Genomic DNA, 51,589 nt, shown 5'->3' with positions numbered 1-51,589 from the left:
GTTGTGGAGAGGCGTGTGGCGGCGGCTGTCTGGAGGGACGACGGTGGGGGTGCTGTAGGGAGGGGATGGGGAGAGGCGGGTGGGGGCGGCTGTCTATCTCGGGGGCGGGGCGGAAGCTGGGGGCGGGGCTGTGCGGCCACCTGGTCCTAGAGCCCCGGGCGCCGCCCGCCCGCCGCAGGTGCTGCCACGGCCGCCCGGCGCCCGCCCGGGACATCCAGACCCCGGCTCCGCCCCGGCCCCGCCCAGAGGGTTCATTTGCATGAGTCCGCAGCCCCGCCCGGGGCGGCTAAAGCGACGTGTCCTTGTCCCCCGTGGGCAGCCTCGGCGCGTGCGGCCGCGGATCCCCAGGTAACCCGGGAGCTGGGAACTCGGGTAGGGCCGCGGGGAGGGAAGCCAGGGGCAGGACCTAGCGGTGGGGTTGTGGGGGTTGGGAGGAAACCCTAGTGGGGGACTTGGGGTCTGTCTGGAGCCCCCACGGGTCCATCCACGTGGTGGCACTGGGGGCTGTCGCCAGGCCCTGGCCATTGCCGACCTCTGACCTCCACGGCTGCCCCATGTCTGCAGTGGTTCTGGTTCTAGCGCTGTTCTTGCGCGTGTTCTTGCGAGAGCTTGGTGGCTGGATTCACTGCCTGCCCACTGGGCGAAGGAGTCAATGCCGCCTTCGGCAGAGGCACCCCCTAAGCTAGGGTGGGGGACACATCTCAGGTTGGTCTAGGCAAAGTGCAAAGGTCACCGAGCTCAGGAGGCGTTCAGAGAGCAGTAAGGGGCATGGGGCCAGAGAAAGATCCGGGGGTCAGGGTGTCAACCAGGGGAAAGGGGGGCACAGGGATGGGGACAGGTTCCAGGGGTCTGTATGAGGTGAAGCAGGGGCATGGTGGGGTGTGGGGTCAGCCCAGGGCTAAGGTGTGAACAGAAGGACCTCCAGGTGTCGAGCACCAACCCCTGCCCCAGTACCATTGCTGTTAGCAGGAGGAAGCTGCCAGGGATGGCACCCCAGCGGGTCCCCTGTCCATGTGGGGTGACCAGTGTCCTGTATTCTGGATTTCAGCTCCAAGGGCCTCACCTCCTCGCTGCCACCTCCTGGGACAGGGCCATGAAGACCAAGAACCGGCCCCCACGGCGCCGGGCCCCAGTGCAGGACACAGAGGCCACCCCTGGGCAGGGGACTCCCGATGGGCCCCTGCCCAGCCCAGGCCCAGAGCCTGCCAAGAGTCTGCGGAGCCGGCCAGCCCGAGCGGCAGCAGGGCCTCGGGGCGAGGGCGGGCGCAGGCGGCCAGGACCGTCCGGGCCTGGGGGCCGTCGGGACAGTAGCATCCAGCGGCGGCTGGAGAGCAACGAGCGAGAGCGGCAGCGAATGCACAAGCTCAATAACGCCTTCCAGGCCCTACGAGAGGTCATCCCCCACGTGCGCGCAGACAAGAAGCTCTCCAAGATCGAGACCCTCACGCTGGCCAAGAACTACATCAAATCGCTGACGGCCACCATCCTCACCATGTCCAGCAGCCGCCTCCCAGGTCTGGAGGGGCCGGGCCCCAAGCTCTACCAGCACTACCAGCAGCAGCAGCAGGCGGCTGGGGGCACACTGGGGACCACAGAGGCCCAGCCCCAGGGTCACCTGCAGAAGTACTCCACGCAGATCCACAGCTTCCGAGAAGGCACCTAGTGCCTGGCTGTGGGTGGGGGTGGCGGTGGCTGTGGTGGCCTGGCCTGCTTCTCCCAGCCCCGGCCCTTTCAAGCCACGAGGCCCAGATGGGTGGTGACACCTCACGAGGACGCAGCCCCAGCTGCTCCATTTTCCCCGAACATTCAGTCACTTTCCTGGAGCAATTTTTCCTGCCCGGCTGGGGACCAGTGAGTGGGCTGGTTGAGGTTGTAGCCCCAAACAGCGGCATGCCCAAACCTCTGGGTAGGGCCCAGGGGGTCCTCCTTTTTTGAGCCAGGTGGTCTCAGCGGGTGCTGAAAGGCCTTCCTTAGCCTTGGAACTAAAGTCTCTTCACCCCAACGTCCTCCAGGGCAAGGGGAGATCCCAGGAAAAAGTTACTTACAGGTTTCCAAGGCCAAGGCCCTGCAAAGACCCCCCTCCAACCTTCATTGTAGGGCTGCCTGGGGCCTGGGCTTAGCACCCTCATTTGGGGTAAACTGAGGCCCAGGACAAGCCTGGCAGAGCCCAAGGCTGCTCAGGGCAGATGACCTCACATTCATCCTCAAAGGTTGAATGGTGGGGAGGGGCTGGAGTCTCTTCCTCCCTCCTCCCAAGTCAGGCTCCTGGAGGTGGTGACTCCAGGCTGTGCCAGGTTGGGGAGGGGCTGGAATCTCTTCCTCCCTCCTCCCGAGTCAGGCTCCTGGAGGTGGTGACTCCAGGCTGTGCCAGGTTGTGGAGGGTCTGGGGCAGTGTCTGAGGGGCATCATGGAGCTGGAGCAGGTGACAGGGCAGGATGTTCCTAGTGCAGCCCTTCTGGGCATGGGAGAGAAGTCCTGAGACCTAGGGTCACTCCCCAAGATGGCTCTGAGGCCTCCTGCTCAGCCCTCACCTGTGCAGGGAGCAAGTGTGCACCCCCCAGCCCCGCCTCTGCCATTACTTATTGTCTCTGGTGTGGCTTGTCATGTAATTGGCGCCATGCTGTCTGTAGGACATTACAGCGTGCTTTCGTCCTGGTTTGAGTTGGCAACCAGCAAGGCCCTCTGCGTGGTGGAGCCTGGGGGTGGCAGGTATGTCCCTCCCCCCGCCCAGGTGCTTCGTCCTCATGGCCGGGCCTGGCGACTTGGCACGTCCCTGCTGCCCCAAGCCCAGCTTCCTTCTGGGCATTCCTGCCCCACTGGCTCTGCCAGACTTGGCCACTTGGCTCTCTCCTCCCTCGTGCCTCTGCCCAGAGATGTCTCAAAGGCCCTCAGGGCCATGCCAGGCCGGGGATGTGGCTGCCACAGCAGAGGCCGAGGGCTCTGGCCAGCCTGTCCCCACCAGGTGGCCTTGCCCTCCCAAGTTGGGGATCTTGGCACCAGATGCTGAATGCAGCAGCAGGCTTGGGGTCAGCCCTGGCCACGTAAGGACACAGGTGACACCCTGAGGATCTGGCATTGGCCACTTTAGGCCTAACTTTCCTGGTCAGGGTCTCCAAAAGGTGGCCCGGTCACATTGGTCTCATTTCAAGGAGACTCAATCATAGGCCTGGTCTGGTCCTGGCCCTACCGCCCCAGTTGTCCTTCAGCATGGCTCGGGGTGGGGATCCTAGGCTGCAGGATCTGTCTCTCAGGAGGGGGTGCTCTGGAAGGTCAGGGTGACCCATCCCTGTGAGCTGAGAGTGATGCAGCTGAGAGCTTGGGACAGAGAGAGCCTGGGCCTCCCTGCAGGGCACCTGCCCAATGGGGACACAAGATGAGAGAGCTCACCATTGGGGGCACTTGGGGGCTACAAACCTGGCAGCTCTTGTTTCTGGCTGAGTTGTGGCCAGAGCAGGGTTCGGTTCGCCCCTGAACTTGCTGAATGGACCGACAAGCTGAGCCTGAAAACCCAGAGGAGCCTCGATCCAGGAGATGGAGACCGTGCCCAGCATCCATCTGCAGCCCAGGGCTTCCCCAGGGCAGCAGGAGGGCCTGGGGGTGGCTACCTTCAGGACAATGGTTTCTGCCCTGAACTGGCACTTCCACCTCCTCTGCTTCCTAGAGGGTGACCTGGGCAGAGCCGCCCAGTCCTTCATCCCCCTAGGACAGAGGGAATGCCCTGTGGCCACAGCACACAGGATCCTTAGCAGCCATAGTCCCACTTTGGGGTGTCCAGTGTTTCGAGGAGGAGAGGGGAAGGGGCTATGTCCACCCTCTCGGCCTTCCTCTTGGACCCCAAGGTCAGGCTGGATCCTTTTATACTGTGGGGAGCCCCTACCTCAGCCATCGGGATGAGTTTCCTCAAGTCCCTGGACAAGTGGGTCAGAGACCCCTGTGACGTCCCCCTGGGGGCCGTGGACACACCCACCCCCTGCAGACAGGCGCCCTGAGAGCTCCAGAGGTGCGATCCCCATCCCCATCCCCATTCCCACCAGCAGAGAAGCCAGAACTGCAATTGTTCCATCTGGGAAAACCCTGCTGGAGCCGAAGGGCCCGTGTCCCCACTGCAATTGTGCTGAAAATGTTTCTCAACTGACCCAAATTGGCTCTTATTTTTTCTTATGGCCTCTTTATTCATGAAATGGATGCTGTGTCATAAAGCAAAAATAAAAGATTTCATGGCAATGGCTATTTCAAGCGCACGGGGAGCCACATGTTTTAATCAATTTATCGATAAAAACAGCATGGCACTGACACTCCAGGGGAAATGTTCATTGAGTAAAGCATCCGAGGATGTGGTGCCAGGCAGGTCAACCGCTGGTGCGCAGCAGCGAGAGGATGCATCACTCTGCTGACCTGCAGGGTGAGGCCCTCCCCATGCCTTGCTGAGAGCCACCTGCAGACACAGCAGGTCACAGCAGAATGCACAGGTCACTATTGTAGGGGAACAGACTGTAATGCCCACACAGAGAAAACCTGATAGTGAAATGTAAACAGACAGGACAGGGTGGTTGTAGGTGGCTGCCACCTCCAGGCCCTTCCCATGATTGATCTGAGAGCTCACACCCGGCGGCACCAGGACCTACTTCCAGAAACACTGGAACACCAGGTCCCTCAGATGCCCGTGGGAGGGGCCCCAGGGAGACCTTTCTCAGCGTCAGCTTTTGGGTGACAAACCCTGTACAGCAAAACTGTACAGATACAAACAACAGACTCCCTGCTGACAATGAGACCAGAACCCCACGAAGGTTAGGAGGTGGCAAAGTTATCCCCTCTCCAACCGAGCAGAGCTTGGAGCTGGGGTCTGATGACCTCCTGGGCAAAGTGTCCAGGTGGAGGAAGCAAACCCCCAAATGGGGGGCACAAGGGATCAAAAGCAGCCAAGGGCTGGGTGAGGTGGCTCATGCCTGCTGCTGAAGAAGGAGGAGTCTTGCTCTGTCGCTCAGGCTGGAGGGCAGTGGCACCATCTCGGCTCACTGCAACCTCTGCTGCGTAAGTTTAAGCAATTCTCCTGTCTCAGCCTCCCGAGTAGCTGGGATGACAGGCATGCACCACCACGCCTGGCTAATTTTTGTATTTTTAGTAGAAATGGGATTTCACCATGTTGGCCGGGCCGGTCTTGAACTCTTGACCTCAGGTGATCTGCCTGCCTTCACTTCCCAAAGTGCTGGGATTACAGGCGTGAGCCACCTTGCCCACCCTCCTTCCTTCACTTGTGAAATTAAAGCCTCCTTGCAAGTCCTGCTCTGAGAAAGGGTCACTGCACATGGTAAAGAGGCCCTGAGCCCCACGGCCATCTCTCTTGGTCGGGGGTGGCGGGACCCAGGTGCTGTCTGAGATGCCAGCTCAGTAGGGCGGCATCCTGGGCTCTGCTGCCCCAGGGCCCATGCTCCTGGCAGGCTCCAGGTTCCAGGTTCTAGTCCTGGAAAGGCAGGAGGGAGAGGCATAAGGGAAGGGTGGGAGGGGCTGGGGCCTCTGGGAGGTGCAGCTCCCACCCCATGCCCTACACCCCGGGCTCCTCGAAGATGGGGACACATGCGGGAGTGTCTGCAGAGCTTCACATTTCGGGGCTCTCTCAGCCAGTGCATCTGAAGTGGCCACAGCTTCGGGGCCAGGTTCCCTCCTGAGTCCGCCTGGGTGACATCCCTCCACCAGTGCACACTTCAGCACAAGAATGACTCAGCCTTGATCCCCCAAACTGGGCACCATCCCTGCATCTAGGTGCAGGGGGGCTCCTCAGCAGCAGATGGGGCCATAGGCCTCTGGTGGAACACTTGGCTCTTGCTCCTGGGATGAGCTCCGGGGCGCCCTGGTGGCATTGGCCCGGACAGAGATGTGGTCCCAGCCTCCCTGGAAGGAGAAAGCTGTATCACTGGGGGACACAGGGGCTCGAGGGTGCCTGAGGGGCTCTGCCCAGGGGCCTCCCTCCAATTCTGACCCCAGGTCCCAGGGGAAGTGTCCCACAGTGGCCGTCCCTGTCTTTAGCGCCCAGTGCAGGCACGAGGGTACCACATAGTCCCAGCCGAGGGCCCCCTCACCCCGATGCCGTAGTCCCAGCCCTGGCCCTTGGGCTCATGGGGCTGCACGCCTGTGCGATGACACACCGTCCCCCGGCTCAGGCTGTGGCTGCCCTGCACTTTGCTGGCGATCACCCAGACCTGGAGCACAGATGCCATGAAGTCCCTGGACCCAGCTGCACTGAGACGGCTGGGCACAGGATGGGGGAGACATGAGAGGAACTGGAGCACCCCAAGTGCGTGATACCCCTTGAGTGCCCCTACCTGGTCCAGGGGCCCCACGGACACTCGGCACACGTTGTTGGACACGTGCTCCCAGCTGGAGCCCTGCGGGTAGCTAGGCGTGATCCCCTGGCGATACCACAAGTTTCCTGGGGAGAGAAGCAGTGAGGGTCAAAGGGGAAGACCCTTCTGCCCATGCGACCCAGCAACCCGGAGCCAGGTCCACTCTAACCACTTCCGGGTCTTGGAAGCTGCTGGGGGGGTGGGAGAGTCCTGGACCCTGAGTCGGAGCCACAGCCTCCTCCGCTTCTCCACACTTGGGAGCCTAGGCTGCAGCCAACTCTGCCCTCTGCACATTCTGGGCATCCCCCAAGTCTCATAATCACCCTATTGTGCTGGGCACAGCTGGTGTCCTGATCCTGTTTCTGCTGAGGCAGAAACTGAGGACAAGGGAAGTCCTAGCCAGAGCAATCAGGCAAGAGAAGGAAAGAAAGGGCATCCAAGTCAAAAAAGAGGAAGTCACGGTGTTTCTGTTTGCCTATGATATGATCATATAGCTAGAAAACCCTAAAGTCTCCTCCAAAAGACTCCTAGATTTGATAAATGAGTTCACGAAAGTTTCAGGTTATAAAATCAACGTACATAAATCAGTAGCACTGCTACATGCCAACAGCAACCAAGCTGAGAATCAAATTGAGAACTTAACCCCTTTTACAGCAGCTGCAAAAAATAGAATAAAATATCTAGGCATGTATTTAACCAAGGAGGTGAAAAATCTCTACAAGGAGAACCACAAAACACAGCTGAAAGAAATCACAGACGACAGAAACAAATGGAAGAAATACATCCCATATTCATGGATTGATGAGTAATACATCCTATACTTATGGATTGATGAGTATGAGATTGATGAGTATTAATACATCCCATACTCATGGATTGATGAGTATGGGGTGAATCAATGGAAGAATCAATATCATGAAAATGACCATACTGCCCAAAGCAATCTACAGATTCAATGCAATTTCTATTAAAACACTGACATCATTTTTTACAGAATTAGAAAAAAAAATCCTAAAATTCATATGAAACCAAAAAAGAGGCTGAATGCCCAAAACAATCCTAACCAAAAAGAACCAATCTGAAGGCACCACATTACTGGACTTCAATTATACTACAAGCCTACAGTAACCAAAACAGTATGGTGCTGCTATAAAAACAGACACATAGACCAACGGAACAGAAGAGAGAACCAAGAAATAAAGCCAGATAATTACAACCAACTGATCTTTGAGAAAGCATACAAAAACATAAACCGAGGAAAGGACACCCAGCATAAATGCTGCTGGGAAAACTGGATAGTTGCATGTAGAAGAATGAAACTGGATCCGTATTTCTCACCATATAAAAAGATCAACTCAAGATGGATCAAAGGCTTACATCTAAGACCTAAAACCATAAAAATTCTACAAGAAAACCTAGCAAAAATATTTAAGAGCTTGGCCTAGGCAAAGAATTTATGACTAAGATCCCAAAAGCAAATGCAACAAAAACAGAAATAAATAAAGGAGACTTAATTAAACTAAAAAGTTTCTGCATTGCAGAAGAAATAATCATCAGAGTAAACAGACAACCGACAGGATGGGAGAAAATATTTGCGAACTATGCAACTGACGAAGGACTAACATCCAGAATCTACGAGGACTCAAAACAAATCAGCACACACGAAATAAACCAATAATCCCATCAAAAGTGGGCAAATGACATGAATAGACATTTCTCAAAAAAAGATATGCAAATGACCAACAAACATGAAAAGTTGCTTAACACCGCTAATCATCAGAGAAGTGAAAGCAAAGCCACGACGAGATACCAATACCACTTTATTTCCGAAAGACCGGCCATTATTGTAAAGTCAAAAAACAATAGAGCCAGGTACAGTGGTTCACGCCTGTAATCCCAGCACTTTAGGAGGCCGAGGTGGGTGGATCACTTGAGGCCAGAAGTTGGAGACCAGCCTGGCTAACATGGTGAAACCTCATCTCTACTAAAAATGCAAAGATTAGCCAGGTCTGATGGCAGGCACCTGTAGCCTCAGCTACTCGGGAGGCTGAGGCAGAAGAATCGCTTGAACCCAGGAGGTGGAGGTTGCAGTGAGCAGAGATCACACCACTGCACTTCAGCCTGGAAGACAGAGCAAGACCCTATCTCAAAAACAAAAATAAAAAAACAAAACAAAACAATAGACGTTGGTATAGATATGGTGAAAGTAGAAGGGAACGCTCATTCGCTGCTGGTGGGAATGTAAATTTGCATGAATCTCTATGGAAAATGGTGCTGAGATGTCTCAAAGAACTGAAAGTAATCTGCCGTTCTATCCAGCAACCCCACTACAGGGCATCTTCACGATGAAAAGAAGTCGTTATACGTCAAAGACGCTTGCACACGCATGTTTACTGCAGCACCGTTTACAGGTGCACAGATATGGACCAGGGTAAGTGCCCACCATTGAGGAGTGGACACAGAAAATGTGGTACGCACACACCATGGAATATTACGCAGCCATAAAAAGGATGAGATCGAGTCTTTGGCAGCAACTTGGGTGGAGCCATTATTCTAAGTGAAGGAACTCAGAAATAGAAAACCAATTACCACATGTTCTCACTTACAAGTGGGAGCTGAGCTATGGGTAATCAAAGGCAGGCAGTGTGAATATAATGGAGACTCAGGAGGGGGTAGGCTGGGAGAGGGGTGAGAAATAAAACACTGCTTATCGGGTACAAGGTACACTACTTGGCTGACCAGTGCACAGAAATCTCAGGCTTCACTGCTATGTGACTCATCCATGTCACCAAAAACAACTTGTACCCCTAAAGCTATAGAAATAAAAATAAATGAGGGCAATGAATTATTTATAAGAGTCTGGGTGTGGTCAGTAGAGGCTGACGTCAGCTGGGCGCCTTGTATGGTGGTTAGTGAGGTCTTATATCAGAAGAACCGCTTGCCAAAACAATAGTCCAAAGAGTGAATCAGACTGAGGATTTGCTGGCCCAATAGTGTGACTATAGCAAGAAATACTTATTTATTTTGAGACGGAGTCTCACTCTGTCGGCCAGGCTGGAATGCAGTGGCACAATCTTGGTTCACTGCAACTTCTGCAGCTTGAACCTTCAGTACCCATAAAAATTAAAGGTTTTTGTTTTTTTGGTGTTTTTTTTTTTTTTTTTTTTAAACAGAATCTCGCTCTGTCCTTGATGGGTGCTCTCAGCTCACTGCAGCTTCTGCCTCCCGGGTTCAAATGATTCTCCTGACTCGGCCTTCCAAGTAGCTGGGATTATGGGCCCTTGCCACTGTGCCTGGCTAATTTCTGTATTTTTAGTAGAGATGGGGTTTTACTGTTGGCCAGGCTGGTCTCGAACTCCTGACCTCAGGTTATCTGCCCGCCTCAGCCTCCTAAAGTGCTGGGATTACAGGTGTGAGCCACCGGGCCTGGCCAAAACATTAAAAAATTTTTTAAAAGAGCTACTTGCCATTCTCATCCAAGGCATACACTGACGTCTGCCCGACGGACACCTGCTTCAGCCTCTGTCTCAGGGGCGGCGGGATGTGGTACCAGCAGTCACCTGCGAAGGGTAAGCTGACTTAGGCACGCGGCCTCCTCCTGCTCGCATGGGCCAGGCGGGGCCTCGTCCCCAGCTGTATTTCAGATGTGTAGCCAGGCGTCGGCTGTGGGCCACACAGAGCTGACCTGTGCCTTGCCGTCCTGGGGGTTCTCTAGAAGCCATGGCGTGCTCCGATGGAGCCATCTCGCCAGCCCAACATCAAAGTTTCCAGCTCTGCCCACGGTGGAGACCCAGCCTCAGGGGTCCCCTGGCTAACCCATCCTTGTGTGGAGGGCAGCTGAGTACCAGCGTACCGTGTTGGACACTAGACATCTGGCGAAGAACTAAGCCAGCACAGCCCATTCTCCCGGGCGGCCACCAGAGTGGTCACTGTGGAATAGGCTCTACAGGGCTGAGACACAGCGGCCAGCCATGGGGAGGGCCGGGCAGGCCTGGCTCCGGCTGCCCCATCACCAGGGTGACCACCTCCTGGTCAGTCCCAGTGGGAGGGGACACGGCTTCTGGGGGACCCTGGCTCAGCCCTGGCACCTGGCCCCAAGGGGATGTTCAGCAAACCTCAGCTTGGTCTGAAGCTGAGCCCAGCAGGGGCTCCTGGAGCGTGGCACTCACCGGCTGGCTGCGAGGGGTACACGGAGCCCCGGTAGAAGGCGGAGCCATCCCTTGCCACGGCCCATACCTGATAGCAGGCCCCGATGGAGATGGACATGAAGGGCTGGTCAGTGCCAACGTGCAGCCAGGAGGAGCCCTGCAGACAGGGAGGAAGGGCGCTGTGGTCACCAGGGCCCCACACCCAGGCCCCACCTCCAGGCCCAGCAGAAATGGGCCTCGTGGGTGGGCAGCACAGGTGGCTGGGGGACCACTGGGGTGGCACAGCCCCACCCGGCCTGATCTCCGTGCTCATTGAACTCCTGGGTGCATCTCGTCCTCCTGTAAGCAGGGAAAGCACCCCAGTGGGTGTGCACACCTCACCAAGGTGCTGACCATCAAGGACCGGGTGCCAAAGAGCTGAGGTACCCCTGGGCCCACCTCTGTTACCCCCACCCTACCAGCCTAATTCCCTGGCCAACTGTCCCAAGGCGCAGGGACCCACTCGGGCCACAGGCGGTGTCCACTGGTCCCAGGGGCCTGTCCTGAGCAGGGTCCGAGCCCAGCCGGACTCCAGAGCAAGGGTCCTCATTTCAGGAAGAATCTGCCAGGCCCGGCGCTCACCGCGGGGTTGAGCTCCGACACGCCCAGGCGGCACAGCACGTCCCCCTTGTCGCTGACGGCCCAGAGCGCAATGCTGTGCCCGCTCCCCTCAGCAGTCGGGCTCTCTGGAATGATGGACACGTCCCTGAGGGCGATGGGGGCCACCTCCAGCCAGGGCCCGCTGGTCACCAGCTTGCATTTTCTGTACAGTGGAGAGGGGGCACAGCCCAGGGACCCCAAGGTGACCGCCAGGCTCCAGGACCTCTTCCCACTGGAGCCAGGAGGAGGAAAGCAGTCCACCCCCGAATGGTGGAAAGAGGGGCCCAGAGGTGACTCCCACCCCACCCCCACCCCCAGCCAGGCCCCATTCTCTGTCCAGCTCACAAGCAGAGCGTGCCAGTGACATTTATTTGTTCATGAAAACAAACTCTCCTGAAACCAGAGCGCCTTGGGAGCCGCGGGCACTTCCTGGGCTGACATTTACTTAGCCTCGGCTTCCCTCCTCACCCCACTCCCCACTGCTTCTTCCCCTGAAACTGAGGTCAGAGGCCGGGAGATCGGCCTGGGGTGTGGGGAACCAGCGCTCCCTCTGGGGTGGCTCCTCTAGGAGCCTGACGTTGCTGACAGTCACACTGTGGCCCCGCCTCACCTGGCCCAGCACCGCCTCCTCACAAAATCCTTCATCGTTTTGGACCCATGGTATGAGCTGCAAGAAGGAAGAAGATGAAATCAGGGACACTTCGTGGAAGTTTCTGGAAAGTCCCTGCATGCAAACATTCTTCTTCTACCCAGGACAGGGCACAGAGCCTGGGCAGAAGCCATGGATCGCGTTCAGAGGAGGAGTTGTCACCACGCATGGCTCTCGGGAGACGCTTCCTGGCTGCCCCAGTGGGGACAGGGTTGGGGTCTCCCACAGGTTGGGGCTCCCTGGGGAAGGGGGTCGGGGCCTTCCTGGGGCCAGGCCATAGCAGTTGCCTATCGGGTCGGGTGAAGGGGACTCAGCCCTCCCCTCCCCAGGCCCTGTCGGAGCCCTTTTGGGGAGCAAGAGCCCTGGGTCAGGTTGAGGCCCGCGGCTAGGGGAGGGTGGTCTGAGAGGCCTGGCTGTGGCTGAGGGGATGGGTGAGGCCTGCTCAGAAGCTTCCAGCTCTTGGCCCCGTTCAGGCTGTCCTGGCTCTGTCTCCCTTGGACAGGCTGAGACTGTGCTGTGAAGGCCCTGCCCACGCCGTGCACCTGTGCTGCCAGGGTCTGGGGCCTCTGGGGATGGCAACCGCATCTCTCCGAGGAGCTCACACTGCCCCTTCACATGACATCTCGGGTTGGACCCCCCCATCACTCAGGGCCTGGCTCAAAGCCTCCCAGAGCTGACCCTGCTAAGGTTGTCCTCAAGCCCCTCAGTCCGGTGCCCCGGGTGCTACCATCTGACCCTCCCAGAGCCCAGGCCCAGCATGGCAGAGATAAGCCTGGTGTGGGGGAGCCATGGAGCTCCTACCTGTACCATGCCCCGAGGCCCGGGGTGCCAGGTGTGCAGGGAGTGCTCCCCTAGGCCCCTCCCAGCTCTGCCACTGGCTCCTCCCCCTGCAGGAACCCGGCTGGCACCTAGGGTCTGCTCTTCGGCCAGGTCAGGGGCTGGGGAGTCAGATTTCTCCAGGCTTAAGGGGCAGGGTTCAGCCTGGCAGAGCAGTGAGGCTGGGGGCCATGCCCTCCAGGGCCCTGATGCTCAGGACCCAGCCTGAAGGCCCTGCGCAGGGAGAGGCTTACGCAGGGAAGTCGCTGGCGTACTGCCACCCCTCCTGGTCCGTGCCCCCCGGTACGCTGAAATCCACGAACCAGTCGGAAACCTGGGAGGAGTGGGTCAGTGAAGATGGGAGCACCCCCAAATCCAGGGGGCAGTCAGAACACTTGAGGAGGGGCAAGGAGGGGTGGGTGGGCAGATTCCCAATCCCCCACGGGGCGGTGTGGCCTCACCCAGGCCCACTGTAGGGACGGGGGCTTCGTGCCGGCCTTGGTGCACTCCTGCAGTCCCGAGGCGTCACTCCACATGTACCGGTCGGTGGGGAGACCCCTGCGGCAGAACGACAGGGCTGGTGATGAGGGAGCCTGGGGGACCGGTTCACTCAGGCACCCCCATAACACCCCTGGTGGCAGTCCCGCAGGGAAGCGCTGAGCTCCAGCCACCTCCAGGCACTTGCTCTCCTAAGAGGTGACAGCTGGCTGGCCACAAGGGTTCACACCTGTAATACCATCACTTTGGGAGGCCAAGGCAGGTGAATCACCTAAGGTCAGGAGTTCCAGACCTGAGGTCAGGTGAAGTCCCATCTTCATACAAAAATTGGCTGGGCATGGTTGCAGGAGCCTGTAATCCCAGATACTTGGGAGGCTGAGAATTGCTTGAACCTGGGAGGCGGAGGTTGCAGTGAGCCAGGATTGTGCCACTGCACTCCAGCCTGGGTGACAGAGTGAGACTCCATCTCAAAAAAAAAAAAAAGAGGTGACAGTCAAAGCTAGCACTGCTCCAGGCAGGAGACCCACCTGGAAGACCCCATATCACCAGGGTACCCAGGTTAGAGAGGCCACAGCCTCTGGGCAGGCTGGAGGCCACCTCACTTTCCCTCCCATTATCCCTCCAGAGTCCCCTCAGCCTGACCCCAGACAGGCCATTATGGGTTGAATGGTTTGCCCCAAAAGACGTTCCAGTCCTCACCCTACACCCCTGTACTGGGAATGTGAGCTGGTTTGGAAATACAGTCTTCGTAGATGATCAAGTTCAGATGAGGTCACTAAGGAAGGCCTAATCCAACAGGACTGTTGTCCTTATAAAAAGAAGAAATTTGGACACAGAGACATGCAGAGAGGGGAGAAGATTTCCTTCCTTTTCCCTTCCTTCCTTCCTTCCTTCCCTCCCCTCCCCTCTCCTCTCCTCCTCTCCTTTTCCTTCCCTTCCCTTCCTTCCCTCTCTCCTTCCTCCCTTTCTTTCCTTCCTTTTTCCTTCCTTTCTGTCTCTTTCTTGCTTTTTCTTTTTCTCTTTCTTCTTTCTTTTCTTTCTCTGTCCTTGTCCTTTTTCTCTCTCTCCTTGTTTCTTTCTTTTTCTTCCCCCCACAGACAGGTCGTCACTGTGTTGCCCAGGCTGGAGCACAGTGGTGTGATCATAGCTCACTGCAGCCTCGAATTCCTGGGCTCAAGTGATCCTCCCATCTCAGCCTCCTGAGTGGCTGGGACTACAGACACGTGCCACCACGCCTGGCTAATTTATTTTTAAATTTCTTGTAGAGATAGAGTCTTGCTTTGTTGCCCAGGCTGATCTCAAACTCCTGGGTTCAAGCGATCCTTCCTCCTAAGCCTCCCAAAGCACTGGGATTGCAGGTGTGAGTCATCACACATGGCCACGCTTCTCTTGTTCAAACCATATGGTCTGTGGTGCTTTGTTATGGCCCCCACAGGACACTACAGTGATGGGAAGCAGCACACGGGGGCGGCTATGAAGCTGAGATGCCTGGAGACCATGGCTGGGACACGCATTTGTGATGTTCAGCTGTGGCCCTCGGGCAGCCCTCTCTGAGACAGATGTGGTGCACAGCCCTGCCCTGTTCTCCGTAAGGACTGAGGAGGATGTGGGGAGGGGGCTGAGATCCAAGCGTGTTGCCAGGCTGTGTGGACACTGCCCACAGTTGAGGTAGAGGTTTTCAGGATTGAAATATTTTGGTGACGTGTGTCAAATATTTGAAAATCTCAAATCCCTTGATTTTCTGGGGTAAACACACAGACGCACAAATATTTACACACAGAGACATCCTTCAAGTGGTTCCATAGGAAGCTGAAAAGGTCACATATGGTCAAGGCATCTAAGACAGAGTAAGGCCAGATACGCTGGGTCTACCCTGGGTACGGAACAGAGAGGCCACAGAGCCCCCTTCCCTGTGCCTGGCCTTGTCTGTCCCCAACAGGCACACATAGGATGGCCAGAAGGCCATACCCTACATGCTAATTGCAGTTGCTGTCTTTGGCTGGTGAGATTAGAGTTGTCAGAGTTTGTTATTTCTGTCACTTAGTGTTTATTTTGTCAATTTTGAAAAAGCAGCAGCAGAAGCTGGACGTGGTGCCTCACGCCTGTAATCTCAACACTTTGGGAGGCCAAGGCAGGCCTTGGAAGTTTAGGAGTTCGAGACCAGCCTGGCCAACGTGGTGAAACCCCGTCTTTACTAAAAATACAAAAATTAGCCAGGCATAGTGGTGTGTGCCTGTAATCCCAGCTACTTGGGAGGCTGAGGCAGGAGAATTGCTTGAACCCGGGAGGCAGAGGCTGCACTGAGCCAAGATTGTGCCACTGCACTCCAGCCTGGGCAACAGAGTGAGATTCTGTCTCTAAAAAAAAAAAAAAAAAAGCATGGGAGAAAACCAATTACATTTCTTTAGACAGCCTCAAAAAGTTAAAAAAAATAAAATTTAAAAGTTTGAACGTTCCACTTATAGTAGCGTCCAAAAATATGAAATACCATCTAGTAAAAGATGTTAAAACTCCAGTATAGAAAAGTACAAAACCTTTCTTTCTTCTATCCTGGGTGCTTGATTTGGGAATAGAATCTTATTATGAAGGAATTACATGAATTTCTTGGAGGTAGAAACTTTGTCCACATAGTTAGAGACTTTCTGCCAGACGCGGTGGCTCACACCTGTAATCCCAGCACTTTGGGATGCCGAGGTGGGCAGATCACTTGAGGTCAGGGGTTTGAGGCCAGACTGGTCAATATAGTGAAACACCGTCTCTATTAAAATTACAAAAAATTAGCCAAGGATGGTGGTGGGCACCTGTAATCCCGGCTACTCAGGAGGCTGAGGCAGGAGAATTGCTTGCACCCAGGAGGCAGAGGTTGCAGTGAGCTGAGATCATGCCATTGCACTCCAGCCTGGGCAAGACTCTGTCTCAAAAAAAAGACTCAAGCAAAAAAAATGAAAATGTCAGTGAGCGATAAGATCTGGTTAGTTTCTTGCTGGGAGCCTGACACCAGGCTCTACTGGACTCCATGCTATGGTGGATGTTGCTGTCCCGTTTTTGCCAGGACTCACGCCTGTGCCAGGTAGCACTCTGGCTGGCTACCTGTGCCACTTACCTGCTGGTGTAGCCTGTGACGGGGTTCCAGCGCTGGTTCTCGTAGATGTGCACGCACTTCACGTCTGACTGTGTGTAGATGTTACTGGTGCTGCTGGCCAGGCCTGTGGGGAGAGGTGGCTGCTGGGATGGAGGCCACATCGCCCCCAACTGGGATTCTGGCTTTCCATCTGAAGCACGGATTCCCACAGAGAGGTGGGGAAGACGGGCTGGAGCCAGGTCGGGGGAGAGGGGCAAACAGGCCTGTTGAGCTTATCTCACGAGGCCGGCTGGGCTTGGGTTTCTCTCCTGTGGGACCGTGATTATTCTGGGATTGCACAACCTCGATGAGAACAGCTTGCAGTGCACTTCACCTCCCACCCACGCCCCTCCAGCACGCCCACCTCTCGCTGTGTTCTTGGCTACACCTCTTCCCACCTTGCCCTCCTACTTAGCGGCGGGGAGGCACCAGGCCCACCCAGCTCATTCTGTGACCAAAGGCACCTGGGACCATCAACATGACCTCTGTGAGCCCCAACTTCCTCGCTTGTAAAATGAAGAGAGGTAATTCCTGCCTCGCACACGGGGAAGCTGGAAAGCCTGCTCAGATATGCATTCCTGGGGTCTCAGGGAACCACAGTTCTCTGGGGTTAGCTGCTCTCCACTGTGGGACATGTGAGCTGTGGCCTGGAACGTCCCATTTCAGTGTCTGTTTCTGTCTTCCTTTTCCAATAGGAACAGAGGGACCCTGGCTCCTAGAAATTGGGAAGCCCACAGAAGATCAGCAAGTGCTCACCCCGAAGGAAGAGCCCACCTAACGCCCTGGGACCTTGTCTGAAAATGAGGAGCCGGACCTGCTGGTGGGCCCTGGCCACTGCCTCTCTGGAACCTGCAAGGACCTCAGCTCGGGTGGGTCATGGAAGGGACCATCCTGGGTGGAGGCTGGCAGTGGTGAAGGTCACCTGTCAGCCAGCTATTAGCCAAGTGTGAACACTGGGACAGGGGCCCTGGCCTTGGGCAGGGAACCCAGATGGGGATTAGAGGGAAGAACACCCAGGAAGGCTCTGGGCGGGGCTCCGGGCCAAGCTCACCTTGGAAGCAGCCACCTCCATAGCCGCCCGTGTACACCCAGGCCGTGTGGTCATAGCCAAGGCCCCACACCACGCCCCGGCTGTTGGCCTCCACCACCCGCAGGTGGCCTCCCATCTGCCGCCAGAACCTGGAAGGATGGAAGAGGGAAGGTAGAAACCCCTCGGGCCCCACTTTCCACCCTTCCCGGCCACCCTTTTGTTCCATGGCCTCCCATGGTCCTTGTATTTTCCCAGCCCTCAGTCTCCAAGCACAGACCATCCACTCTGTCTGACCTCCGCTTTCATATTCATTGATGCTAAAGAGACTCAGCCCATGAGAGGTGCAGGGTCTTGGCGCTAGGGCTGTGCAGGTCAGACCCTCCCCACAGGCTAGGAGTCTTCCAGAAGCCACCCACCTCATCCCCAGGGTGACATGGAGGGGGATGAGGCCAGCAGCGTGTTTCACAGGGACCCTTGGGGTCTGGGACCCAGGGTAACAGGCTGGCCACAGTGGCAGGTGCAGCCAGGCTTGAATGTCACAGCCCAGAGTTGGAGGTGACATCCAATCCTCTGTTATGAGTGACAGCAAGGCCCTTGGGCTTCCAGGGTGTCACTGGGAGGTGACACCACCACACTGCAGCCTCCTGGGCCGGCAGAGTGCAGGCTGCAGCTGGTGCGGGTCAGCCTCCTATAGCCGAGGCCCTGCCACTGTCACTGTCACCAGAGGAGTCTGAATCCTCTGACAGGGTATTGCAGTCCCCTGCTGCGGCCGGAGCTTCTGGCTCACTATGTCCCCAGCTCTGGTGCTCATGGGTAATGAAGCCCAGGCCCTTGTCAGCTTGGGGAGACCCCCTGGGGCAGCCTCTCTGTCCCACAAGAGACAGAATCATAGACCCTGTGTCCCCTGCCAGGCCCTCCTCAGGACTCAGCTCACATCTTCCCAGGGAACCTCATTCCCCCTCTGTACCCTTTTTTTTTTTTTTTTTTTTTTTTCTGAGATAGGGTCTCACTGTGTTGCCCAGGCTGAAGTGCTGTGGTATGGTGTGTGATCACAGCTCACTGCAGCCTTGAACTCCTGGGCTCAAGCAATCTTCCCACCTCAGCCCCCCGAGTAGCTGGGACCACAAGTGCATGACACCATGCCTTGCTAATTTTTTGATTTTTTTTTTTTTTTGTAGAGATGAGTATGTCCCCTATGCTGGTCTGGCTGCTTTGCCCTGGCCTCGAAGCCCCTGTGGTGGAGAACTGAGCCCCTCACCTCCACTCCACATTTCTCCCGATGCTCAGAGGCTGCTGGGTAGCACTGACTCACCCTGGGCCCAGTGGGGCTTTTGGGTCACCTCTTGGGGTCCTTGTACAGACCCAGGGGGAGTTAGGGCCTGGGAACCAGTGAGCATGCCTCTGGCTGCTCATTGAGAAGCTTGGCCATGGGTGGACTCCAGTCCTCTGGGACCCCCTGGGTTAAGGTTAGCCCCAGATCCCACCCAGGATGCAGCCCACTCACATCTGGTCGCAGGGCAGGGGTTGCTCGTGGGCCTCCAGGTCCAGGCTGGGCTCACTCACGAAGATGTCCCCCTTGCAGGTGACAGACCAGATGGCCTGCGGGGACGGGCGGCCCTGCACCTTCCGGCTCTCACAGCAGGATAGGCTGAGCAAGGCAAGCTGGCGTGGCACAGTGCCGGTCACAGGGGAGCAGGCTAGGCCAGGCCGCCCCACCGTGGCTGTCCCTCTCCCAGGCCCGAGGGGACCACTACCCACTCACCCAGTCATTCATGTCCTGCTCGGTGGCGGCAGCCAGACGCACTGGCCACCTCTGCCGTGTCCGCTCGGGGGTGTACAGGGCAAAGGAGTGCTTGCTCTCATTCAGCACAGGAACCAGTGCTGTCACCTCATTCAGGAACAAGTGGATGTACTATTCACAAAGCAGGCGCCCGGCAGGGCTGTCACTTAGGGCCTCTGAAGGGTTACCTCCACTGCGCTTCACCCTGGGACCCTGGCCCTGGGGGACCTTCTCTGCCAGCACCCCCAGCCCTGCCCCCTCCCTTGGCACTTATTTCTGTACTCCTCCCCTGGGTACCTCCATTTCTGTACCCCTCCCCTGGACACCCCCATTTCTGTATGCCTCCCCTGAGCACTCCCATTTATGTACCTCTCCCCTGAGCACCCCCATTTCTGTACCCCTCACCTGGGTACCCCCATTTCTGTACCCCTCCCCTGAGCACCCCCATGTGTACCCATCTGAGCACCCCCATTTCTGTACCCCTCCCCTGAGCACCCCCATGTGTGTACCCATCCTCTGAGCACCCCCATTTCTGTACCCCTCCCCTGAGTTCCCCCATTTCTGTATGCCTCCCCTGGGCACCCCTATTTCTATATCCCCTCCCTGGCTCCATCTCCTGTGGGCCCCGAGGCACCTTCTTCTCCTCGTGGACCACGTAGTAGATGAAGAGGATGCTGTCCCGGGCGCCGTCATGCCCTGTGAACTGCTCCAGGGCCACACGCACATCCACCCACTTGTGGGGCTTCCAGTCGCACCACCACTGCAGTGCCCCAGTCTTCACCCACACCGACTGCACAGGCGGGGCAGTGGACACCATCACAGGCAGACCCGGGGTGCCAGGGGAGGAAGGTGGGGCTGGGAGGCCCAGAGGAGGAAGGAGGCAGGGCTGGGGAAGGGCCCACCCGGCACTCCCAGCTCTCAGCCCAGTTTCCCCCACACTAATGACAACAGCAATGCTGCTGGACACCCGACAGGTGCAGGCTGAGCCGGGGCCATTCTGCACAACCTCCTCTCTCTCAAACAGCCAGGGAGTGGGCACTGCCACCCAGCCTTCTGCATGGGTAACAGGCTTGGGAGGCTCCGTGCCTGGCTTGGTGTCACAGAGTGAGCCACTGGCAGAGGCAGAACCCTAACCACAGCCTACTTGTGTCCAGGGGCCCTTGGAACGAAGCAGGTCACGTGCTCTGTGTGACTTCCTTGTCACCCCCACACTTGACTGTGAGCCTCTGAAGTCCAGGCTCTGCCACAGGACAGTGGGCCAGAAGCAGGGTTGGCCCTGTGGTGGGGTCTCTGGCCGCCCTCTGTGCTAACTCCTTGCAATCACACACTGCACCCCTGGGTGCCCGGGATTCCCTCCAGCAGAGAGAGAACAATGTGGTTCTCCCCTCCCTGGCCATCCTCTCCTTTCCACCCACCACCCTCTGAGGTTGCTGCCGTCTCTGGGTTCCCAGGGCCTCCACCAAACCCAGAACACAGTGGGGCCTGAACAAAAGTCTTTGGGATGGACGAAGAAACCCTGAGCTCATTTACCTATGCCTGCATCTCGGCGGGAGATGGGTGGATAGAGATATCCGTCTATTCCTTCCACCCCACCTCAGACCTGGTACACAGTCGGTGCTGAATGAATGATTGTTGGAAAAAAAATGCGTGGGGGCCAACGGGGCACCCACCTGCTCCACAGCCTGCTCGTAGTGTCTGAAGTTCTCCAGCTCCCGCTTGGTCCTTTCCGTGAGCTGCTGGAAGATCTGCTTCCTCCAGGCGGCGGTCTGGGCCGGCGTGATGGACAGGGACAGGGTCTGCACTGAGGGGGACAGGCCTGCGGGGCAGCCAGAGCCTCAGTGTTGGGGCCCCGTCCTGCCCACAGCTGGGCAGGAAGCCGTGGCGTTCCCCTCCACCAAATCAGCTCTTTCTAGCTCAGAAGTTATGATCACTGTTAAGCCCCCTTCCACCCTTCGCCCTGATGGACAAGTTGCTGTCCCCCAGTAATTCAGACTGGAAAGTGGCCACTGTGTCTAGCACAGGGGAGGGGCTGCAGGCAGGGAAAGGGGCACTGGCCACTGTGCTTCCAGCTCCTGACAGCCTCAGGCTGGTCTCTGGAGGCCACAGAGGAGCCCAGTGTCTGGTTCAGGGCTGCTGAATACACCGAAGCATCCAGGGGGGACAGCAGGCCTGCCCACCCCACCCCCAGCCTCCTTCCACATCCCACACCCCCAGGGCACCTGGCCCTGGTGATGCCTCTGGACCCTGTAGGAGACCTTACCTGCCTGGACAGTGAACCACCTGGGCACAGCACAAGCCTCCACGGCGCAGCCACCTCCTGACACCCAGGCCCACAGCGGGTGGTCATCCGCCCCATACGGCTCCTCCAAGCCCAGCGGGAGAACCCCCAGAGAGGAGAGGCTGGTGGTCTCGGAGAATCCGGCGGCCAAATGGCTGGGCACTTTCTTGGGCTCCTTGAGGTCAATACTGGTCCAGGGCAGCTCTGACAGAGTGGAGTCCTGACCAGAGTGTGCGTCGAGCCCAGCTTCCCTGCTGCCCTTTGCTGGGCGGGCGTCCTCCATGGTATCCTCTGTGGTCCTGTCAGCCCCTGGGCCTGAGGCTGAGCTCCCCGTGGGGTTCCTGGAATCATCTAGAGGCTCTGCAGGGAGAGGCTGGCCAGGCCCTGGTCTCTCGATTTCTAAGGAGGCATCGGTGTCGCTGGGGGCAGACTCGCCACTGCCCCTCACCTCATCACCGAAGAAGCAGCCAGCACTGGGGACAAATCAGGGGAGACCCATCACTCCCTTGCAGGGGGAACAGGCACTGTCAGGCTGGCCCAGCTCCAGCATGCTCCACCATGACTGCCTGTGAACCATGGGCAAGTCACAGCCTCTCTGAACTCCTGTCTCTTCCTCTGTGCAAGGTATACATCAGCACCTGTTTCCCAGGGAGCTGACACCTAGGCCACCCTGCAGACCAATCACATTGACACATCTGAAGGTGAAGATCTAGAATTAGTATTTTTTTTTTGAGACCGAGTCTCACTGTTGCCCAGGCTGGGGTACAGTGGCACGATCTAGGCTCACTGCAACCTCCACCTCCCAGGTTCAAGTTATTCTCCTGCCTCTGTCTCCCAAGTAGTTAGAATTACAGGCATGCACCAATCACACCTGACTAATTTTGTATTTTTGGTAGAGATTTCACCATGTTGGCCAGGCTAGTATCGGACTCCTGACCTCAAGTGATCCACCCACCTCGGCCTCCCAAAGTGCTGGGATTACAGGCGTAAGCCACCATGCCCGGCCATGTATCTCTTTTCTTTATAAAAACCCAGCCTCAGGATTCCCTTATGGCAACACAAAACAGACTAAAACATGTGTTTTCAAGTCTCTTGGGTATACACCCAGCAGTGGATTTGCTGGTTCACACCGCAGTCCCGTTGAATGTCTGGGGAATGGCTAAACTGTTTTCCACGGTGGCTGTACCATTTCACATTCCTACCAGCAGTGAATGAGGGTTCCAGTTTCTCCATGTTCTCACTGGCATTTGTCATTGTCTTTTTTTTTTTTGAAACAGAGTCTTTCTCTGTCACTCAGGCTGGAGTGTAGTGACATGATCATGGCTCATTGCAGCTTCGACCTCCTGGCTCAAGTGATCTTCCCACCTCTGCCTCCCAAGTAGCTAGGGCTACAGGCACATGTCACTGCACCCAGATAATTTTTTTTTCTTAATTCCTGTAGACATGGGGTCTCACTGTGTTGTCCAGGCTGGCCTTGAACTCCTGGGCTCAAGTGATCCTTCCACTCTGGCCTCCCAAAGTGCTGGGATTGCAGGTTTGAGCTACCACGCCCAGCCTTGCCTTTCTTTCACTGACTTTTCACTCTCTTGATAATATCCTTTGATTCACAAATGTTTTTCATTTTAATGAAGTCTAATGTATCTGTATTTTCTCATTGCCTGTGCTTTTGGTGTCATATCTAAGAAGCCATTGCTAACCTCCAAGTCATAAAGATTTGGCATCTGTAGTTTTTGAAGCTTCTCAGCTGATTCTAATGTGGTTTCCAGTTTAAGAACTATGAGCTGGCTGGGTGTGGCAGCTCATGCCTGGAATCTCAGCACTTTGAGAGACGGAGGTGGGCAGATCACCTAAAGTCAGGAGTTTGAGACCCACCTGGCCAAGATGGTGAAACCCTGTCTCTCTCCTTAAAATGCAAAAATTAGCCAGATGTGGTGGTGAACACCTGTAATCCCAGTTACTTGGGACGCTGAGGTGGGAGGATTGCTTGGGCCCGGGAGTTGGAGGCTGCAGTGAACCATGATCATGCCACTGCACTCCAGCCTGGATGACAGCTGAGGAGACTAAACCCTCAGGTGATACATGAGCAAACCCCTGCCTCAACCATCCTCTCTGGCCCTCTGGGCTGACAGCACAGCTGGGTTGTGACCACCAGGCTTGGGGTACAGAGGGGTTTGGAACAGGAGCTGGGGAGGGTCGAAGCTACAGGCAGGAATGTGGATGGCTGCAGAGCCTGGGCCTCGAGTGGCATTTCTGTCAACGCCCATGATGTGGACACTCCCACTGTGGAGCTGAGCTGTCCTCTGCTCATACACTGAGTCACCTGCCTGTGTTTTCATGGCCGACAGGCAGAGCTGGGTCTTGTCCACGCTCTTTAGACGCAGGAGCCCCCAGGAGCGGCCCCAGAACTGCAGCAGCATCGCCCCAGGGCCTGGTGAGAAATACCAAGTCTCAAACAGAAACTCAGGGTGTGCCCTGGAGGTCAAAGTCTGAGCAAGCCCTCTGGGCGATGCTGCTGCCTGAGTCCGAGACCACTGCTGCAGGCCAGGCAGAGACCCTCCTTCTTCTCCTTGCTTCCCCTTGACAGAGGGGCCTGTACTTCTACCCCAAGAGAAACTGTTTCTGCCCCAGATCTTCAGCCTCCAGAACCAAGGGGACAGTCCTGCTTGGGGTTGAGCCGCGCCTCCATCACGACAGCCCAGCCTTACCTGCTCCCAGGGGCCGCCACCAGCAGGCAGCCCAGGGTGTCTCAAACACCTCCAGTGGCCACCCTGGGCTGTCCCCAGGACCTCCTTTCTGTGAGACCAAGGAAGGAGGGCTGTGGCTCTTGTGAGTGAAAGACCCATTTTCTCCTGCCTGGGACAAGTCCTGGGACTCAGTAGGGCAGGTGGCAGCCTCCTCTGGATGTGACCACCTGGGCTCAGGCAGCCCATCCCAGCCTGACTCCTGCATACCCTGCCACCCCCGGTCACCTGAGGAGACTGGATGAGCTGCCAGAGTGAGACCGGTCACACTCTCGGGCCACGACAATGGCCTTCCAGGTCTTCCCGCTGAGCTCGCTGGGGGTGACGCCCTGCCGGAAGTACACGGCTCGGTCCTCACAGCCGATGCCCCACACCTGGAAAAGAGATGCGCTGCTCCGAGGAAGCTGGGCGCAGGACTGGGGGCTCCTCTCCCTTCCTGGGGGTGCAAAATGCAGGCAGGGCCGTCCACGTACAGTGGGTGCACGCATGAGCATGTGGTGGGCACAGAAGTCAAATGCTGGAAGAGGGCTCAGGAGAAGCCTCAACCTGGTCCTGTCTCCCTGACCTCAGGCAGACCCAGGGCTTCAAGGTGACAAGGTCCAGGGGAAGCGGCGGGGCTAGGGGATGCTGTGTGAGGAAGTGAGGTTCACCTGCCTCCTTGTCTTGCATATGGCCTCTGGTGGGCAGCTGATGCCCCAGTGAACCCAGAGGTGGCCCTGGTTTTGTTGTCTTTGTTTCTGTTTTCGAGACAGAGTCTTGCTTTGTCGCCCAGGTTGGAGTGCAGTGGCACAATCTTGGCTCACTGTAACCTCCACCTCCCATGATTCTCCTGCCTCAGCCTCCTGAGGAGCTGGGATTGCAGGCACCCACCACCAGGCCCAGCTAATTTTGTCTTTTCAGTACAGGCGGGGTTGTACCATGTTGGCCAGGCTAGTCTTGAACTCCTGACCTCAGGTGATTCGCCAACCTCAGCTGCCCAAAGTACTGAGATTACAAGTGTGAGGCACTGCACCCAGCCTACCCTTTGAGTCTTAAAAATCCCCAATCCTCATTCTATGAGAAGGCCACACTGTAAAACTGTGTGGATGATGCTTAAGAGAGGCTGGACTGATGGTGCGGTGGCTTATGTCTGTAATCCCAGAACTTTAGGAGGCCAAGGGGGGCGGATCACTTGAGGTCAGGAGTTTGAGACCAGCCTGCCTAACATGGCAAAACCCTGTCTCTACAAATACAAAAATTAGCCAGATATGGTGGTGCAAGCCTGTAATCCCAGCTACTCATGAGGCTAAGGCAGCAGAATAGCTTGAACCTGAAAGGTGGAGATTGCAGTGGGCCATGATCACGTCACTGCACTCCAGCCTGGGTGATAGAGTGAGATTCTGTCTCAAAAAAAAAAAGAGAGAGAGAGGCTGCATCCTCGGAGTCCATGTTAGGAAGTCAGCTTCATGCTTCAATTGGCGACCATCACACCTGATTTCACCTACACATTTCTCAAGGAAATTCCAGTCTCCAGGAACCCCTCCCTGCCAGGGCAGCTCCCTGCTCACTGCTCTGAGAGACCTTAGGAAATTGACCCAGGGATAAGCAAGGCCCCTGGGACCCTTGCAGAACCAGTCTCCTGGTTCTGCAGGCTGATAGTGTGCAGAGGTGCTGGGACCCCCGGCTATACTACGTCATGAGCTCTTGGAGTGGGAAGGGGCCACCAGGCCATTGTGTGGTATCGGGAACCCCCATTCTGAGACCCCTGCTGTTTAGGAGCTGTGGACCCATGGGCACACCTGGTCATTCATTCCCACGTTCACCATCGTCATCTCCCCAACCATCTCAATCCAGCTGGTGCCACAGGGATTGTGAGAGTTGACACCTCTTCGGAACCACACCTGGGGAGGTCAGAAATAAACATGCCTTCCTGGAGGGCCACTGAAACAGAAGGTTGGTTTGTTCGTTTAAGTTTCAGGGAGAACCAATGAATAATTTAATCCTTTGGTTCATGTCACAGATGAGCAGGGCACATCATTTAGTGAGGAAGCCCCAATCCACAGTCCATGTCCCTCTTCCCACACTCCGGCCACATCTCTTGTGCCTGGCACTGTCCACGAGGGCTGAGGGTCCCCTGGCCTCAGCCACACGTCTTCTGGCAGCTTCCCGCCCGTTCTCCAGCCTAATGCTTGGAAAAGGCTACTTTATTTGAATCAAGTTGGTCCTTGTGAAAGACAACGGCCTTAATAATGTTATTTAGAAAAACAAGTTAAAAAAACCTCATTATTAGAAAATATTAGATCCCTGTTTTGGGTCTAAGTGCTTCAGGAAATACTCTTTTGTCACCAGGCTGGAGTGCAGTGGTGTGATCTCGGCTCACCAAAACCTCCCATTCCCTGGTTCAACCTCCCATTCCCCAGTTCAAGTGATTCTCCTGCCTCAGCCTCCCAAGCAGCTGGGATTACAGGTACCTGCCACCATGCCCAGCTTATTTTTGTATTTTTAGTAGAGACAGTGTTTCACCAAGTTGGCCAGGATAGTCTCAATCTCCTGACCTCATGATCCGCTCACCTCAGCCTCCCAAAGTGTTGGGATTACAGGCGTGAGCTACCACACCCAGCCTAGGAAATACTCTTAAAGGTAAGTTTTTTCATGTCAATGTGTAAAAATACACACACTCCTACCAGATTTTCCCAGACTACCTGTGGCTCTGTGATTCAGCTGCTGGTCAGCTTCTACCCCCCAAGCCCACCCAGCATTCCATCTGGGCTCTTCTTATCAATTCTCCATGGGGGCCTAGGGAAAGCCCAATCAGTCTCAGACCCACTGGAGACCCTGTGCTGTTACAATTCCTGAGATGCTGCTGGGTGCAGTGGCTCATGCCTATAATTCCAGCACTTTGGGAGACCAAGGCGGGTGGATTACCTGAGGTCAGGAGTTTGAGACCAGCCTGGACAACATGGTGAAACCCCATTTGTTCTAATGGGTTTTTCTTTTTTTCAAGACAGAGTTTCATTCTTGTCATTTAATTATTATTATTATTTTATTTATTTATGTTTTTTCTTGAGATGGAGTTTTGTTCTTGTTGCCCAGCTGGAGGGCAGTAGTGCAATCTCGGCTCACTACAACCTCTGCCTCCCAGGTTCAAGCGATTCTTCTGCCTGAGCCTCCCAAGTAGCTTAGGATTATAGGCACCCACCACAACACCCAGCTAATTTTTTGTATTTTTAGTAAAAACAGGGTTTTGCCGTGTTGGCCAGGCTGGTCTCGAACTCCTAACCTTAGGTGAGCTGCCCGCCTTGGCCTCCCAAAATGCTGGGATTACAGTCATGAGCTACTGCACCCGGACCAGGTTTTTCTTTTTAATTTAGACAGGGTCTTGCTGTGTCACCCAGGCTGGAGTACAGTGGTGCAATCACGGCTCACTGTGGTCTCTGACTCCTGGGCTCAGGCGATCCCCTAACCTCAGCCTCCCTTGTAGCTGGGACCACAAGCATGGACCACCACACCTGGCTAATATTTTATTATTTTTTGTAGAGATGGGGTCTTGCTATGTTGCTCAGGCTGGCCTGAAATTCCTGGGCTCAAGTGATCCTCTGGCCTTGGCCTCCCAGGGTGCTGGGATTACAGGTGCAAGCCACTGTGCCTGGCTGTTTAAACCACACTCACAAGAACAGAAAACAGCCTTCAAGGGACCCCGTGTGGCATCCTTGTCTTACCTTCCGGTCTTTGGTGATGGCCCAGACCACGCTTACTCCCACTGAGACGTGCATGATCCCGTTTTCAGATCCAGGAGGCTCCACGATGGACCAGGAACTTCCTACCGGGCCCCCAAGAAACCCCCCCCAAGTGGCCCCCATCAGCCTGGATGGCTGAGGAATGAGTGACCCTCACCCTTCTCCCCAATACAGGGTAGGTGGGTGGTGGGGCCGGACTGCCCACCTTTGGGGTTGCTCCTGTTGATTCCTTCCCGGACCAGGGCCTGCCCCTCCCAGAGCGTGGCCCACAGGAGGTCGTGGGGCCCACAGCTGACCTGAACCACCTCCCCGGGGGTGTCCAGCAGGGACCAGGAGGACCCTTCAGGGTTGGAGTGGCTGACGTCCTCTCTGTACCACACCTGGGAGGCAAGTCAGGGACAGGGCACTCACATCAGTTCATTCACACCAGCCAGGCATGGGGGGTCTGGGTGTTGGGGGGGGGGACGACCCATGTACCCTGACTGTCCAGATCTCACTCCCTAGCCCCTACTCCAGCCAAAAGAATTCAGACCCTGGATTCCAGCATTCCTGGGGAATACACCTGTTCCATTCATCTTCTTGGGGTGATACCCCCAACCCCACCTACTCATGGACACCCACCCATCATCACCTGACTCCAGCCTCAGGCATGTAGGTCTCTGGCTACTCCAGCCAGCCCATGTATCCCGCGCCCCCTCGTGGCAATGTGCTCTCACGACACCAGGCTCTAGAGGAGGCGGAGGTCCCAATGGATAAATGGGAAAACCTCTAATCCCCATTCATAAAACTGTCTAAGATGTCAGTTCTTTTTTTTTCCTTAACTGAATGATTAAGACTGGGAGCAACATGCTCAGAGCGTCAGAACTGTTTGGCTCATTTTACCTGGAGGAGAATGCATCTCACTTCATGGTCCAGAGGGCTGTCTTCAGACTGGGGACCCCAGCCTCCCAATTCTGCTACCATCCCCCTACAGCAGGCCCTGCAGGACTAGGCCTGGGAGCCTCCCTTCTGCTGGCAGGTGGCTTCAGGGCCCATCTGTCTCCCCAGTTTCTACAGAAGCCCAGGTCCTGGTGCTGCCTCTCACAGACCACAGGTGTGGTGCAGACAGCACCGGCTCACAGCTGACATTTGGGGACACAAATGCTGCTCTATGGCCCCTGTTCTCCCTTCTCTTTGCACCCAGATGGGCACAGCCCCCGATGGCAGCTCAGTCCTGGGCCAGTTCCCATGCTCTGCCTGGCCCCTGCCCACGGCCCTTCAGCAGGGCTCAGAGGAAGCAACTGTGTTCGCCTATGCCCAGGCCAACATGGCCCCAGAGGGAGGCTGTGACGGAACCTGCAACTTCTGACAACTGCAAAGGCCCCTGGAGATCCGTTACTGAGAGTTACTGAAGAATCCTGCCATGCACCTGAAAGCTGCGACTCGAGTGTCAGGGCCCTGAGCCCAGAACCCTTGGGGCCTCTGCTGCTGTCAGGGGCTGTTTTGATCCCTCTACTTAGCTCACAAACTCCCTCAGACAGGATTGCCTCTCTCTAAACAGCCACAGATCTGCCACCCACCCACCCATCCATCCACACACCCACCCACCTGTCCACACACCCACTCACTCATCTATCCACACACCCACCCACCCACCCATCCATCCATCCATCCATCCATCCACACACCATCCATCCATACACACACACACTCACCCACCCATCCATCCACCCACCCGCCCACCCATCAACACACCCACCCATCCATCCACACACCCACCCACCCATCCATCCATCCATCCATCCACACACCATCCATCCATACACACACACACTCACCCACCCGTCCATCCACCCACCCGCCCACCCATCAACACACCCACCCATCCATCCACACACCCACCCACCTGTCCACACACCCACTCACCCATCCATCTACACCCACCCACCCATCCATCCACACACCCACCCATCTGTCCACATACCCACCCACCTGTCCACACACCCACTCACTCATCTATCCACACACCCACCCACCCATTTATCCACACACCCACCACCCATCCATCCACACACACCCCCCACCCATCCATCCACACCCACCCACCCATCCATCCACACACCCACCCATCTGTCCACATACCCACCCACCTGTCCACACACCCACTCACTCATCTATCCACACACCCACCCACCCATTTATCCACACACCCACCACCCATCCATCCACACACACCCCCCACCCATCCATCCACACCCACCCACCCATCCGTCCACACACCCACCCATCTGTCCACATACCCACCCACCTGTCCACACACCCACTCACTCATCTATCCACACACCCACCCACCCATTTATCCACACACCCACCACCCATCCATCCACACACACCCCCCACCCATCCATCCACACACCCACCCACCCATCCGTCCACACACCCACCCATCTGTCCACACACCCACTCACTCATCTATCCACACACCCACCCACCCATTTATCCACACACCCCCCACCCATCCATCCACACCCACCCACCCATCCATCCACACACATCCACCCATCTATCCACACATCCATCCATACACCCACCCACCCCCCATCCATCCATACACCCACCCCCATCTGCACACCTTCCTTCCATCAACACATACACACACCCCTATCCATCCATACATACACTCACCTACCCACCCATTCCATCCACACACCCATCCTCCACTCATCCATCTACACACCCATTCATCCAGACTCACCCATCCATCCACACACCCACCCACCCATCCATCCATCCAGACTCACCCATCTACCCATCCATCGACACACCCACCCATCCACCCTTCCATCCACACACAGATCCATCTGCACACCTTCCACCCATCCGTCCACTGGCACACCTTCCATCACCCACACACCCACGACCACATTATTCCTGAAGACTATGTGGGAGGCACAAGCAGGGCTCCAGCAGGAGCTCAGAATCTGTCTGGAGGCCACACTGAAGGTACTTGAGCTGAGGCTGGGCACTGATGAGCACATTGGGGGCTCAGAGAAGAGAAAGGCCAGGAGCAGACCTGGGGTGGGAGAGCTGGGGCTCCTGGGACAAGCGAGACCCATGGGGTAAACAGGACAGGACCCCACAGGAGGTGGGATGGTGGGGAACCGGGGCAGGGAGAGGGGTTGGCCTTACCCTGCCCTGCAGAGACACAGCCCACACTGACAGGCGGCCCACAGGTTCCTCCATGATCTCCCAGCCCCCCACAGAGAGGTCATTGAAGGGGTCGGGCAGTTCCTTGGGGTCATCCTTCGAGGGGATCTGAAGCAAGGATGTGAGAAGTGGTAGCAGTCAGCGCCCGGTGGCCACCTGGGCACGCACCCACCTCCTGCCCACCTGCTATCCAGACCTCCATTCTCCAGCTCGGCCCACAGCTGCCTACATTCACAGGGAAGGCAGCATCAGGACTGTGGGAGCCCCTGCCCCGTCCTCCCTGTTGGCCAAGGCCTGGACAGTCGTCCCTGAGTGGTCACTGCTGCCCCCGTGTGGAAGGCAGATGCATACGGGGTCTCGGCTCTGGGCTTCCCAGTGACCAGACCTCTGTGACTCTGTTCCCAGCCTTAAGAATGGGGTTGATGACAAAACATGGCCCTGCCAGTGTAAGTCTTCAAAAGTCATTGGCCTTCCCAGTGCTTTGAGAGGCCATGGCAAGAAGATTACTTGAGGCCAGGAGTTGAAGACCAGCCTGGGCAACATAGCAAGACCTCATCTCTACAAAAAACTTACTTTATTTAATTATTACTATTTTCTTTTTGAAACTGGGTCTCGCTCTGTTGCCCAGGCTGGAGTGCAGTGGTGCAATCTTGGCTCACTGCAACCTCTGCCTCCTGGGTTCAAGCAATTCTCCTGCCTCAGCCTCCCAAGTAGCTGGGATTACAGGTTCGTGCCACCACATCTGGCTAAGTTTTGTATTTTTAGTCCTCCTAACTAGCTGGGATTATAGGCACATGCCACCAAACCAGGCTAATTTTTATATTTTTAGTAGAGATGGGGTTTCACCATTTTGGCCAGGCTGCTCTCAAACTCCTGGCCTCAAGTGATCTACCTGCCTTGGCCTCCCAAGTGCTAGGATTAGAAGCATGAGCCACAGTACCCAGCCTCTACAAAAAATTTAAAAATTAACCAGGTAAGGCTGGGTGTGGCAGCTCATGCCTGTAATCCCAGCACTTTGGGAGGCCGAGGCGGGTGTTCAGGAGTTTGAGACTAGCCTGACCAACATAGTGAAACCCTGTGTCTACCAAAAATACAAAAAACTAGCTGGGTGTGGTGAAGGGCACCTGTAATCCCAGTTACTTGGGAGGCTGAGGCAGGAGAATCACTTGAACCCGGGAGGTGGAGTTTGCGGTGAGCTGAGATCTCGCCATTGCACTCTAGCCTGGGCAACAAGAGCGTGACTCTGTCTTAAAAAAAAAAAAAATAACCGGGTATGGTGGTGCATCACTGTAGTCCCAGCTACTTGGGAGGCTGAGGTGGGAGAACTGCTTGAGCTCGAGCTATGAGTGCACCACTGCACTCCAGTCTGGGCAACAGAGCAAGACCCCATCTCTTAAAACAAACAAACAAACAAACAAACAAACAAACAAACAAACAAACAAAACAGGGGCCAGGCATGGTGGCTCACACTCATAATCCCAGCACTTTGGGACAGTGAGGCGAGTGAATTATGAAGTTAGGAGTTCAAGACCAGCCTGGCCAAGATGGTGAAACCCTGTCGCTACTAAAAAAAAAAGGTATAAAAAAATTAGCCAGGCGTGGTGACAGGCGCCTGTAATCCCAGCTACTTGGGAGGCTGAGGCAGAGAATCACTTGAAGCCAGGAGGCAGAGGTTGCAGTTGGCCAAGATCGCACCACTGCACTGCAGCCTGGGTGAGAGTGAGACTCCGTCTCAAAAAAAAAAATAGGGCCAGCTTCCTGGTCTCTAGGCTGTTTCCAGTTCCATGGGCAGCCCCACCTCTCAGCCCTGGACTCCCCAGGGAGGCCTTCGCTCATTGGAGGCCACGGCAAGACCTGAGTCTGGGCCTGTCTTCCCTAAGCTGGGAGATTCTTTGGGTTGTAGTGCAACACTAGAGCCAGAGGTGCCTCCCTTGGATGGGGGGGAGGACAAAGTGCCAGACAGAGGCTTGGTCTGGGACAGAGCAGCTTGAACACCAGGGTCAGTGCTATCCTAGGCCTGGCCTGGCCTTCTGGGTGACCATCTCCCAAGTAAAGGAACACCCAGTGCTGTGGTGTTCCCGGGACAGGAAACAGCTCACAGGCCAGGTTCTGGGATGGGTGTGGTGTCCCCTGGTGCACAGGTGGGAACAGTGGAGAGGAGGCTGCATGTGACAGTCTATCCTATCCCTGTCCTGCCCTCAAACCACATTCAGGCATGAAGACCTTGGCCCAGATGTCCCGGGACTTGTATCTCCTGTACCGGATCCACTTCCGGCGCCGCACACAAGAATTCCACTTCTTGTCTCTCGTGTAGGTGGCAGGAAAGTCAATGGCGTACGTCCACCCCTAAAACACCAAGGCAGTAGTTCTCAGGCTCTGCGGGGAAGGCGTTTGAAGAGCTGGAGAAGGTGGGGAGGGAGGGCGCGGCCTGAAGCACCCAAGCTCCCATCCCGCCGCAGCAAGCAAAGCTCAGGCACCACAGGGTGCAGGGACAGAAGCATGGTGGGGACAGGTGGGGCCCCAGGAGACCCCTCCCCACAGGGCAGCCACGAGGGGTACCAAATTCACCTACCCCTTTCTCGGTGGGTTCCCCTCCAAAGTTCTCATCCACGTACCAGTCGGACTCCCACTCCCAGTGCGGTGAGGGCAGAGCCACCCCGTCCAGTGGCCGGTGCTGGAGCCCACTCACGTCACTCCACAGCCAGCGGTCACTCAGCAGGAGCTTCTCACAGAAGCCGCCCACGGGGTTCCAGCGCTGAGGGCCAGGGACACAGGGGCGGCCTTGGACCCAAGCCTGCTGGCTGGGAACCCAGGTGGGCCGGGCATCTCCAGGGCCAGCTGACCCTGACCAGCTGGCCCCCTCATTGATTTCCAGAATAGGAAGTGAGCAGAGAGCCTACGTGGGACCCAGTGACTGGGGACCCCCACGCCTCTTCATCACGAGCCAGCAAATACATCAGCACGGCCCCAAAGGGCAAAGAACCTCCCTGCCAGGCATTGGAGGGCACACCTTATCCTGGGCTCCCGGAAACCACTGGAGCCTGTCCTCGTGGGGACCTGGCCAGCCCGCTTTGGTGAGGACACAATGGTGGCTTCAGCCTCAAAGACCCTGGATGCTCTGCAACTTGGATTTTTTCAGCGGGTGCAGGAGGACAGGGTCTTACTCTGTTGCCCAGGCTGGAGTGCTGTGCACAATTATCGCTTACTGCAGCCTTGACCTCCCAGGCTCAAGCAATCCTCCTGCCTCAGCCTCCTGAGTAGTTGGGACTACAGGTACGCGTTACCACGCCCAGGTAATTTTTGTATTTTTAGTAGAGACGAGGTTTCACCGTATTGGCCAGGCTGGTCTCGAACTCCTGACCTCATGATTCGCCTGCCTTGGCCACCCAAAGTGCTGGAATTACAGGTGTGAGCCACTACACCCAGCCTGTGGTTTGTCATTTTAACCAATAACGCAGCAAAATGACCCACTCAGCAACTCTAACCATGAGGGACTCTACCTGATTCTCATAGGCCTCCTCACGGCGGCGGATGGGGACATCGCTGGCACACACGTACACATAGACTTGGTTGTCACAGGCAATGCCCCAGCAGCACTGCGTGGTGGCGCTGACGCGCTTGAACTCCAGATGGGCGTCCTTGCACAGCTCCCAGTACTGGCCAGCTGTGGACAGCGTGTACACTCTCCCGAAGAGGTCCACTGCCCACAGTACTGAGTTGGGCATGGTGGCAGCTGGAGGTAACCTGTGGCAGAGGATGAGGGTCAGTACCCAGGATCCCAGCCCAGGGACATCAGAGTCAAGTGATTCTCCTGCCTTGGCCTCCCAAAGTGCTGGGATTACAGGCGTGAACCACCATACCCAGCCTCTTCTTTGTTTTTGAAAGAATTTAAAAAAATAGATCACTTGAGGTTAGGAGTTCAAGACTTCTTTTTATTATTGTTTTCAGAGACATTATTATTATTATTATTATTATTATTATTATTATTTTTAGAGACAGGGTTTCTCCATGTTGGTCAGGCTGGTCAAACCTCATCTCTACTACTAAAAATACAAAAATCTGGGAGTCCTGCCTTGGACTCCCAAAGTGCTGGGATTACAGGCGTGACCCACTGTGCCCGGACTAACCACAGAGACTTCTACTGTGACTATTACTTGTGTTTTGTTTATTTATTTTAATTTTTCATTTTTTTTAGGAGACAGAGTCTTGCTCTATCATCCAGGCTAGAATGCAATGGTGCAATCTCTGCTCACTGTAGCCTCCACCTCTGGGTTCATATGATTCTCCTGCCTCAGCTCCCCCAGTAGCTGGGACTACAGGTGCGCACTACCATGCCTGGCTAATTTTTGTATTTTTAGTAGAGATGTGATTTTACCATTTGGCCAGGCTGGTCTCAAACTCCTGACCTCAGGTGATCCTCCTGCCTTGGCCACCCAAAGTGCTGGGATTACAGGTGTGAACCACCATAACCGGCCTCTTCTTTGTTTTTGAAAGAATTTTAAAAAATATATCACTTGAGGTTAGGAGTTCAAGAACAGCCTGGCCAACATGGTCAAACCTCATCTCTACTACTAAAAATACAAGAATTAGCCAGGCATGTGGGTGTGTGCCTGTAGTCTCAGCTACTCAGGAGGCTGAGGCAGGAGAATGGCTTGAACCCAGGAGATGGAGGTTGCAATGAGCCGAGACAGTGCCACTCCACTGCAGCCTGGGCAACAGAGTGAGACTCTGTCCGAAAAAAAAGAATTTAAAAAGTAGAGAGAGGGTCCCACTTGGATGCCCAGGCTGGAGTGCAGTGGTTTGATCACAGCTCTTTGCGGCCTTGACTCCTGGCTCTAGCAATCCTCCTGCTTTAGCCTCCCAAGTAGCTGGGACAATAGGCATGCACCACCATACCCAGCTAATTCTAAAAAAATCTTTTTTAGAGACAGATTCTCACTATGTTGCCCAAGCTGGTCTCAAACTCCTGACCTCAAACAATCCTCCCATCTGGGCCTCCCAAACTGCTGGGATTAGGGACTTGAGCCACCACGCCTGGCCAGATTTTTGTTTTCAAAAGAATCAATGAAAGCTTACAGATTTAGTTGAATCTCAAAAGATGTAACTACCTCACTGCCTCCCCAGGCGCCCCTTCCCTAGTGGGCAGGTCTCCTTTCCCTATGCTGACCTCTATCTGGGCATGGTGAGGGCATTTACACAGGCCTGGCATTCTAGCCATAGCCAATGTGACCATGTGAATCAAGGACATAGAGGTATTCTCTTTATGCTCCCTCAGTGACTCCCTCCTCTTCCCCAGGCTTTCTTCTTCTGCCATTCTCCACTCCTTTCTTTCTTCTTTTTTTCTCTTTTTTTTTTTATTTTTTAGAGAGAGGATCTTGCTCTGTTGCGCTAGAGTGCAGTGGTGCAGTCACAGCTCACTATAGCCTTGAACTCCTGAGCTCAAGCCATCCTCCTGCGTCAGCCTCCTGTGTGGATGGGACTACAGGCATGTGCCACCATACCTGGCTAATTTTTTAAATTTTTTGTAGAGATGGGCTCTCGCTAGGTTGCCCAGGCTGGTCTTGAACTCCTGGCCTCAAGTGGTCCTCCCACCTTGGCCTCCCGAAGCACTGGGATTATAGGCATGAGCCAATGCACCCAGCCCTTTCTCTCCTCCTTCTCCTCTGTGCTTTTTAGGTATAGCCAAGGCTTTTCTAAGCTCTGCCACTGGCCACGCCTGGCCCCACCTCCAAGGCTAATAGTGCTGTTGCTCTCATGGGTGTCCTTCCTGGAGCCCTGGCTCCTGGTAGGAACAGTCTTTCCACTGTGGCAGGGCCACATGGCCAGATACAATGTAGCCAAACACAGAGCTACAGGATGAAGCCACAGGGGCCATTGCAGGAGAAGCTCTGCCCAACAGGGCGGCTCCCAGATCCAACCCAAGACACTGCCCCAGGGCCCAAAGAGAGGAAAGCACCTACAGATGAAGACACAACCAGTCTGACTTAAAAACCAGAGCAATCGGAGACAGGCAGGGTTTATTTAGGTGCCTGGAGGCTGGGCCCGCGTTCCTGCAGCATGCCAGAGCCATGCGGGTGCTCCAGATGGCTGGGTGACTGTGATGATGGCATGAGATAGAAGTACATCTGAAAATAGAGCAGCTGCCATCCACCAAAAAAAAAAAAAATAGGTTAGGCATAGTGGCTCACACCTGTGATCCCAGCACTTTGGGAGGTTGAAGTGGACTGATCACCTGAGGCCAAGTTCCAGACCAGCCTGGCCAACATGGTGAGACCCCGTCTCTACTGAAAAAATGCAAAAATTAGCCAAGTGCAGTGGCACATACCTGTAATCCCTGCCACTCAGGAGACTGGGCAGGAGAATCCCTTGAACCAGGAGGCGGAGGTTGCAGTGAGACAAGAGCAAGCCACTGCATTACAGTCTGGGCGACAAAGTGAGACTCTGTCTCAAAAAAAGAAAACTGGCTCTTTGGGTACAAGGTATATCTTTTTTTTTTTTTTTTTTTTTTTAAGACAAGAGTCTTCCTCTGTTTCCTAGGCTGGCGTGATGGTGCCATCTCGGCTCACTGCAACTTCTGCCTTCTGGGTTCAAGTGATTCTCCTACCTCAGCCTCCCAAGTAGCTGGGGTTATAGACCTTTGCAGCACCACATCTGGCCCATTTTTGTATTTTTAGTAGAGACAGGGTTTCGCCATGTTGGCCAGGCTGGTCTCGAACTCCTGACCTCTGGTGATCCATCCACCTCAGCCTCCCAAAGTGCTGGGATTACAGGTATGAGCCCCCACCCCTGGCCAGGGCAAGGCATATCTTATAAACATTAAGAAGACAGAATGCAGGCTGAGAAGGAAGTGAGAGAGAGGATGAGAAACGGGAATATAGGAAGCAGAACAAAAGCTCGGCTCTGGGAAATTCCCATGACAGGAAGGGGAGGAGAAAAACAGGAGGGAGACGCCCAGCAGAATGGAGAGAGCCCAGGCAGTAACAACCCCTCATGGAGTGGCCACCCCAGCGCACCAAGGCCCATCAAACATACGAAAATCAGAACACCAGCCTTCTGGCACCATTTGAAACTGGCATCTTTGTCCAGGGGCTTGAGTTGGGACCCCTGGTAACCTCCAGTTACCCCTTCATGCCTCACTCAGGCCTGAGGGTCCCTCTGGCATCTTCACAGTGACTAAGAGAGTTCAGAGCTGCCTAGATCTCAGAATGCTGCATTCTGGTATCCTCACTTTCTTGTACCACCAGAAGCTAACTAACGGCTCTGTGCCTTAATTTCCTAGTGTATACAAGGCAGAATGGGGCTCGGCATGGTGGCTCATGCCTGTAATCCCAGCATCTTGGGAGGCCTAGGCAGGTGGATCGCTTGAGGTCAGGAGTTTGAGATCAGCCTGGGCAACATGGTGAAACCCCGTCTCTACTAAAAATATAAAATTTACCTAGGCGTGGTGGCATGGGCCCATAGTCCCAACTACTCAGAAGGCTGAGACAGGAGAATTGCTTGAACTCAGGAGCCATAGGGTACAGTGAGCCAAGATTGTGCCACTGCCCTCTAGCCTGGGTGACAGAGTGAAATTCCATCTAAAAAAAAATAAAAAAGGCAGAATGGGATAGTAACATATATACCTATTCGTTATGAGAATTAAATGAGATAATATGGCCACAGAGATTTTAATAAAGTGTTCAGTACCCAGCAAGAGTTCAGTGACTACTATTGATGTCACTTGGCATTTGTACTTGGTGTTATTTATTTTTTATTCGGCATTGTTAGTTGCCACTTCTTGCCACAGACTGCCACTTCTTTTCCATCTCTTAAAAAATAAAAAATCAGCAGGCTGCAGTGGCTCAAGTCTGTAAACCCAGCACTCTGGGAGACTGAGGTGGTTGGATCCCTTTAGCCTAGGGGTTCAAGATCAGCCCGGGCAACATGGTGAAACCCTGTCTCTACAAAAAAATGCAAAAATTAGCTGGGTATGATGGTGTGCTCCTGTAGTCCCAGCTACTTGGGAGGCTGAGATGGGAGGATCACTTGAGCCTGGGAGGTTGAGGCTACAGAGAGCTGAGATTGGGAGACTACTCCAGCCTAGGTGAGAAAGCAAAACTCTGTCTCAAAACATAAAAGTAAAAAATAAAAAACCACGGCCGGGCACAGTGGCCCATGCCTATAATCCCAGCACTTTGGGAGGCTGAGGCAAGTGGATCAACTGAGGTCAGGAGTTCGAGACCAGTTTGGCCAACATGATGAAACCCCACCTCTATCAAAACTACAAAAATTAACTACACATGGTGGTGCGCACCTGTAATCCCAGATAGTTGGGAGGCTGAGGCAGGAGAACTGCTTGAACTGGGGAGGTGGAGGCTACAGTGAGCTAAGATCATGCCACTACACTCCAGCCTGGGCAACAGAGCGAGACTCTGTCTCAAAAAAACAAAAACAAAAAAACAAAACCAAGTCCCTTTCTGGTCTATCTTAGGCCTCTTCATTTCCATAATCTCTGTACACAGTGGGTGTTGAAACAACATTTAAGGATAATCACCACCACCTACTTGGAACACACTGCCAACTCCCTGATCTGAGATAGAAATACTTCTCCAGGGAAAACAAATACTATAAATAAATAACTTAAAAAGTAAGGTCATGATTGGTGGACAGATACGTGATAAGGCAAGTAAAGCATCAATAGTAGAATCTAGCTGGTGGGATGAGGATGCTGACTGTATAATTCTTTCAACTTGGCTGTATGTGTGAAAATCTTCAATAAAATGCTGGGGCAAGATGAAGGTTTTTTTTTTTGTTGTTTTTTTTAATTGTCACTTTCTATAGTGTTAAATATGTTAGTCTTCAAAGACAGCTGAGAGGCCAGGAGCAGTAGCTCATGCCTAGAATCCCAGCACTTTTTGAAGCTGATTGCTTGGGCCCAAGAATTCAAGACCAGCCTAGCAACACAGGGAGACCCCATCTCTACAAAAATAAAAAGTGAAAAAAAAAGAAAAATTAGCTGAGTATGGTGTCTCGTGCCTGTGATCCTAGCTACTTGGGAGGCTGAGGCAGGAGGATCACTTGAGCCCAGGAGTTTGAGGATACAGTGAGCTATGATTGTGCCATTGCACTCCAGCCTGGGCAGCAGAGGGAGACCCTATCTCAAAGAGGAAAACAAATGACAACAACAACAAAAAAACAAAGATAGCTCAGAATTCACTGGATAAGCAAGCAGTTTAGTTAGACTCAGTCTGCAAGTTGAGCTCAATGAAAGGAGACTTTGAATTTCCTTCAGAGAAATGACTAAGCATTCATTTCCTCTATAGACACAATTGAACCTTCAGGTCAGTTAATGGAAGGAGACTCTGCTACAGTGAAAGGAAGGGGTGGGGGCTGTTGTATTTACAAATTCCCTTTAGAGTGGAGACCCAGGTGACCCATCACTTCCCAGCTAGAGCTGACATCTGTAAACATGCTTGGTCAGCCACAGTTTCTTTCTGCCTCTGCCAGGAGGCTCCCAGTAGCTCCTCACGGGCCACTTTCTGCCTGTGAGCTGATCAGACTACTTGTGCAGTGTCACTGGGTCAGAGGACTCTTGAAAGGGGGGTTGGAGCATGAAGTCCCATGATTCAGGGATCCTGGGACTTCTGTGTTTTGTAGGGTTAGAGGGACAGAGGAAAATCTTCCAAATCAGCAGCCTCTAATTCACCAAGAATTTCTACAGAATGAATGTGAGTTGAACCTTCAGTTGTTCCACGAAGAAGGTCTGCTCATTCCCCCAAAGCCATCTGCCTTTCTGTATTGGTTTATTCAGAGATCCTTTCAGAGACCAAAAAAAAAGCACCCAAGATAAGCGGGGACAGAAATGTGGTGAAGGAAAAGGCGAGGTCCCAAGAACACTTCCCAAGCACTTACTTCCTCTCAGCCTTAGGAGTCCTTCCTAAAAGGTTTCTTGCTTGTTTTTCTATTACACTGTCACTCCCAGCCGGTGTGCACAGAGTTGGCAATGCCTACTACCGTAGCTCGCTGGCTGCAAGATGCAGGGGCTGCTCAAAAGCGACATCGGGAACCTAAAAGGTGGGAAGCAGCAGCAGAATTTGCATGGTCGTTGACTCTTTCCTGAAGAATAGGGTCCGCCCAGCCCAGCCGGGCAGGAGGTGTCTTGAATCTGCCTGGCGCTCAGCCAGTTCTGTACACTTGGGTGACAGGTGGGGCCCCTGCAACTCCACCAATAGCAAATGTTGGAGCTCCTGGCCCTGACCATCTGCCGAAGCTAATCTCACGACAAGCAGATTTGCTCCCATCAATGCCCAGGGAGAAGGCTAGGCAGGCCCCTTGCTGCGTGATTCTTGAAAACAACCAGGATCCAGCGATCCGCTTCTCCTACAGCTCCCTTCCAAAGGCTGGAGTGAGGGCGTCACCTGCTTGGCCACTGCGCTAGCCGGTGGGCGTTCCAGGGCGCGGGAAGGGAGCGGCACTCTCCAGGTGTGCAGGCGAAAGGACAAGTGCTGTCCCTCCTTCCTCCCTCCCCGTGAGTGTCCAGGCAAACACAGCCTGGGGGTGGTGGGGAAGGCGGCGCGTCCAGCCTTTCCTCTCCCCAACCTATCCCACGGCCCTGGCCGCCGCTGCAGCCGGGGCGCCGCGCTGCACTAACCTGGGCCGGCGCCGGGCGAGGCAGAGTCGCGATCGTTGCTCCTTGGCTGCCTGGATAAGCGGGTCGGCCCTCCAGGGGTCCGGGCAAGGGGACGGGCCGGAAGCGGCATCAGGCCCCGCGCCCATTGGCCAGCCTCGCCAGGACGCTGCGGCCTGGGGTGTGCGATTGGCTGCGGCACGTCGCGTCAGAGGTTTTGAGGTCGCGCGCCCGCCCATTTCCGGGGTTGCGCCAGGTCAAGAGTCCCTAGTCGGCTGAAGCGAGTTCCAGCGTTTTCTCTGGCGGCGGCGGCCCGCGGAGTCCCCGGCCGCCTCCCAGGATACGGCCTGCAGGAGCAGAGAAGGCGGTATGGACGCGGCCCGCAGGCGAGGAGAAGGGGTGGCCGGGAGGGTACCTGGGTACGCGGCGCTGCCACGACCTGAGGAGCGGCGTGTGGCGTGGAGATGACGCGGGGAACGGGTGTCTTCCTGGTCTCCATCGAACTGAGACGTAGTCCTTGCACACACTACATGTCGGGGTCCGACCTGCGGACCCAGAGCCAGCGACGGATGAACAAATGCACTCAAACATAGAATACAGTGAAAGAGCAGGCTAGGGGTCCATGGCCACCGACACTGCAGAGAGAGTTAGCAGGCGCCGACCCTGACCAGCTGGCGCTCCAGGCATTTATTCAGTATAGATTTAATAACAGAGGCTCTGAGTCAACACACTTGTGGATAATGTGGCCAGGTTTGAGACCTAAAGCAAACATAATTTGTTTGTAACAAACCTGGTTGCCCGCCCCCCAGAGAGCCATCTGTCCTGCGAATGATTAAAGGTTAGTTTTTTTGTTTTTTTGAGTCGGAGTTTCGCTCTTGTTACCCAGGCTGGAGTGCAATGGCGCGATCTCGGCTCACCGCAACCTCCGCCTCCTGGGTTCAGGCAATTCTCCTGCCTCAGCCTCCTGAGTAGCTGGGATTACAGGCACGCGCCACCGTGCCCAGCTAATTTTTTTGCATTTTTAGTAGAGACGGGGTTTCACCATGTTGACCAGGATGGTCTTGATCTGTTGACCTCGTGATCCACCCGCCTTGGCCTCCCAAAGTGCTGTGATTACAGGCTTGAACAAAGGTTAGTTTTAGGACCACATGAATAACCAATTTATTTAGATAAACTTGTTTACATTCCTTTGTATCTATGTTATTATTTTATTTTATTTTTGAGATGGAGTCTCACTCTGGTTGCTCCGGCTGGAGTGCAGTGGCGTGATCTCGGCTCACTGCAACCTCTGCCTCCTGGTTTCAAGTGATTCTCCTGCCTCAGCCTCCCAAGTAACTGGAACTACAGGCACCAACCACCACACCTGGCTAATTTTTTGTATTTTTAGTAGAGACAGAGTGTCACTGTGTTAGCCAGGATGGTCTCGATTTCCTGACCTTGTGATCTGCCCCTCACAGCCTCCCAAAGTGGTGGGATTACAGGCATGAGCCACCGCACCTGGCCTACTATATGTTTTTGGCACAAGGAAAGGGAATTAGGCTGCCTTAGCCATAACCTTCTTCCCAAGGCTTTTGCAAAAACCTTCCGGCCTTCCAAGGTTTGTGACTATTATAATTTTACAATCTCTCCCACCATCCTGACTGAACCCCCAGGACTACACTTAAAGCTTTACTCTTTTGGGAGGATTCCTGGAAGCACATGTGATTTTGTGACTATAGCATGCTGTGGTGTCAATAACAGGCCCTGGATTGCTCAAACTATTGCCAGTGACAACACCCAGTGCAAGCTGGCCTAATATATTAATGATAATATGTATGTGCCTGCTGTGTGCTGGGCACTGATGTAAGTGCTTTACTTGGGCCTTCTCATTTCATCCTCCCAGCAACCCAAAGAGCTGGCAGTGTCATTCCCATTTTACAGATGAGGACACAGGCTCAGAGGTGGAACCACTCATGTTGTACGTGATGGAGCTGGGATTTGAAACCACTTTATCCCACCTGGGAGAAAACTGGCAAGGTTAGGATAGAGAAAGGAAGGCCGGGCGCGATGGCTCAAGCCTGTAATCCCAGCACTTTGAGAGGCCGAGGCAGATGGATCACGAGGTCAAAAGATCGAGACCATCCTGGTCAACAAGGTGAAACCCCGTCTCTACTAAAAATACAAAAAATTAGCTGGGCGTGGTGGTGCGTGCCTGTAATCCCAGCTACTCAGGAGGCTGAGGCAGGAGAATTGCCTGAACCCAGGAGGCGGAGGTTGCGGTGAGCCGAGATCGCGCCATTGCACTCCAGCCTGGGTAACAAGAGCGAAACTCCGTCTCAAAAAAAAAAAAAACGGATAGAGAAAGGAGAAAAAAAGAAAGCTGTCTGGGTCAGGTGCGGTGGTTCACGCTTGTAATCCCAGCACTTTGGGAGGCCAAGGTGGGCGGATCACCTGAGGTCAGGAGTTTGAGACCAGCCTGGCCAAGACCGTGAAACCCCATCTCTAGTAAAAATACAACATTAGCTGGGCTTGGTGGCACGCACCTGTAATCCCAGCTACTTGGGAGGCTGAGGCAGGAGAATCGCTTGAACCCTGCACTCTAGCCTCGGCAACAAGAGTGAAACTCCTTCTCAAAACAAAACAAAAAAAGGGCTTCTGATGAAAGGCCAATTAGTACCTGACACTGAGGCTAAAGCAGTGTCACCTGGTTGGACCTAGTGACCCTTCCCCCCACACACACATCTGTCAGTTCTGTCTCATTTCTGGGGATGCAGACAGGCTTTTCCTGGGCCTTCATGTCTTGGGGAGCCTCACATAGACCAGCTCCAATGGAAGAAAAGTGTCCTGTTCACCCTGGGTGGCTCTGCGGAGTCCTGTGTCTGACCTTGACTTTAGCTTGGGTCTGAGGGATTGGTATTTGTGGACTTCATCTGGAGATGTGGGCAGAGCCCACCTAAAGGGCTCAACCAGGCACAGGGGGTGTTTCCTCAGAGGAAGATTAGGGTGCTGTTAGTGGAAGGATGATGAGTAGTCACTAGACTGCTGCAGAAACGGCCTGGAGGCAGGGAGCCCTGGGTTCTGTTCTGCCTGTGACACTCTGTAGCCATTTATCGCCTGTTTAGCTTTAGTTTCCGTATTAAAAGAGACATTGAATTAGGAGCTTTCTGTGGCCCTTTGCAGTTTTCATGTGTGCTGACAAAGTTCAATATAGTTTTCCTGAATTCCGGGGTGGGGGATCCATGTCCCCATACCCTAAGTTCTTTTTGAGAGAGAGAGTCTCATGCTGTTGCCCAAGCTGCCGTGCAGTGGTGAGACCTCAGCTCACTGCAGCCTCCGCCTTCTGGGTTCAAGCGATTATCCTTTCTCAGCCTCCCGAGTAGCTGGGACTACAGGTGTATGCCACCATGTCAGGCTAATTTTTGTATTTTTAGTAAAGATGGGAATTTGCCATGTTGCCCAGACTGGTCTCAAACCCATGACCTCAGGTGATCCACCTGCTTCAGCCTCCCAAAGTGCTGGGATTATAGGTGTGAGCCACTGTGCCCAGCCAGAAGCATTCTTTTGAGTCTGTGATCAGCCTTTCACTGCATACACGATTTACATGTGGGGCGGGTAGAGGAATAGTCACCTACTCGTTAGTCACTGTCTGGCTCAGTGAATCTGCATTTTTGTATAAACAATAGAGCAGAGGAAGCAATCAGATATACATTTGTCTTCAGTGAGCAGAGGGATGACTTCCTGCTTGGTTCTTGTGAAGACAAGCTGTCAATTTACATTGCCAGGGTAAAATTCATCAGAACTGTTTTAGGGCAAAAATCTTGAGGCCCAAAAGGAATTTCCTTGTGGACAAATTGTGAGGGAGGTATGTAGCGCCTTTTAACTTTCTAGCTATCTTATTGAAGAATAAGATAGGAGGCAGGTTTGTCTGATGCAATCCTCAGCTTGACTTTTCTCTTTGGCTTAGTGATCTTGGGGTCCTGAGATTTACTTTCCTTTCACAGTAGAATAAATTGATCAAGTCGGTGCTACGGTACAAGGATCAGAAGCGTTTGAACCAGAGCGACTCCATCTTGAACAGGGGCTGGGTAAAATGAGGCTGAGAAGGGCTGGGCTGCATTCCCAGGAGGCTGGGCATTCTCAGTCACAGGTCAAGAGGTTTACTATCACAAGATACAGGTCATAAAGCCCCTGTTGATAAAACATGATGCAGTAGGTAAAGAAGCCAGCCAAAACCACGATGGTGATGAAAGTGACCTCTGCCTGTCCTTACTGTGCATTATATGCTAATTATAATGTATTAGCATGCTAAAAGACACTCCTACTGGTGCCATGACAGTTTATAGATGGCACTGCCATGGCAACCTCAGGAAGTTACCCTATATGGCCTAAAAAGGGGAGGATACCTTGGTTCCGGGAATTGCCCTCCGCTTACCTGGGAAACTCATGAAAAATCCACCCCTTGTTTAGCACAGAACCAAGAAGTAAACTATAAGTATACTCAGCCCAGCAGCCCATGCTGCTGCTCTGCCTGTGGAGTAGTCATTCTTTTATTCCTTTGCTTTTTGTTATTTTTAATTTATTGTTACTATTTTTTATGAGACAGAGTCTCATTCTGTCACCCAGGGTGCAGTGCAGTGGCGCGATCTCAGCTCACTGCACCCTCTGCCTCCTGGGTTCAAGTGATTCTCCTGCCTTGCCTCCTGAGTAACTAGGATTATAGGAGCCCACCACCACGCCCGGCTAATTTTTATTTTTTTATTTTTTTGAGACAGAGGCTCTCACTCTGTCACTCAGCCTGGAGTGCAGTGGCACAATCTTGGCTCCCTGCGACCTCTGCCTCCCAGGTTCAAGCGATTCTCCTGACTCAGCCTCCCAAGTAGCTGGGACTACAGGTGCATGCCACCATGCCTGGCTAATTTTTGTATTTTTAGTAGAGACAGGGTTTCATGGTATTTGGTTTGCTGTCAAAATAAGAAAATTTAAAAAAAAAATTTTTTTTTTAAAAGAAAAATGGAGACGGGTTTCACTATGTTGGCCAGGCTGGTCTTGAGCTTTTGACCTCAGGTGATCTGCCCACCTCAGCCTCCCAAAGTGCTGGGATTACAGGCATGAGCCACTGTCATTCTTTTATTCCTTTACTTTTTTTATTATTTATGATGATGATGATAATTATTATTATTTGAGATGGAGTCTTGCTCCGTTGCCCCGACGAGTGTAGTGGTGCAATCTCGGCTCACTGCAACCTCCACCTCCTGGGTTCAAGCAGTTCTCCTGCCTCAGCCTCCCGAGTAGTGGGGATTACAGGTGCACACCACCACCCCTGGCTAATTTTTATATTTCTAGTAGAGACAGGGTTTCACCATGTTGGCCAAGCTGGTCCCGAACTCCTGACCTCAAGTGATGTGCCCGCCTCAGCCTCCCAAAGTGCTGGGATTACAGGCATAAACCACTGCACCCAGCCTGTTCCTCTGCTTTCTTAATAAGCTTGCTTTCACTTTATGGACTCGCCCCAAATTCTTTCTTATGTGAGGTCCAGGAACCCTCTCTTAGGGTCTACATCGAGACCCCTTTCCAGTCTAACAAGGATCAGGAATAGACATAGAAAAGGCCAGGTCCCTGGCTGAACGGAAACCACTTTCCAGCAAACAAGATAAAACTTGCCATCTCCCTTTAATTGAAGTCCCTAATGTGTACGTCCCAGTAGGCATCCATATGGTCTCTGTATTTAGCAGTGGGCTGGAAGCTTGCTTTATGCATTGCTCTCCACGACACCACATGACTGCTCCTGACAGTAATTTGAGGAGCTCCTGATAATGGTAAACTTACACAGTATGTTCTAAACCAACCTCCAATCTGTGTTATGCCTGCATAATTTTTCAAGGAGCATGTCTGTATATTTTGACTCCAGAAATATAATTTGTCAAACCAATTATCATACCAAAATGTCTTGCATTGTGTTTTATCATCATTCACACAAATGAGTTTCATTTTGTGTAATTAACCTATTCCAGCATGATGTTTCTCGTCCCAACTTTGTCAGCTCCCTTTCCAGCACAGAAACAGAACTCCACTAGCCATCGCCACAGGCAGGGCCTGCCCCCAGTGGGGTCAGCTGAAGCACCTCCTGGTCTCTGTTCCCCTGAGCCTTCCACAGGAAATCCCAGGCAGGCAGGGTCCTGAGGATCCATGGCACCTGGCCAGCAGGTGTGAACTTTCACAACATCTCCTTACATTTCTCTGAGAGCCAGAAATCTCCCGGCATGGTGGCTTATGCCTGTAATGTCAGAGTTTGGAAAGCCGAGGTGGGAGGATCACTTCAGGTCAGGAGTTGGAGACCAGCCTGGGCAACAAAGCAAGCCCCATCCTTACAAAAAAAAAAAATTTTTTTTTTTTTTTTTGAGGCAGAGTCTTGCTCTGTCACCAGGCTGAGGTACAGTGGTGCGATCTTGGCTCACTGCAACCTTCTGCCTCCTGGGTTCAAGCGATTCTTCTGTCTCAGCCTCCTGAGTAGCTGGGATTATGGGCATGTGCCACCACACCCAGCTAATTTTTGTATTTTGAATAGAGATGGGGTTTCACCATGTTGGCCAGGTCTCAATCTCCTGACCTCATGATTTGCCCACCTTGGCCTCCCAAAGTGCTGGGATTACAGGCGTGAGCCACTGTGCCTAGCCAAAAAAATTTTTTTTTATTTAGCCAAGTGTGGTGGTACATGCTTGTAGTCCCACTTACTAGGGAGGCTGAGGCAAGAGGAGTGCTTAAGCCCAGGAGATTGAAGCTACAGTGAGCTGTGATTGTACCACTGCACTCCAGCCTGGGCGATAGAGCAAGACTGTCTCAAAAGAAAAAAGTAGAAAGAAGAAAAAGAAACAAATGGTCAATAAACTTAAGAAAAAGTGCTCAACTGCAGCTATAAACAGGAAAATGCAAATTAAACCCACACTGAGTTACCCAGCAGACAGGCTAAGTGAGTGGAAGTACAAGCTGGTACCATCAGTGGGGAAATCAGTGACATGACCTCAGAGCTGAAGCTAGGGCTGCACTGTGGTCCAACAGTGCTTCAGGTGCTGTACGCACACACCTTATCAGCATTGTATGTATAACAACAGCCCCAGGTGTCCATCTGTAGTGGAATGCATGATCGGTATGATGGAGTCGCATTAGGTTGGTGCAAAAGTAATTGCAGTTTTTGCCATTAAAAGTAATGACAAGGCTGGGCGCAGTGGATCACACCTGTCATTCCAACACTTTGGGAGGCTGAGGTTGGTAGACCATTTGAGGTCAGGAGTTTGAGACCACCCTGACCAACATGGCAAAACCCTATCACTACTAAAAATACAAAAATTAGCTAGGCATGGTGGCAGATGCCTGTGATCCCAGCTACTCAGGAGGATGAGGCAGGAACATTGCTTGAACCTGAGAGATGGAGGTTGCAGTGAGCCGAGATCATGCCTCTACACTCCAGCCTGGGCGACAGAGTGAGAATCCGACTTAAAAAAAAAAAGGGATGGGTGCAGTGGCTCACACCTGTAATTCCAGTACTTGGGAAGGCCAAGGTGGGTGGATCACGAGGTCAGGAGTTCAAGACCAGTCTGGCCAACATAGTGAAGCCCCATCTCTACTAAAAATACAAAATACTAGCCGGGCATGGTGGCTCATGCCTATAGTCCCAGCTACACAGGAGGCTGAGGCAGGAGAATTGCTTGAACCCGGGAGGTGGAGGTTGGAGTGAGCGGAGATTGTGCCACTGCACACCAGCCTTGGCAACAGTGTGAGACTCCATCTCAGAAAGTAAACAGATAGATAAGTAAATAAAAGCAGTGACAAAAACCATAATAACTTTGGCACCAATCTAATACAGTGTAATATTATCGGTAACAAAACAATGAGGGACAACTAAATGCAACAACATGGGTGAGTCTTGAACATACGTCAAGGGGAAAAAAAGCCAAACACAAAAGAATATATATGACATTCGCAATGACATGTGAAGTTCAAAAACAGACAAGAACTTTATTACAGTGTTGGGGAGGGTGTGTTTGGTAGCAAAAGTATAAAGACAGGGAAGTGTTTAGAATAATGTCATCATAGCCCCTAGGATGTGGATGCCTTTGGGGCAGCAAAGGGACGCACAGAGGCCTGGCTGTGGCCAGCAAAATTCTGATGCTTGACCTGGGCGGTGTCACGTTTTGCTTTACAATAATTCACAACATTTATGTCTGATACACTTTTCTCTGTGTATTATGTTTTACAATTAAGAAAGGGTTTTACAAAGGACATATGGTCCAGCCTGGCCAACATAGTGAAACTCGTCTCTACTAAAAATATAAAAATTAGCTGGTCGTGGTGGTGCAGGCCTGTAGTCCCAGCTACTCGAGAGGCTGAGGTGGGAGGATCACTCGAGCCTAGGAGGCGGAGGTTGCAGTGAACTGATATTGTGCCACTGCACTCCAGCCTGAGTGACAGTGAAACCGTCTCAAAAATAAAAAGGACATATGGTAAAAGCAACTCTCCTACTTTTACATGAATGGGATAACTTACCAAGTGACGGCGTCACACGAGTGTGTGTGTGTGTGTGTGTGTGTGAGAGAGAGAGAGAGAGAGAGAGAGAGATGGGGTCTCACTCCATCACCTAGGCTAGAGTGCAGTGGCATAATCATAGTTCCTTGTAGCCTCAACCTCCTGGGCTCAAGCAATCATCTACCCTGAGCTTCTTGAGTAGCTGGGAGTATAGGTCTGCACCACCATGACTGGCTAGTTTTCTGAGACGGCCTTCCTTGGAGCACACCCTATATAAGGGCAGACCCAATAGTTGTCATCGGCCCCATCTGTCAAAAGAAAGAGAAAGTAACTTGTCTAAGTTCACATAACTAGTCAGAATTCTTGGGTTGCTGAGGAAAGATGAGCCATCACAGGTTGGAAATTAAGGAGGTCAAAACTCCTTCAAATAATTTCATAAATTTTGGCTCAAGTTTTTGAGGATGAAAATAAAGCGTTTCTGGCCGGGCATGGTGGCTCACACCTGTAATCCAAGCACTTTGGAGGCCAAGGCGGGCAGATCACCTGAGGTCAGGAGTTCAAGACCAGCCTGACCAACATGGTGAGTTTTTTAAAAACCCTGTCTTTAAAAAACTAAAATAAAATAAAGCGTTTCTGTTTATAATACTTACTAATTTTGTTTTACATACATTTTTCCCTTCTTTTCTTTCTTTCTTTTTTTTTTTTTTGAGATAGAGTCTCACTGTTGTCCAGGCTAGAGTGCAATGGTGCGATCTTGACTCACTGCAACCTCTGCTTCCCAGGTTCAAGTGATTTTCGTGCCTCAGCCTCCATAGTAGCTGGGATTATAGGCACCTGCCACCATGCCTGGTTACTTTTTGTATTTTTAGTAGAGACAGGGTTTTGTCTTGTCGGCCAGGCTGTTCTTGAAATCCTGACTTCAAGTGATCCACCCGACATAGCCTCCCAAAGTATTGGGATCACAGGCATGAGCCACCACACTGGCCATTAAGTACATATTTCAAATCACATTTTGTAGAGAGATCATCTTTAGTAAATGCTTTTCTTTTTTTTTTTTTTTGTTTTTAGAGACACGGTCTCACTATATTGCCTAAGCCACGTGCAGGTGTGATCATTGTGCACTACAGCCCGAAACTCCTGGGCTCAAACAGTCTTCCCGCCTCAGCCTCCTGAGTAGCCAAGTGCTGATCGGTAGTGGGACTCTGCTGGTGAATAGCCATTGCAACCTGGGCAATATAGCAAGACCCTGACTTTAATTCTTTGGTTGTAAACCAAAACTTGAAAGAGAATACATGGCCAGCCAAGAGTGATTGCTCATGTCTGTAATCCCAGTACTTTGGGAGACCTGGGCAGGTGGATGGATTACTTGAGGTTACAAGTTTCAGACCAGCCTGGTTAACATGGTGAAACCCCATCTTTATTAAAAATGCAAAAATTAGCCAGGCATGGTGGCTAGCACCTATAATCTCAGCTACTGAGGAGACTGAGAGAGAAGAATCGCTGTAAGAGCCTGTAAGATAAAAAACAAGTTGTTTACTTCC

The 51,589-nt window shown here is 53.6% G+C and overlaps 2 protein-coding genes across 7 annotated transcripts; one reads left to right on the top strand and one right to left on the bottom strand.

Moving 5' to 3' along the window:
* Nucleotides 1–317: 317 nt before the first annotated feature.
* BHLHA15 (basic helix-loop-helix family member a15) lies at nt 318–4,224 on the top strand. The gene is made up of 2 exons (XM_008983436.5): nt 318–348; nt 1,049–4,224. Exon 2 carries the CDS (start codon nt 1,094–1,096, stop codon nt 1,661–1,663), a length of 570 nt encoding a protein of 189 aa, XP_008981684.1. The 5' UTR covers nt 318–348; nt 1,049–1,093; the 3' UTR covers nt 1,664–4,224.
* A 6-nt stretch (nt 4,225–4,230) lies between these two features.
* On the bottom strand, nt 4,231–41,646 carry TECPR1 (tectonin beta-propeller repeat containing 1). Of its 6 annotated transcripts, XM_078357350.1 has the most exons (27): nt 41,574–41,646; nt 40,835–40,989; nt 40,662–40,738; nt 34,444–34,687; nt 33,516–33,698; nt 33,167–33,289; nt 30,926–31,051; nt 27,963–28,137; nt 27,740–27,840; nt 25,820–25,921; nt 24,270–24,415; nt 21,283–21,773; nt 20,693–20,838; nt 19,657–19,812; nt 19,005–19,154; nt 18,747–18,904; nt 17,264–17,391; nt 16,195–16,297; nt 13,055–13,151; nt 12,848–12,927; nt 11,739–11,795; nt 11,111–11,291; nt 10,511–10,646; nt 9,809–9,901; nt 6,321–6,427; nt 6,078–6,197; nt 4,231–5,889 (listed from the first exon to the last, which is right to left on the bottom strand). In XM_078357350.1, the coding sequence occupies exons 4-27, from the start codon at nt 34,666–34,668 to the stop codon at nt 5,776–5,778; spliced, it is 3,498 nt and encodes a 1,165-aa protein (XP_078213476.1). In that variant the 5' UTR covers nt 34,669–34,687; nt 40,662–40,738; nt 40,835–40,989; nt 41,574–41,646; the 3' UTR covers nt 4,231–5,775. The 6 variants fall into 6 exon arrangements, with proteins under 6 accessions (XP_078213476.1, XP_078213478.1, XP_035138594.1 ...); XM_078357352.1 differs by lacking the exon at nt 25,820–25,921; XM_035282703.3 differs by lacking the exon at nt 40,662–40,738.
* Between the last annotated feature and the right edge of the window lie 9,943 nt (nt 41,647–51,589).

This window comes from Callithrix jacchus, chromosome 2, assembly GCF_049354715.1.
Source record: "Callithrix jacchus isolate 240 chromosome 2, calJac240_pri, whole genome shotgun sequence".
Lineage (NCBI taxonomy): Eukaryota > Metazoa > Chordata > Mammalia > Primates > Cebidae > Callithrix > Callithrix jacchus.
The sequence above is the reverse complement of the archived record's forward strand: the minus strand, read 5'-3'. Positions and strand labels throughout refer to the sequence as shown.

What these genes read in the sequence shown, in the direction of transcription:
- BHLHA15 (XM_008983436.5), top strand. Translation starts at nt 1,094, where the DNA reads ATGAAGACCAAGAACCGGCCCCCACGGCGCCGGGCCCCAGTGCAGGAC.
- TECPR1 (XM_078357350.1), bottom strand. Translation starts at nt 34,668, where the DNA reads ATGCCCAACTCAGTACTGTGGGCAGTGGACCTCTTCGGGAGAGTGTAC. An exon ending in CCCCTGCCCTGCGACCAGAT is followed by an intron (nt 17,392 to 18,746) that starts GTGAGTGGGCTG and finishes CCATCCTTCCAG; the next exon opens with GTTCTGGCGGCAGATGGGAG. An exon ending in GTATGCCTTGGATGAGAATG is followed by an intron (nt 6,428 to 9,808) that starts GCAAGTAGCTCT and finishes TTCTCTCCCCAG; the next exon opens with GAAACTTGTGGTATCGCCAG.